The sequence below is a fragment of the Eucalyptus grandis genome, chromosome 10 (assembly GCF_016545825.1).
Source record: "Eucalyptus grandis isolate ANBG69807.140 chromosome 10, ASM1654582v1, whole genome shotgun sequence".
Classification (NCBI taxonomy): Eukaryota; Viridiplantae; Streptophyta; class Magnoliopsida; order Myrtales; family Myrtaceae; genus Eucalyptus; species Eucalyptus grandis.
The window spans coordinates 14,948,006-15,020,094 of NC_052621.1; the positions used below are offsets into that span (position 1 = coordinate 14,948,006).

The 72,089-nt window shown below is 38.3% G+C and overlaps 2 protein-coding genes, 1 long non-coding RNA gene and 1 pseudogene across 3 annotated transcripts; all 4 read right to left on the reverse strand.

Moving 5' to 3' along the window:
- Positions 1 to 184: 184 nt before the first annotated feature.
- Positions 185 to 1,540, reverse strand: LOC104421895 (transcription factor PRE5). Its single transcript, XM_010034045.3, has 2 exons — positions 1,185 to 1,540; positions 185 to 589 (listed from the first exon to the last, which is right to left on the reverse strand). Exons 1-2 carry the CDS (start codon positions 1,311 to 1,313, stop codon positions 437 to 439), a joined length of 282 nt encoding a protein of 93 aa, XP_010032347.1. The 5' UTR covers positions 1,314 to 1,540; the 3' UTR covers positions 185 to 436.
- A 42,058-nt stretch (positions 1,541 to 43,598) lies between these two features.
- On the reverse strand, positions 43,599 to 44,633 carry LOC120289035. The gene is made up of 3 exons (XR_005546974.1): positions 44,513 to 44,633; positions 44,307 to 44,398; positions 43,599 to 43,685 (listed from the first exon to the last, which is right to left on the reverse strand). It is a non-coding gene; the product is annotated as an uncharacterized LOC120289035 (long non-coding RNA).
- A 699-nt stretch (positions 44,634 to 45,332) lies between these two features.
- LOC104421894 (ABC transporter B family member 19) lies at positions 45,333 to 53,624 on the reverse strand. Its single transcript, XM_010034044.3, has 10 exons — positions 52,974 to 53,624; positions 52,788 to 52,842; positions 52,424 to 52,599; positions 51,879 to 52,079; positions 51,385 to 51,644; positions 50,969 to 51,285; positions 50,658 to 50,881; positions 49,746 to 50,565; positions 49,405 to 49,646; positions 45,333 to 46,746 (listed from the first exon to the last, which is right to left on the reverse strand). Exons 1-10 carry the CDS (start codon positions 53,217 to 53,219, stop codon positions 45,538 to 45,540), a joined length of 3,750 nt encoding a protein of 1,249 aa, XP_010032346.1. The 5' UTR covers positions 53,220 to 53,624; the 3' UTR covers positions 45,333 to 45,537.
- A 3,955-nt stretch (positions 53,625 to 57,579) lies between these two features.
- Positions 57,580 to 58,810, reverse strand: LOC104423582 (annotated as a pseudogene).
- Between the last annotated feature and the right edge of the window lie 13,279 nt (positions 58,811 to 72,089).

Below are 72,089 nucleotides of genomic sequence, written 5' to 3' on the forward strand. Positions count from 1 at the left end.
TCTGATTTAAACACTCACTTAAAGCTTGACACATCGATCATTTTATAAAGATTTCAATCAATTGTCTTAGCGTTAGTCATTCGTACGAGGAGATGCTAGCAATGCTCTATCTAAATCACCGCAAATATATGTCAGTGTCACGTGTTAGGATTGAACGCTTAACGACAACTAATTAGTACTAATCTCACAAAACAGACAAAGCTTAAAAAAGAAGAAAAAACAAAGTACTCTCACGGCATCATTGTTACATTGATTATGCATAACTACCCACGAAATTACATTGAATACAGATTCCTGACTAAGATAATCAAAATCAAACTAAATTTTCCTGACTGGGTTTCATCTAGATAGAAAGATAGACCAAGGCCCTAGTGAGAGAGATAGATTAATATAGAAGCAAATTAGCAATTAATCCCAACCCTAAGAGAGCTACTGATCACATGATTAAGCTCCTAATAATGGCAGCTTCTGCACTATCGGCATCAACGGTGGACAATAGCTGCGACAGTCGCTCGCTGAGGTCGGCCACCTCTCTGTGCAAGCTTCTGATGTAGCTACACGTCTCTTGCAACACCTTCGAAGCTGAAACCTACAAGACAGTGAGAACGCATCATCATCATCTTCAGTAAGCAAATTATTGTACGGCTTAATTTGGCACCTTTTGCGAACATTTCTGACAGAAGGTAAGCAACCAACTGAGCCATTTTCGATGGCTTGGACGAGTCTTGGGTCTTTCATTTCTTTAGTGCTCTCGGAATTTGTTTACTCATGTTCAAACACGCAAATCGGTGTGGGTATCATAGTACAACCACAAGTCGACTGTGTAAGTCAAACGTGGGTTGGTTAGACTCCATGGGAAATCACATTCCTTGGTATGTGGACTGACTAATATTTTAGGCAGCCCTAGAAAGGTGTTCTGTGAGTTAAAAAAAAAAAGGTTCAGCGAATTAAAAAAAAAAATCATTTGCATACATTTATGCTTAGCGTTTCTCAAATTCCAATATATTTCTTTTTCTTGACAAAAGACCCTGAGTTTTATTAATTTTCTCAACAACCACCCCCCCCCCAAAAAAAAAAAAAAACCATCGCTGTCGAAAACTTTCTTTCCGGTTGCAACATAATAATTTGGTATCAGCTCGCCATATTACAGTTGGGTCTGAGATAGAGATAGGACATGAAAGTACCTTGTCAGAGCGGCTACTGCGAATCTCGGGAAGGAGCTGGCGGAGCTTGGAAACGAGCTCAATCATCTGATCATCAGTGATTCTCGAGGGAGTACCTGACTGCGTGCTCGACGACCTTCGGTTAGACATTCTTGGTAGAAAATGTATGAGAAACTAGCCCTGATGGACAATGTTGAAAAGAGAAGATGCAAGAGTTTTGGGTTCAAGGAGAGGAAGGAGAGAGGAAGGAGGCGAAGAAGACGGTAAGTTCAATAGTTATTGTATAGCCTATGATGAATGCACATGAGTAGAAAGTGAAGAAAGGAAGAGGGAGGACCGCAAAGGAGAGTAAAAAAGAAACCCCCGAGAGAGAGAGAGAGAGAGAGAGAGAGAGAGGAGAGAGAGACATTAACAAAGACAGCCATGTTGGATTTTACGAAGACAAACGCACACGAAGCAGGGGTCAATGCATGGTCCTTAATTGTGTGTGTACGCTAGCGAGAGAGAGTCGAAGAGTTATTCAATGGTGTTAGAAAGTACTCTCAAATGAAGTTTTAACAAAGTCATTTACAAAATGGACATTGAGCTTATTAAGAAATCTTACTAAAATTCTATCCCCTTGTAATGTGGACATATTCAATTGGATGTTAAAATAAATGAGACTCGAGCCTTAAATGATTTGCTAGCTTAACATCCAAAAAGAATAGCACCACTTTACTTAGCATGAGAGTTTAGTAAGATTTTTATTATGCTTATTATAACTCTTAATTTAGACCCGCTAGCCATTTCGTTCATAGGTCTTGTCTAAAATTTATTGCACATTTTTTATAGCATACTCTTTTAAAAACCTTGAGAGATTTGCTTCAGTGAGGGTTTTTTTTTTTTTTTTTTGGTCATTTTTGAAATCACTTAGATATTATTTCATGACATTTTATTGGACCGGGGATGTGTACCACATTTGATCACTTTAACCCCTTCAAATGCATATTTAGGGAGCGTTTATTTTGTGAAAATGAATGATTTTGAAATATTTTTCTAAAAATGATTGTTTGTATCGCTTGAAAAAATAAATGAACAAAAAGCTATTTTCATCATCCACAAAAATATTTAAATATGAATTGCCACTGATATTAAAATATTTTTATTAACTAATTATTTTAAAAGATATTAGTGATCATTTTTAGGAAAATATTTTTCAAATAATTCATTTTCGAGAACGAAATGGATCCTTATAGCGTGTTTGTTTTGCGAAAAATGAACGACTTGAAAATATATATATATATATATATATATTTAAATGATAACTTTTATTACTTATAAAATGGATGAACCAAAACAATTTCAATTATCTATGGAAATGTTCGGACATAAATTGTTGTTGATAATAAAAATATTGTTTAGTGATTAATTATTTCAAGTGATACGAACGATCATTGTTAAGAATATTTTTTAAATAATTTATTTTTCTAAAAAATAAATAGAATCTCAATTTTTATAGAACAGCTCTTATGAAAACCATAAGCAATGGAAGCCATTTAAATTTTAGAGACAGGGATCCGTGAATTCCCAAGTCGGGTCGGAGTCAAGTGGGGTTTGGGAGATGTGTGTTTTCAAGCTAACAAGGTGGGGCCCTCATGTGCACCCCTCAATAAACACGTCCACGTGATCGAACGTGGATGAATTCCCCTCGAGTCTTGCTCCTCTGCATCAAGTCTCACCGGCCAAAAAATGGCAGATTCGCCACTCTCGACTAAGCTCTGAAAGTGCTGAATGAAGAGCACCCGCGCAGGAGCCTCGGTCCCTGACGTGTCGTGCTCCGATTGGCCGCAGCGTGAAGATCGTCCGAGACATCGTTTGGGTGAATTTTGAATGAAGTGATACCTTGTACCACCGCTGTTGTGCCCAAAGATATCTTGGACCGACGATAATTATTGCAGCAATAAAATGATTTAATAAAAAGCATTAATTGATCCTTGGGCCAAGAAATATGATGGATTGAAATACTCCAATATTAGGGCGATAAATTTACATTTCAATTTTATTCCTCTTCGACGAGTCACATATTAACATCTTAAATGGAGGGTTCAGATGCATCGACATCAGTTAAAAGACTATCACTTTGCAGATATGGCCCCTTCGTTGAAACACCACAACGACCAAACAATCAAAGCCACAGGTTTTCTCCTCTCTCCCTCTCTTTTCAGCTCGGAGCAGGCTTGATGTCCCCTCCTTCGCTCGCTTTTCATTCGAAGACCCCCAGCATGCCACACTCTCAATTGATAAGACAGCACGAAAGTGCCATTAAAATAATAGAATTAAGAAATATAATAGAGATGTGCGAGATACTAATTATGATGGAATTATTTACTTGACATAGTCCTAAGTTAAGGGTGGATTAGAATAAAACATTATGTCTGAAATTCTCTTTCTTGCTTTTGTGCTCTATTTCCTTGTGATTTTGTGTTGAATTCTAATAAGATTGCAATCGGCCAGCTACTTGTCCCCTCTTTCTCTTCGTGGCTCAGCCCCATCCTCCTCCATCGCACCGCTCACCACCACCATGTCGCTATCTACTCCAGTGGTCGCTCACATGAAGATTGCCTGCCTCACATTCCATAGAGAGAGAGAGACAGACAGACAGACAGAGACGTGACCGAGGAGGTATCACACTAGAGGTTGACGGCTAGAGGCGCGGCTGCGACGTGGGGCGAGGAAGGGGGGGCGAGGAGGTTGGCGACGAAGCAAAGGATTCTGAGTAATCGTTGGGCTTGGTGGGAAGGAGGAAGAAGACAAAGAAGGGAGAGAGTAACGGGGAAAAAAAAACCGATATAAAAGAAAATTTAGAGATAAGGGACGTCTTGGCCATTAAAATACTAAATGTGATGAGGTGACATTCATTGGAGCGAGTAAATTCACGTCTTAAATTAATCCTCTTTAACTTTAGTGTCTACGGCCCTACGGGTATGTAGCTGATTTAACAATAGTTATAATATGATATGACAAATAAGTCTTTATTCAATCAACCAGCAAGTGTCTACCACATATTATTCTAGTGGTTAATATTACAAAAAACCTTAAACTAACATACCAGTAAAAGATCTATCTTAAATTAATTTTTTTATCATAAAAAATCTCAAACTAATACATTGATGATAAATTTACCTCATACTATTTTTTTGTCAACTAAAAATATGAAATTAGTATATTTGTGATAAATTTACTCTCTTTAAATTTGTATTTGATTGGATTGATACTACAAAAAACAGAGGGCAACAAATTAGTTTGATAATAAGGTAAAATCCCAAACTAGTACATCTCTCAACTATCACATGTCATCAAACTTAATAATTTGATCATAAAATTTAACATAAATTGACAGAAGATAAATTTATCACAAGTATATCAGTTTAAGAATTTTGATAATCAAAATTATTATTTGGAGAAAATTTGTCACAGGAGTACTGATTTAGAGATTTCGTGGTATTAACCCTATTTAAAATCAATATTGTAAACCATTAGAATTGTATTTATAACCTCGTCCTTCCTCACGAGCAATTGGGGGATTTGTCACATGACTCTTCTCAAACACACACCGCACAACCCGTCGCATGTCTGCTGTGACGTATATTCATAATCAAAGTGCATGTGCACTTGACAAATGGAAGTGACCATGCTGGTGTACGTCACGTTAACACCATTCTATGAAATTCTGTATTCACACAAGGGATCTAATATGATATGACGCAATGTTTGCCCTAAAAGAAGACAAACATAGTGCCGCTGTCAAGCATTCTCACTTGTGCCCAGAAAGTCAGGAATGATCCATTCGTCAAGGCAAGGAGCTATAAATGATTGGTGATAACAATTTCACCCACGAAATGTGTGAAAGCTAGTACGAGCACCTAAAGGGGGTGAATAGGTGCAAAAACAAATTTCACCGAGAGAAGTGTGCAACTCTAATCAACAATAGATTATGAAAAGGAAATTAGACTCTTGTAAACAAATTGAGTTACGATCAAAGTAAAATAGCGTAGGGAAGAGAATAAGAATATATGGTTTATAGTGGTTCGGCTTAATCCAAGCCTACGTCCACTCTTCCGCACTAACAGCCCACTGGTTGGATTTCACTATGAATCAAAAGAGTTGTTACAGTAAAGCTTTTCCTTGATTTCATAGTGTAGAGACTCTGCCACACTTCCTCAAGGTTTCACAAAGATATAAACTCTCTTTTGAGTACAAGATTTCGCTCAACAATTGAATTGACTAAGAACAATGAGCTTCAGAATTTGTAATTCTTCTATCGCGCATACACTCGAACAACTAGAACGTCTTCCTTATATACTCCTTCATGCCATCACACCTATTGGCACTTACCAAATGAATTCTTCCAATCTACCCATTGGACAGAATTAATTAGGGAGATTTCGAGTTATTTATAGGAATATGACGATAGCCCACCAATCTTGCTCGTCCATACAATCAGGATCTAGGTTTCTATAAATAGAACCTTCCAAGTATACTTTGCCAATCAACGGATCCAAAATCCCTAAATCAATCTCAATTTGAATAATGGATTCTGACATGCTGTATCCAGCCAAGAGATCTTCTTCAGTTGATAGAATCAAATCCTCAATGAAATACTCAGTTCTAGATAAGCCTTCTTTGACGGTCTAGAAACTGTCAATGAAGATAGACTTTGGGTCTTGAGTCTGGCAGTCCGGAGATCTTCAGACTTTGAATGAATAGTCTGCAAGTCTTCAGACTAGACTAATGAAAACGTTTTGTCAACTTCAAAATACTCAAGGAAGTTTTCTCCAACAATCTCCCCCTTTTTTATGGTGACAAAACTTTTCTGCAGATTTGGATAACTTTGACCTGCAAAACAATACTCAAGCAAACATGGATATCTCAGAAAGGATAATTGGCTTAGTAAAGATAACATTAAAATCTACATCCACAGAAGGTAGGTTAGTCCTGTAAATGAGCAACTATCTTTGCCATGAAATACCAATAATGCTTAAGATAAACAAACGTTTAAACAGTCCAATTCCAAATCCAGTCCAAATCCAAACAGCCAAACACAAAAGTAAAGTCAATCAAACACAAAAGTCACAAAAGTCAAGAGTTCAATAGTTTAAATCTCAAATTTGCTCCACATCTCTCCCCCTTTTTGTCAGCATTAAAAAGGTAGAGATGAAAAGAGAATGGAATTATGATTGCTTTGGAACACGAACAAGCTAGAAATCTTCCATTGACTAGACAATCGCTTCCAGCTTTTTCAAATCCTCCTTCAGTTGAGCCACATCTTCACCCTTGACATTTGCTTGAACTTGAAGAGCAAGGGCATGGAGTTGATCATGCAAAGAAACTGAAGAGGCTTGACCTGCATTTTGCAAGTTCTGTACTTCGCATCCCATAGCATAAATTTGGCCTCACATCTCTAAGAGAGCATCAAGCACTCTGCGAAAGTTTGCTGAATTATCAGTCTAAGTACTAACTTCTGCATGATTAGATGGTGTATTAGCAGATGATGGCAAGTCAGCACGATCACGCAGATTAGGCAATGAAACCTCATGGCCTTCCTCAGGAAATTGAGAGGCATAAATGTCTTCTGGATCTGCTGGAGAACGACTTACTCCTTCACTAGTGGCAACAATTGAGGACATACCTCTTTTCTCAGGATCTCCCCCTGTTTCAATGCCTTCAGGCAGTGAGAAGTACTCTTCATGCTTTGCTTCTTCTTGTTCTCCTCTGCTTCTTTCTCCAATGATTCTCTCTCTCCAGTCCTCTATTCGATCTCGTCCTTGTCTTGTTCCTGTCTCTCCTTTGGAAGAGAACGACCTAAGTTCTTCAATGTAAGAGCAAAAATTGTGATATCATCCTCATCATCTTCATCCTCCAAGATGAGCGCTCTTCTTTTCTTGGATGGAGCAACCATGGGCTCCTTCCCTTTTTGCTTTGCAGTCGAAGAGACTAGGCTAGTCTTGACAAGGGTTTTAACCTTGAATTGCACCAAAACCTTGTTAAGTTCCTTCAGACGCATTTTAGAGACCATTTTCAGTCCCACCACCATTTGATCGCATGTTCGAACACAAAGAATTCGGGGAGGCTAAATGTTCAAATATCTGAATAACTTGGTGACAAGTGCTAAGTAAGGAAGTTGGCCCTTGTCCTTCAACATCGTTCTGTACATGTGGAACATAATAGTGTGTGGAAGAGAGAACTTTTTGCCAGCGTTAATGGCATATATCAGCTTTGCCTCCGAGTTTGAAACGTCGGTCTTCGAAGTTGATTTGGGTCTGAGGCAGTTGATCACTATCTTGTGAAGCAAAATGTTGGAGGCATTCATCCTCAAATATGAAATCTTTCCTTCCGTCGTTCTATCCTGAACAAGCTCTATCGTAGCACGACCAATAGACACACTAATTGGTTGGTATCTCACTCTTTCAACTCCAATCACATCAGCCAATGTATTCATATCAACCACATAGTTCTGATCTCGAACACTGAAAGAGAATCTATTCGCATCCAAGAAACTTAGATTCGAATAAAAGTAAGCAGTGAGTTCAGCATGAGCCTCTATCGATTCAGAACAAAACCGTTCTAGTTGAAGAAGATTAAATTTCTCTCTCAGCTTGACATTAAGAGAATCAAGAAAATCAAAGTCCACAATTCTAGGGTTAATCACACCACGCTTTAGCAACTTAGAGTACAGTTGCTTGTGTTCCTCCAAATGAAAAAAATCTATCCTTTTGCTTGACTCAGCCCTCCAACACGTGGATCACTTGGGATATTTGCAAATGCTTCTTATGCTAACCCCACATGGGCAATTCCCAATCATTCCATTGTGCGTAAAAAGTAGGTTTCATTTCAATACCCTTTGTCTTTAAAAAATTCATCAATATAGTTCAAAGAAGTACCACCCATCTTCAAAGCACGGTAAAGCTTAAAAGTAAAAGCGGGCTTTTGAGTTCTTACAGGTTCTGCATCTTCGATGATTTCTTTCTCTTCTTGATGTTCAATAGTCTGAGGTCTAGATGGAGGAGATGAACGCTGCTAAGAATGTTATGGGCTCTACTGTTGTCTAGGAGATTCTTCTTCCTCGGTGGGATCAAAATGCGTAGGTCCCTCACGCATTTGCTGTGGTCCCCTGTTCACGATCCTTGAAGACTTTCTTTGAGACGACATTTTTCACAGTATTTGAGAGATTCCAAGCTTGTTTCGGAAGAAAGATGAAAACTTTTCGAGGATTAAACAAGAGAAGAAGACAGAAGTGGAAGATCTATGCTCTCTTAGGGTTTTTGTGAGTAAAACGAAGAAGAACTAACAGTATATAAGACAGTCGAAGCGAGGCATACGGAACGTCGTAAAAAGAAATATAAAAATGCCTTTTTAAAAAAAATAACTGCATTTTCAAAAATTATATAACTGTCATTTCAAAAATAACTTCTTTTTTGAAAAGGAAAGATTGCAATAATCACGAAAACTGGGAAATAACATCAATCAATTACAGATAGATGATCGTACCTGTTCGAGATTTGATCCGAGAGATAAGTTTCTAAAATAGAAGTAACTACAGTCGTAAATCTTGATCGTCTGAGTCTGAGTGTCTTTAGACTTTCAATCCTGAGTCTGAACTTCCTCAGACTTTAAGATATTGAGTTTGGAACGAATAACTTCAAATTGATTTTTCTCCTAAGGCTTTGTAAATATATCCACCAGTTGATTCTTTGAATCAATAAACTGAGTCGAAACTTCTCTATTTTGAACATGATCTCTAATGAAATGATGTTGAATCTCTATATGTTTCTCTTTTGAGTGAAGAATCATATTCTTGGTGAGATTGATTGCGCTGGTATTGTCACATTGATCTCAGTGCATGAATCTTCAATTCCAAAGTCTCTTAGTTGTTGTTTTATCCACAGAATTTGTGAACAATAACTTCCAAGAGCTACATATTCTACTTCTGCCGTAGAAAGAGCTACGGTACTTTGCTTCCTTGAAAACCAAGACACTATCCTGTTTCCAAGTAGTTGACAGGTGCTCGAGGTGCTCTTTCTATCAACTTTGCATCCTGTTAGATCTGCGTCTGAGTATCCAAGAAGAGTGAAGTCTCCTTCTTTAGGATACTAGAGACCTAAATTTGAAGTTGAGGCAATGTATTTGATAATACGCTTTGCAGCACTTAAATGAGATTCTTTAAGGTCTGATTGAAATCTGGCACAAATACAAACACTAAACAAAATGTCACGTCTAGAAGCAGTAAGATAAAGAAGTGAACCAATAGTACTCATGTATAGCTTCTGATCAACTTTCTTTCCTTCTTAATCTTTGTCCAGCTTCAAAGAACTTGACATTGGTATATCAATCTTTTTGCAATTCTCCAGTCCAAACTTTTTGACAAGTTCTTTAGCATATTTTTCTTGATGAGTAAAGGTTCCCTCCTTCAGTTGTTTCACTTGAAGCTCGGGAAAGAAGGTTAGTTTACCCATCATGCTCATTTCAAATTCATCCTGCATAGACTTAGAGAATTTCTTGCATAGATTTTCATTAGAAAATCCAAAAATAATATCATCAACATAAATTTGAACAAGTAAAAAACTTTTGCTTTCTCTTTTGATAAACAATGTAGTACTTACTTTACCTTTGACAAAGCCATTTTGAATTAAAAACTTACTTAGTCTGTCGTACCAAGCTCGAGGTGCTTGTTTTAAACCATATAGAACCTTTTTCAGTCTGAATACAGAGTATGGTTTCCTTGGGTCTTCAAAACCGGGTGGTTGTTCCACATAGACTTCCTCTTGGATAAATCCATTTAGGAAAGCATTTTTGACGTCCATTTGGAATAACCTGAAATTCTCATGACAAGCAAAAGCAAGTAATAATCTAATTGCTTCGAACCTTGCTGCTGGCGCGTAAGTCTCATCATAGTTTATCCCTTCTCATTGCATATATCCCTTGGCCACGAGTCTTGCTTTGTTTCTTACGACTTTTCCTTTCTCATTCATCTTGTTCTTGAAAACCCATTTAGCTCCAATGATGGATTTACCTTTCGGTTTAGAAGTCAATTCCCATACATCATTGATACTGAATTGCCTGAGTTCTTCCTGCATAGCTTCAATCCAGCTTTCATCAGTTAGAGCTTCATCTATGCTTTTGGGTTCTATTTCATAAATAAGAGCCACAACACTAGACTCTTCAAGCCTTTTGGATCTTGTGCGAATTCCTTCATTAATATCACCAATAATGAGATATTTTGGATGACTGGACTTATGCTTCCAGTTGCTGGATGATTTGTCAGATTGTTGGTCATTTTTCTCATTTGAATCTTTGATGATCATTTGTTGTTGGTCTTCTGAAGTCTGAGCTGCTTCTGGCGATTTAGACTTGGTAGAGTCTGGAGCAGGTTCAGATTCTTCAAGTTGAGTCTGAATTGATTGATTTTGCATAAAGTCTTGAAATTTGACATTCATCGATTCCTCCATAGATTGAGTCTTTTTATTGTATACTCTATAAGCTTTGCTTGTAATAAAATATCCAAGGAAGATACCTTCATCTAATTTTTCTTCAAACTTACCAACTCGATCATTTGCATTTTTCAATATAAAACATTTACATCCAAACATATGAAAATACGAAACAATTGGCTTTTTTCCTTTGAATAACTCATAGGGAGTTTTCTCCAGAATAGGCCTTAAAAAGACTCTATTAATAATATAGCACGCTGTAGAAACTGCTTCAGCCCAAAAACGAGAAGAGATGTTACTTTCAATTAAAAGAGTTCTAGCTATTTTCTGCAGCGATCTATTCTTTCTTTCCACGACTCCATTTTGCTCTGGAGTATATGGTGAAGAGAATACATGCTGAAAACCAGATTCATCACAAAATTTTGCAAAGTCTTGATTTTCAAATTCACCTCCATGATCTGTTCATATACTTGAAATAACATATCATTTCTCATTTTGGACCTTTTTAGCAAACTTTATAAAATAAGAAAATGTTTCAGACTTACTTGCTAGGAAATATACCCAAGTGAATCGTGAATAGTCATCCACAATTACTAGGTAGTATTTCTTACCTCCAATGCTCTGAGTTTTGTTTTCCCAACACACATGGTGTGCACAGATCAGACTTTTGGTATGTCAGTTTAGGTAGTCCACGAACAAGCTTCTTCGCTGATATTTTGGCTATTTGCTTCATGTTGATGTGCCCAAGTTTTCTGTGCCATAAGTTTGCTTCCTCTTGAATTGAGATTAGATATTGGGTTTCAACTAGTTTGATATCCAAGAGGTAGATATTCCCATGTCTTCGCCTCGTAAAATAGTAAGAGGAGTCTTTACTGGTTTCTGAACATATTCCTTCTTGAAAGTTGATTTTAAAACCAGTATCACACAGCTAACTGATACTCAACAAGTTGGAGTTAAGTCATTCTACTAAGGAAACATTACTGATCATGAGGCTTCCAATCTTTATAGTTCCGTATCCCACAATTCTTCCTTTGCTATTTCCTCCAAAAGAAACTTTTCCACTATTAACTTGTACAAATTTTATGAAGCAATTTGAATTTTCTGTCATATGTCTTGAGCATCCACTATCCAAGTACCATTTAACTTTTTTTCTTGATAGTGACTTGCATTTAAAAAAGATACTCAAGCTTTCTTTGGTACCCATATTTTCTTGAGTCCATTGGTGTTAGTGTAATATACGGTCTTTGCCCATACCTTCTTAACAGGTTTCCAAACCATAAGACATTCTTTCTCAAAATAATCTGTGCTGTTGCACTTAGAACATTTAAGAGCACTGCGGCCTACAGGTTTTACAAAAACTTTTTGGAAATGATTTTTGTAAGAATCTCTTGTAGGTCTTTACTCAATTCTTTCATTTACTTTAGGAAAATCAATTAGAGGAATAATTTCAGTAGTCATTCCTAAACCTAATTTGTTGAAGTAAGGTCTTTGTGCTGAAAGAATTTTTTCAAGTTTCTCAGATCCTATAGAAAATCTTTTAGAAATACTTGAGATATCATTTTTCAAGAATGAATTTTCTTTTGAAAGATTGTTTGCATTTTCTTTTAAAAGTAACACTTTTGTCTAAACTTTTGACCTTTTATTTCCAAACATTTTCCTATTGTTTCAGTGCAGAATTTTCCCTTTTAAGTTCAGAAATCCTTTTGAGAGAGGTTTTGAGACTAAGACACAATTCTTCAATGTATCTAAAAACTTTAGTAGGGATTTTTAAATTACTTACCTCGATTTCACTGTCTGAGTCTGAGTCTAAATCTAAGTCAGATTGTGCCATGAGACAAATATTGGCATAATCATCATCAATTTCCTCACATTCAGTATCACTCCAAGTTTCTGCTTTAAGTGCCTTTCGATATTTCTCAGCTTTTCCTTTCTTTTTCTTCAGAAGGGAACAGTTGGGTCTGATGTGTCCCTTTTTCTTGCATTCAAAGCAGCCTACATCTTTATTAGATTCATCATCCTCAACTCACTTAATTTGTTACTTTTGAAAACTTTGTTTCTTTGAATTGAATCTTCTCCCATTTCTATTTAGTTTTCTAAATCTTATTATCATGAGAGTAAGCTCTTCATCATCCATATCGTCTTCAAAATCTGTGACATCAGAATCATCATTAGATTTTAATGCAATGGATTTCTTACCTTTAGGATCTTCATCTTCGTTAATTTGCTCCACTTCATAAGATTGAAGAGTCCCAAACAATTCGTCAACGTAGAGTGGCATGATTCTTTGTGTCTCCCTTATTGAGGTCTTTATGTGATTCAAATCCTTGGACAGTCCACATAGTAGCTTGTTTACCTTCATGGGTCCAGAAATTGGTTGACCTTGATATTCAAGACCATTCATGATTTATGTAAAACGACTAAACATGTCAGCGATAGATTCTCCTTATTTCATCTTGAATGCTTCATATTGACCGAGCAAAATGATGATTCTAGTTTCTTTCACTCGATCAGTTTCTTCATATGTGATGTATAATCTATCCCAGACTTCTTTAGCTATTTCACAAGAAGATATTTTGTTATATTCAGTAGGAGATAATGCACAATATAAAGAATAAATTGCTTTTGCATCAAGAGCTTGTCTCTTGGTTATCTCTTCTTGAGTCATTTCACTAGACTCAACAGCTTCTTTTCCTCTTTATGAGATTGGTGCAGCTTTAGGAATGATTCTTTTGTCTACCACATCCCATTCCAGAGAATCCTTTGATATTAGGAATGCCTTCATCTTAGTTTTCCATATGTTGTATTCCTTTCCATCAAAATAAGGCGGTCTGGTATTGCTTTGCCTTTCAACTAGACCTAGAGCCAACATACTAGTCATGGATCTTTAACTCTGAAGTAAAACACTTAAACTTAAATGAGTACACAGGCTTTGATACCAATTGTGAAAGCTAGTATGAGCACCTAGAGGGGGGTGAATAGGTGCAAAAACAAATTTCCCTGAGAGAAGTGTGCAACTCTAATCAACAATAAATTATGAAAAGGAAATTAGACTATTGTAAACAAATTGAGTTACGATTAAAGTAAAAGAGCGTAGGGAAGAGAATAAGAACACAGGGTTTATAGTGGTTCGGCTTAATCCAAGCCTATGTCCACTCTTTCGCACTGACAGCCCATTGGTTAGATTTCACTATGAATCAAAAGAGTTGTTACAGTAAAGCTCTTCCTTGATTGCACAGTGTAGAGACTTTGCTACACTTCCTCAAGGTCTCACAAAGATATAAACTCTCTTTTAAGTACAAGATTTCACTCAACAATTGAATTGACTAAGAACAATGAGCTTCAGACTTTGGAATTCTTCTATCGCGCACACACTCGAACAACTGGAACATCTTCCTTATATACTCCTTCATGCTATCACACCCGTTGACACTTACCAAAGGAATTCTTCCAATCTACCCGTTGGACAAAATTAATTAGGGAGATTTTGAGTTATTTAAGGAATATGACGATAGCCCACCAATCCTGCTCGCTCATACAATCAGGATCTAGGTTTCCATAAATAAAACCTTCCAAGTATACTTTGTCAATCAACGGATCCAATATCCCTGAATCAATCTCAATTTGAATAATGGATTCCGACATGCTGTATCCAGCCAAGAGATCTTCTTCAGTCGATAGAATCAAATCCTCAACAAAATACTCAATTCTGGATAAGCCTTCTTCAATGGTCTAGAAACTGCCAATGAGGATAGACTTTGGGTCTTGAGTCTGGCAGTTCGGAGGTCTTCAAAATTTGATGGAAGAGTTTGCAAGTCTTCAGACTAGACTGATGGAAACATTTTGTCAACTTCAAAACACTCAAGGAAGTTTCCTCCAACAAAATGGAGCTATAGGAAGTCTTGGCACACTACAATAGATTAAGGATATGGTGACATTTTCCTACGACGAAAATAATTTTGTCACCATCAATATCCTTTTGCAGTCAAAACTAAGTTCATCGCCATAGGCTAAACAATGGCGATGAAGCGCAGATTCCATTGCTATTGAGAGACCAAATGCGACGAACATATGTTTCATCACCATTGATCATCTTATAGTGACGAGATATCAGTGTGATCATGTCCAAGCGAGACTTGAACAGACTAAGGCGATGACAATGATGATGATTGACATTGACAAAAACAAACGTTCATCACCATTGCAACAAGCAACAGTAACAAAGTTTTATTTTCATTGTATTTACATCGATCAATGGCATCTAAATCAAGGTGAAGAGCTTTATAAAAAAATTAAAATTAATGTTCCATTTTGTTGCCACCTTCCCAAAAGTGAATCACCAAAAGGAAAACTAATGGATTACAAAGCCCAAAAATTTAGCATGGACTATCCCAAACTCATACTAACAACAAATTTTGGGTTTTAATTTAATCAATTTAAACATGCAAATCAATTTATTGAGAAGCTATCACTTATAAGTAATTGGAAGGTCAATTAGACTTTTGAGTAAAGTGTGGGAGAGCACTTTATTGTCATGAACCAGAGATATCATATATATGAGGATGATGACTTGATTTTTTTTTTTTTTGGGGTCCTATTTTACTCCTACTAGGCAGGGCGTGGGAGTCGAAACCTATACTTGAAACTAAATTGTCCACACCCCAATCTTCCTAAGAAGATGGGGATTCGAACCCCCCACCTCTCCCTTCCATGTTGGAATGGTGGCCACTAGGGCAAACCCCAGTAATTGATGATGACTTGATTATGCTAGATAAATTTGACGCTCTTTCAATACCTTTTCTTTTTATATTCAAAATCTTTTGCAAGTAGTCATAGTCAATTTTAAGTCTAAACCACTAACATGCAATTGGTGATTATGCGGGTGCACAATCAATAATTTAACATTCAATTAATCAAAGAAATAAACAAATAAATTGCTAGAAATAGAGCTAAACTCAATGCATAGCAAAGGACAACCTTACTACTATTAATTTCCTAATATATGCAAGATGTTAATAAAATTATGCATACACTAAACATAATTTCTAAATATCGTGCAATTGTAACTGATTCTTTTTTCGTTTTTTCTTTTTCTTGTTTAACAAAAAATTAAACTATATGAAGTGCATTAGATGCAATTTTATCTAAATTATGTCTATGAATTCTAATTATACTAAGGACATGGTACTTTCATATGCTGAGGAAAGTAGGCCTAGGAGATAGCGAAGAAGTTTGGATTGGAGAATAGTAGAAAGACGGAGACTCCAATGTCCTATTCATCCAAACTTGATAAATATGAGTAGGGTAAAAAAATTGATCAAGAGGTGTATGTGTGGCACCCCTGAACCACCTAAGGTCACCACAGTTACCTATCGCTACACCTAATGAACACTAGTTACATCTCTTAGTAGAGCATCGTAGTTCATAGGCATTTTTTTTTTTTTTTTGAAAACGGTCCCAGCGCAACGTATTAGCGGAAGCATATTTTAATATTACCATCTCTCCCTCCAACAATCATGATACAATGCACACCACTAAATACCATAGGAAAAGATAAAGCTGAGCCACTTTTATTTACATATTTTCATGATGGATTTTCTCGGGTCGATACAACAAAAGAAAGCCAAGATTTTTAGCTACACTTGGCCACATCCCAAAAGGATAATTCGACCCCTAAAGTGATCACATGTCATCCTCCATCTATCAATGGCGGCTATTCCCAAAAAGAAATGTCAGCTCTCTAACCCTCACGCAGCTGTCACACCCATCCTGGCGCGTCGAGCGATGGTGGTGGCAACATCCCCCTAAACACTCCATCTCGGCGGACATGAACTGATAGAAACTCCTGGATGACAAGGCCCTCGGCTAGGCCCACATCGTACATGACCAGCACTCGCACTCGCACAAATGTCAGTCCAGGGACGGTGACGCAGTCGATCTCCATACACTCTACCTCTCATCCGATGGGAGGCCATAGAAGGTGCCTCGCGTGACGGTAGGGAGTGGCATCTTTCAAATCTGAAATGTTGGTCCCCGAAGGGGTAAGTACAACCACTCAGCAAGTAAAAGATCCAATAACCACTCACTGCATCACACAATTAATCATAACAATCATAGCATAGTACATGCCATTCATGCATCCAAGCATAACTTACCTTGCAGCCATGCATATGCAAACACACTATATGTACATGCATCCTCATATACTTATCCCAATCATGTCACATACACATCGTCATGCCATAAGTGATCATCATCATGTCACACACGTATCATCATGCCATAAGTAATCATCATCATGTCTCACACATGTATCATCATGCCATAGGTGATCATCATCATATCTTACACATATCATCATGCCATAGGTGATCATCATCATGTCACACATATCATCATGCCATAGGTGATCATCATCATGTCTCACACATATCATCATACCATAGGTGATCATCATCATATCTTACACATATCATCATGCCATAGGTGATCATCATCATGTCACACATATCATCATCATATCATATATGCATGATTCAATTTCCACTTTTATCTTTCAATTCGATCACCACATCTCTCTTTCCCGGGATTAGTAATTGCATCCCATACTTAATCACTCGCACCTCAACCTGGCATCGCGAGAAAACCTCCGGCACACACCATCGGGCATTTGGCACCCCCACATTCCGAGCATCTCGCATCCCAACTGGCATCACGAGGCATCCCCTCGGGCACAAACCTCCGAGGCTTCCGGCACCCAACCATTCCGAGCATCTCGAAACTCCCGAGGACATTCGGACATGTATCTCAATACAACTAGGCATCCAGCACCCCCCATCCCGGGCATCCTGACACTCCCAGGGCATTATCAACCGTCTCCAACAGTTTCCTCATTTATCATAATTCATGTTCACCCATTTATGTCTCAAAAATCAGCATGGCACATGATGTAATGGCAAACAAGATCACTTTCATCATTTTAATTCTTATATGAATTTCCAATCATCATCATACATGCAGCAAGGTACAACCATTAATGATAATACAATCCATGGGGTCCATACAACTTAGAGTAGTCCATATATCATGCCTTTTTATAATTTACTAAATTCCACCTTGCACAATTTTGGAAAACATTTAAATTAAATATCCATATGATCCTCAAAAATCACAAAATCAGAGCATGTGCTAGATAAGACATAAAGGTAACAATTTCATGAAGAAAACATGCCCAAAAGAGCTTCACACAAAGAGATATAGCTCACACATTACAACATGCAAAATTCGGACAAAGTCAGATTGTGCAGTTTTTGAAATATTTCGATTAAAATACCCGAATGACCTCCAAAAATTCTGAAATTTTACCAGGTTATAGCCAAGACCCTAAGGTAGATTTTTCATGAATACATATATGCCATATTAGTTCTAGATAATTTTCTATAGACGGTCGAAGCTCCTGTTTCTAGCACCGAACAGTCCAGTTTAGCTATCTCTGAAATATTGAGGTTTCGCCTACTTATCTTTCTTCGTTTCCTCTGAAATTTGGATATTTTTTTCTCCAAGAGGTCCCCTACAACTTTCATTAAAGGATCTAAGTGAGATTCTCAAAGAATAGTCACCATATAGGTCTAAGAAGTCTCGGGTATCCAGTACCGTATTTCCAGATTTACCACTTCAAAAGAAAATCGTTTCACTAGGCTACACTTGCTCATTTTACCTCAAATTTGAGTATGTTAGTCTTTAGGATGTTCTCTACAACTTTCATGAAAAAGTCGAAGTGAGATTCTCGGTAAAAAGCAACATGCAACACACAAAACCCCAAGAGTCTTCGTAGGAGGAGGGTTTCACCCCTTAAAACTCAACCTTTTTGTCTCAAATTTTAGTATGTTATACTTTGAGATGTTGTCTACAACTTTTATGAAAGAATCGAAGTCAAAATCCAACTCAAAACAGGCATGCAAGCCTCTACAATATTCTGGGTCGGACGGTATACACGAAAACAGCAAGCTATTTCAAAAACAAAGCACACTAGATTCGGTTTCTCACTCCTAATCACCCAAAATTCAACACCATTCCAAACACACATACAAGACACACATGCAAGAGTAGAAAATGGATCCTAACTTGCCTCCAAAACCGAGCAAACGAGGCACACGGTTGGCGACGGACGGACGAACGGCGTGTGGGCGAGCAGCTCCTTCTTCTCCTCTCGGTTCCTCTCTTTCTCTCGCAACTCTCTCTCTCTCTCTCTCTCTCTCGGCTTGGGCGACAACCCCTCAACCGGCCACTCTCCCTCTCTTTTTGTTTCCCCTAAATCCCATCATTAGTCATGATTAGTAGCCTTCCTCAATGGCCAATGCATGGGGTCTTCTTTTTGCCATTTGGCAAGGCATGCAAGATGGGCTTGGGAGTGGGCTTGAAAGGATTTGGGCTGGCCTCTCCCTTGTGGCCGATGACAGCCCATCCGTGGGCTTCAATGGGCCGGCCATTTTGGCCCATTAAAGGTCCACGCCATTGGGCCTAAGACCCAAGCCTAATTAAACCCCTATTTTACTTTTAACAATTCACTTTTAATTCTTTCTTTCATAGATTCCAAAGTTTCAATCTCATATGGCCATAATCTTGTAACATTTAATCTATAGGGATTAAATCTTTGAGGTGCATAGCCAAGAATAAATTATTCTTATTAATATATCCTATAATACTAATTTAAAAACTCATGAACACAAGCATATAACACTTAGTCTTAAGAGAAAACTAATGGCTAAAGCATAAACCATAAGTAATTTCATTACCTAATCTTGGGCTTTAATACGTCTTAGAGGTCATCTTGAATTTTCGGGATGCCACAGTATGGAAGTATGATTGGCTCTTTACTTTATCTTACTACTTTTAGACTTGACATTCTTCTTATTGTATGTATGTGTGCTCAATTCCAAACTAATCTAAGGGAATCACATCCTTTTGCTGTCAAAAGAAGTATCAAATATGTTGGAACTTATTCTATGCTAGGATTATGATATCCAAAAGGTTCAGATTTAACACTTGTTGGATATTTAGAAGCTAACCTTGTTGGATGTAAAGTTAATAGGAACAACACATCAGGAACATGTTAATTAATGGATACATGTTAGTATCTTGGTATTCAAAGAAACAAAGTACAATCGCTCTATTAACTGTGAAGCTAAATATGTGGCGCCTGGTGTAAGCAGATAACATAATTATATAATGCAAAAAATACAAAAACACATGATCTTTCATCTTTATGATTTTCATGATAAGAAGGATGATAACATACCTTTATCCCTAGTGATTCTCTTGAAGTAGTTGTTATGGAAAACCGAAGAAGTGCATAAATCTGATTTTCCCCCTTAACCCACTTTTCCTTAATGTATTCTGTCTGATGGAGGACAAAATACAATGTTTTTTTCATGTTTCACGTGGAGAGGACTAGATTCTATTTACATAGGCTATCAATAGATGCCTTCTATCAAAGCACATTCTACTTTCATGTCTTTTCATAAGAGCTATAACTTCCTCATAAGGATTGCATCATTTGGTGAAGGCTTGAGGGACTGATTCTTGTAGCATGGATCCAAGGACGTCCCAATAGTAGGCTAAAATTGCTTACGGTATCTAGTACTTAGAAAATCTAAGTAATGGTGACAAGGCCCACCATCAATGGCAAGTCGATCTCCCTTAATGCTTCCTTCCTCATCTCATCAAAAGCTTTAATGGGAGTCTTCACAGGGTGGATGCTATCCATACTTATTACCAATTGATGGAGGGTGGATAGAGGGCATATATTCAAGGTGGAGCCATTGTTGACCAATAACCTTAAGATCCTGTTATCAAAGTGTTGATCAAATATGTAGCACACCTTGGTGTGCTCTTGCCCTTCAGGAGGAAGATCTTTCTCGGAGAAGGATATTCGATCTCTAAGGAGGATGGCACAATTTTGTTGATTTGATGTGCCTTGTTAGAAATGTTCTATTGTGATTCTTTGTTGCGATTGTCTATCTAGATTTTTTAGGCTAGTTAGTGTAGGGAATTAAGACATGTCATCTTCATGAAGTTTGTTTTAAATCCTTTGATCTTCATTGTTAAAAGGTTTTTGATAAATAAATTGACCTTTTGATCACATTTTTCTAAATATCGATTGGAAATACACATCTTGTATAACGAAATGTCTTTGGTACATGTGATGTTTCCAAAAGAAAATATTTAAAATCTTTTCAAAATTTGATTTGACTTTAGAAATGTCAAGGTTTGGACCATATCTAAAATATCTACAATATTTAGAAGTGCATTTATGTGAGCTCCAAATTAGTCTTGGCAATTAAATACATTTCATAGCCTAGATATATATTCCTTTGTCTAAATATTTTCAAATCTCTTTCAAATTTTGATTTGGTATTCTAGTTTTCATGGTTTGGACCGTATTTAAAATATCTGCAATGTCCGTGAGTGCATTTATGCGAACCCTAAACTAAGCTTGACAATTAAATGCATTCCATAGATGAGACGACCCTTTGTCTCAAAACCTCACTTTTCACTATCATTGATTTCAAATACATCTTTAAAGCATCACATGTACCACCTATGCATGCAATGATGTCATTCATTAGAGATGCTTGTATTTGTGATTAGCGCATGCCTTTGGAATAAGTGATCTGCTGACAATTCACCCACTTGATTGATTAGTTGAGAAATATGGATCAAAAACCTATCGGTATGTTTAATTCATGCCAATGCATGTGATTTTAGATGAATGTTAGATGCGATGCCTAATACAGAGAGAAAAACCTGGGGATTCACTTAGAACATCTTTCTAGGGACTTATAAGTATTATTGGCCATGCGAGAACACAAATGGTCAATAATGGCTGTAAGTCCTAAAATGAATTGGGTAGGCGTCTAGAGAAACCTACACATAAATTATAAATGCCAACCCTGATGCACAAATTTGGTTGATTTTGAACTTTGCTTCATTTGATTGATTACTTTTGATCCCATGTCGTACTTTTGATTGTTTTGACGTGTATGAGCATTTCTTTCCATTGTATGTACCTAGCTCGAGTTCTTAGATTAAGATTAAACTAGGACCTTGAAGACAGAGTTCACACAAAGATGGTGGGAGGTTGATGTCCATTCCGACCATATTTTTGTACCATTCATCCCCGACATATGTCTCGAGTCTCCCTCATTTGTATAAACACCCGACGAGTTGTGAGTTCTTTCCTTTTCTTTCATTTTATTTCTTTTAAATTTTTAGGATTACATGATAGATTTACTACTTTACTTGGTTGTTTATTTAGAACTTTGTACTTTAAATTCAATTGCACATTTTCTTTTGTCTTTCTTAGAAATAGAATGGCATGAATATGACTATCCACATATGATCACTTAGTTTAGAATAAACAATCCTAAAAAGGTAAAAAAAAATAAAATTTATGGACACCTTAAGTAACATAGCATACAGTTAGGTATCAAACGAACGCTAATAGAAAATTTATTGTAACCCAAGTCCCCAAACCTAAATATCTAGTTGCACAGAAATCAAATAACTACTCTCGACCCTCATTGAATTTTCTAGCCAACCCCCAAAAACGAGGCTAGTGGCGACTCCCATCTAATTTTCTAGATTATCTTTAGAAACTAGATCGCTTAATAAATCTGTTGTGACGGTTATGAACCTTAGAAAAAGGTTCATGATTATGATTTTTAGCATACTCAAGATGGTGAAGCCAAAAAAGATGAAGTGATGCCATCTTTAGTAGATGGACATCTTGAGAGGGCTATCATGGTCATCAAAATATCCTTAAACTCACATTTACATTTGGTTTCCTTTCAACCTTAAAATCGTCAATCAAGACATACAGTGACGTCAAGGTAGGGTCATGACACCTTCCGTTGTCACGCACGATATGAGCTTGGAAGAGCTCATGACCATGTGTGAGGAGACACACAAGAGGTTCATCTGAAAAGGTGAGAAGATGATGGATGTGAACCATAAGGAAACTCCCATGGTCAAGTATCCTTAAGCCCGACCTGTCCCCCTTCCTTTCCTCGAGGGCAGGTGGTGGAGAGATCGGGTCACGACAAAGGGCTACCAAAAAGTTTCAAGCAAGTTTGCTACAAAATGTTAGCAAAAATGAGACTAGAGCCTAGAGCAAAAAGTGCATAGATTTGTGCAGTTAGGAACATCAGAGTCAAAACCATAGTAAATCACTTCAAAAAATTGTGAAATTTTAATACGTTATAAAAAAGACAATGAAAAATATTTTCCGTGAAGGACACTAGACCTATTTCTCTTTGTATAGAGAGCACCAAGTCAATAACTTAACCTTTAAACTTGTAAATTTTTCCGTAACTGTCACACACTAAGAAAAGGCATTTCAATACTCAAAACTTAACCAAGTGTTACCAAATTTTAGTGTTATATGGGAGGACAAGCCCTACAACTTTCATGAAAGAGTATGATCTGAATCTATCCCGAAATTGACAGAAAAGAAATCGAGGAACACACTAACATCCTCCTATTTGCACATATCCGCAAAACACCACCACGAAAAGAGATCACATTTTCACTACTTGTACTGCTTCTAGAAATCTAAGGAAAATGTATGACAAAGTATCCATAATTTGCTACAACTACTACAAAGAAAACAAGACTAAATTCACAACAGAATGTTCAGCAGGAAATATACAATATCTCGAGGCCTCAGACGTGCGATTCTGAACAGACCACTAGTAATTTTAGGATTTCTATGAACTCAACATCTATAACTCTACTAATCCTTATGCAAACCTCATTCAAGCCTTAACCACACACGTGTACAACACCTAAGCAACACATCGATCACCACAAGTTTGTCCCAAACTCAAACAAAACCTTAAAATCCACAAGTAAGCTACCAGCCTACATAGATCGACATGCAAGACCACTTCATAACACACGCCATCCGGCAAACGGCAAACCACAGCTTTCCTCCTACGATTATACTCCTTATAACAGCCGTGAAACCCACATGCAAACCACAAAATGCCTATCTAGCCCCACAATTAGCAAGATAAATCTAGAACAAAATCATCAAGAGACAATTTCCCCCCAAACCAACGCCATCCGCACCTCGCTCCGCAACCCATAGATTATCCTAGCCTAGTACCCCCACCGTTTCCTTACCCGATTGATTCTTGTTTTCCTTCGCTTCCTGGCTCTTTAGAAACTCGGGCATCTAGAATTCAAAATTGGAGGGAAAAACATAGAGAAAAAGAAGAGTTCCTGCCGAACTGAAGGAAGAAGAAAAGAGAAGAAATGAGAGAGAGAGAGAGAGAGAGAGAGAGAGAGAGAGAGAGAGAGAGAGAGAGAGAGAGAGAGAGAGAGAGAGATGATGTGAAAGCAAAACAAGAAAATTTTCCAAATTTTAGTTTGGTTTTGTAAAAAATATTAAACCTAGTTACCGATCATCAAATCATGCAAACAACGTGTCAAACAAAAGTTTATGATGTGTCCTTGCATCCGAATCAACAAGACATAGCTTATTCGCAAGTGACTAACCTATCTAGATGACAGGCAAATTTCGCAAAATTTTTTCATGGTTAGAAATAAATGTCAGGACCAAACTTCATGAGACACTCAGTCCAAAATCTAAATGCAATAAATCATACAAAATCAGCAAGAGCAATGCAACAGAACATGCATATTCCAAAATCGATCACCCTACTTGCAAACAGTTTTTGGCATAGCAAACGAGGTCCGATTTACATTCATAATACGTCTATGAAAAGCTCTTGAAACCAGCTTCAAATCCCGTGAGACCTCGAAACCTAACAACAACATTGTCTAGCTCAAACGAAGACGGTAATACAACTAGTCTAGTTAGACCATCCGAATTACAGAATAGACAATCAGACAAGCAAATCAACAATAAAGTTCATTCTAGGCCATCATCCATCATCTATAGCCATCCTAAGCTACAAGGATCATCCATGCAAGCATACATCATCCCAAGGTCGAGCTCTAGCCCTAACTGTATAAGGTAATCTCGCATCATTGAGCTCAAGATCAAGAAGTTTGCCTCAGTCAATCTTCATGCGAAGCTCAATCAAGCCACGGTCATTACAAGCCGAGGGCTAGAACACACCTAAAGGAGGTCGGATTGAGTTGAGGACTGCCAGACTACACCATATGAACGTTGAGGCTCAAACCAACTTCATATTGTGCCGAGGAAGACTAGAGGAAGAGGTCGTTAGTTTAAGGATCGCTGACGGCCGTTCAGTCAAGTTCCGACCACTACTAGGTTGGGGACTAGTTGAGGAATGTTGTTAGAAACTTCGGGAGGTTGTTGGGGTCACCAGATCGCTGATTAAGTAGCTTGACATGCCGACGGAACTTACCAGTGTAGAAATCGGTACTTGTGCCGGGCCGTTTTTACGGCTGGACGAGAAGACATAGTAATCCTCTAGTCAATGAATGGCTATGGATAGCCTCGGGAAGATGTGAGGATCGTTGGATGGGATGGCGTGCCGCCAGCGGGGCTGTGATGAGTGGCGAACGATGTAATAAAAAGAGTGAGTCCGGTGGCGGTTTGAGTGCGTGTGTGCGTGCGTGTGTGTGAGAGAGAGAGAGAGAGAGAGATTAGATCTCGATAATGAAGCCCCCTTTGCATTTTGGAGAGGAAAATAGTTTATATACTCCCTTGCAAGATCAAATTCTAGCCCTTAGATTAATCCAAGGGCTAGGAATTGATCTCTTTAGCTAACTAACTCGCTTAGAGGCTAAGCTTACTAAAGATTGGTTGATTAATGTACACATATCAATTTAAATTGCTGTGATAAACTTCCGATGAACGACTTATGATTAATTTTGAGATTAAGGGCTAATCACAGGCTTTTTCGTAATTTCACATACCTGGGGGCAATTTTGTAATTTTATGTTGCAGAGGGAGAGGGGACACTTGTTAAAGCCTGGCCTGATCGGAATTGGGCTTCGGCCACTAGAGAAAGGCTGAAAAACGGCCTTGGATCACTGACAATAAATGCTGGTCAAATTTGAGTTGACCCAGTCAAGCCTAGTTGACCCACACTTGATCGGGTTGAACCGGTTTGGTCTTCCCTCCAATATTGTCCCGATTTTCTTGATTTTGTCCAATTAAAGTGGAATTAAAATTGTTTTATGCAAATTGGATCAAATTGAACAAAATTGGGTTCCTCAAGGTAACTAATTGCGCAAGAAATGTCTTAAATTGAATCAATTTCTGTTGAATCGTCACCATGAGCTAGACTAACATTTGTAATTGGAATTTCTTTAACCAAATTGAAGCTTGATAACTTCAATCGGATGTCTGTCTAGAGTGGGCTGTGTTAAATTGGCTTGATCAGAACACAAATTTCTAGGATTCAAGAAAGTTAAATTGATAAAACTAGAATGCTCCCAAGTGAATTTCTAAAAAAAATGACCCTGGATTTAGATTTAGTTTAAGAAAATGAATTGATGGGAAGTTAAGCAGGCAATTTTGATTTTGGCCCTTGATTATAGCTAAAAAATGGCAACTTTTATCTCGACATGTCAAATCACCGAAATGGTCACACAACTGATCTCGCAATAACCTCTAGATCAAATGTTGTAAAAGGAATTAAGTCAAAATATGAACAGAGTGAAAGTAATTTTATTTTTTATGGATTTCGAGCCTAAATTCGAAAAAATTAGAAAATGAAGATCTTAATCAATTTCCATAAAAAAAAATTATGGTAAAGTCAAATTAGAGCTAAAATGAGATGATTTGGGGGGGTTTGTATGTTTCAATTTTTATGGTCAAAGGATTGACTAAAAAGTCAATTCGAAGTCAACCTTTTGGTTTTTGGTTTTTTGCAAAAAATGAGTAGGTTACATACAAATGATGAGGAAAGGAAAAAGAAAAAAAAAAAAATTATACTTTTGGATTTGAGTTCTATCATGATTAGAAACCCTAATATTGAGTTTTTACCTTTAATGACACGTCGACTAAAAATTAAGTATTAATAGCTACCCCTCTTTGAGAGATAGTCCGGAGAAGTTCTACTCAAAAACCAAATGATACCTATAATTTTTAGTCAACTCTAGTGGGGAATAAAAAATGAAAAGAAAGACAACATATTATTTGAGGCTTACTTGAATGCTTATCATCAGTCCCTTGTGTTGTTTGTTTCTCCATATGATACCTTCTCTCTTCTCTCATCGGATGGAATGAAGCAAATTAACTCAAGGGAACTAAGGAACTAAAGAGATAGTCTCACCATGTAAAAATGGGTTTTTAATAACTTTTTCACATTATATATCAATAGAGCACTCTAGACAGTGTGAAGCACTCTACATATTAGAATCACGCAATGCTATTAATGATATCGACACCGGAACACCTGGAGTCTCAAAAGTTAGCATGAAGGGACACTCAAGTACCAAAAATTATGAAAGTGACACTTTAGTGCAAAAATCGGAGCAAAATGAATCACTTAAGTGCCACCAGCGAGAAAATCCGGCCAAAATGTTGACGTGACAATTTTCCGGCGAGCTGCGTGCAAAACGACGTCATTTTGCATGTTAATATAGCTAAATAGTATCAAAATGACGTCATTTTGGTGCTGACATGATAAATAAACAATTAAATTAAATTAAATTAATAATTAATTAATTTTTTATTATTAAAAAAAAAAAAAAAGAGGGAGAGGAGGAGGAGGGAGGTAGTCGACGGTTGAGGGCTCAACCCTTGCCACCGTTGCCTCCCCCGTCGCCGAAAGGTGTTAAAGGGTCGGTTCGGGCTGCCAAGCTTGGGCCGGCGACAAGGGCCTACATGCCCTCACCCAAATCTGGGGCGAGAGTCATGGCCCTCCCCCTCCCTCCTCCTCCTCCCCCTCCTTTAAATTTTTTTTAATTAATTACTTTTTAAAATTAAATTAAATTAATTATTATATTAAAATTCGAATTATACCAAAAAGATGTCGTTTTGTGTGTGGTTTGCTCGGTCAACCTTCCGACGAGCCATGTAAGCGAGAAAATTAATAAAAAATTATCACGTAGGATTTTCGGTGAAATTTGCCGAATGTGGCACTCAAGTGTCCAATTTTTCATTAAAAAAAAGTGACACTTAAGGGTGCATTTGGTAATGTTTCTCTTCGAGGGATCAATTTTTGAACAGAAATAGTTTTTTTTTTGTTCCGAATACAATTTTTAGTATAAGAATGCGTTTGATAATTGCAAAAAAATTATACTCTAGGAATAGAAACGCATTTGGTAAACTTATATAATTTTTTTTGTTTCTTTTAATTTTTAATATTTTTATTATATTTTCTTTTTCCTTTTTCTTTTTCTCTTTGGCCGATCACCGGCCACCGCCGTGACCAGCGACCGACTGGGCGACATCTGGCGAGCTTGCCAGTGGCCTAGCGAGATCGCCGCTGGCCAGGCAAGCCTCCTCGTGGCAACGTAAGGCTCGACCTCACCTAGGCTGGGCAAGACTGACCTCACCTAGCCACTAGCGAGGCTTGGCCTCGCCGGGCCACCGCTAGGTGACGCCAACCTGGAGGTGGTGTGACATCCTGGATTTTTTGCTTTTGCTTTCAATTAAATTAATCGGACCTTTCATCGACATGTCTATAGTGCTATTCTCAAAGCTGATTACTCATGAGATAAACTAGACTATCTGGGGAAGTAAATAAGGGATTTTAATGCAATAGATTTGAGAATTCGAGTAGAAATCGACTACTCAACCATGCTCATCTATAGAGATCATTTCAAGATAGGAAGATCGATTAAAAATCATAGATAAGTCGGTTCAACTAAGATGTGTGGTCAAATGTGGATGATTCCACTAAATTGCAAAATTATCGTCGATCGACACTAGACTTATTTTTCTGTCGTTTTGGTACCCTGTGTCTTTTTTTGAAATCTCAAGATTTTCACAACCACCGAGAGTCGTCAATGTGTCGAAGGGGTTCATTATGGCTCGAAGAAAATCGACCACAAGTCATTTCCATTAAAAATTCTTGAAGGCTACCAAATCATCTAGGTCACGCTAAAATCGCGCCAAATCAAAATTAACCACGAATTTGAATCCGATTTCAAAAATTAAAAGTTTTGTCACGTTACAAGTCATTTTCAGACCATCACTCGCCTTCCGTAGATTTTTCTGCAAACCGGAATTTTTTGGGAGAGAGTCGTGGTAGGGTCATTTTTGTCCAGAAAAGTTTGAGGACCGTTTTTTATCGCGAATTTGGGATGCAAGTAGGTTTAATTGATGAGGAAAAATGTCAATTGGATTGAAGACTTGACGGTTGGATTTATAGGAGCTGAATTGGGTTGATTCAAGAAGGAATTGAATCCAATTTGTGCCAAATGGCTGCAAAATTCGTATGCCCCATGACCCATGACCTTTGGACCAACTCAAGTCTTCTAGAAGGGGTCTTTTGGTTTAGAAACTTACCTCACCTAGCCACTGGCGAGGCCATTTGTGGAGGTGGGACCAGCTCAAGGGGACCAAATGGGATAGGAAGAGACCAAGGTGGTCCCCCTATCCAATCGATCTCCCCCTCCTTTCCCTTCCAAGCCATCGACCACCTCCCCGCTTTTCCCTGCAGCTTTGACCTCTCGCAACCCAAGAAAGCCAACCAAAGACCTCCTCTTCCCTCGTTGACACCACACGCCACTCGCCAGAGCCACTGAACGCCACCATCATGCGTCTACACTCACCCGTAGGTCTTGCGCAAGCTGCATCGGTTTTGCCTGTCCGTGCATCCTTACGCTGTCATCCCCGCCCCTGTGCGTTGCCTCAGGCCGTGCTGGAGCCCGTTCAACTGCCTCCAACCGCCGTCAAAGCTCGGAGCCGTCCATTCGACCCATTAAAGCTCTGCCTATCCGCCGCCGGTCTTTGCTTGCTCAACCAACCTTGGATCAGCCTTCTCTCAGCCTTAACTAGTACCGAACAGAAACCGAGCCGTGTGGGTCTCCAGCCCACTGTTTGGGCCGTTTTCGGGCCGTTTCCGACCTTGAAAGGCATTCTTGCTTTGGAGTTTCTTGTCCCTCGCCGCGTCCCCATCATTTTGATTCGAGCGGATCATTAATCAAGTGAGTTTAACTCACTAATCCTTACTTAGTAAGTTAATAACACTTAAGGGTTGATTAATTTAAGTTAAGCTTGGATTAGGTAATTAGTTAGAACGGATTAGTGAATTAGTTAATTGATATTGCATGTTAGGTGGATAGAGTAGTGCAATTAGCAAGTAGATAGGTAGTAGTATTTAATTAACAAGTCTCGAAAATTTTCCGAGCTCGTTTCGATGTTTAATTAGGCTTTTTGGGCCTAAGTGAGCATTTTTAGTATTTATTAATTATTTTCCATAATTAATTAATTATTTATTTATTTTCCGGAAATTAGATCGGAAAAGCCGGTGACCGGAATTTTGTTCTGATTGCACTGGTATAATCTGTTTATTTAATTGACTGTTATTTTATGCAAATCGAGTGTGATTTGTGATTTTGGGGTATTTATCCTCAAATTAATTAATTAGAAAATCATCGGGCGTCGGTTTACAGCGTCAAAAATGTGTTTTCAAACTGTGGAAATTTGTGAGATTTTCAAAGGGAAAATATTGTATTTTGGCTAATGCTAACCGTGTACCCACATACGACTGTTTTTATCATGAAGGATAAAAATGGTGGCATTCTTAAAAAGTGAAAATAGTATACTATATTAACCTATGGGTTCTGATATGTCAGCTTAGTGAGAGCAGTATACTTTATTAGCTTAGAGTAAGCATCATGGGTATACTATATCAGCCTGACGTCTTGATATGTCAGCTTAGCGAGAGCAGTATATCTAGCCTAAACAACTTCTAGAGAACATTATTAATGTACTATATCAACCCAAGGGCTCTGATATATTAGCTTAGCGAGAGCAATACACTATTTTATCAACTTAGTGCGAGCTATACTATCTATTTTCAGCTTAGAGTGAGCAGTCTTGAATATGACCGAACTTTATATATAGTATTGACTGGCTTGACTAAGAGTTGGCCTTGATGACATGTAATTGACTAAATCGATTGATCAATGGTTCAATATGATGGATTGAAATGATTGATTGGAGTGACTAGATGGTTAGTTGAATTATATTGACTTGCAGGAATGGACTGAGGCCAAGGTAAGTTCTCTGACTCGTGTTTGCACTTAGGTAGCCTTTGGGGCGTATTTTCTTCCTAGTTTGAGCTTAGCGAGTTGAATTTGCTGAGACATCGTCTCACCCCGTTATAGGATAACATTTTCAAGTCCCTAAATGGTCGCTCCTCCTGAGCATTTTGGACAGCCTAAGAAAGTCACAAAATAGACATCTTACATTCCATTACATGGGAGCCCTAGGAACTGGACCTATGAGCTGGTAAGGTCCATAGTATGGGTCGATGCGAGTCTACCCAAAAAGGTACCCCACCGATACCAATCATGGTATCGCCGAGTTCAGGATGGCTAGAGAGAGGGCCCTATACCGGAATTTGAGATACCTCTATATGTGCTAGAGGTTACTTTTAGAAATGATAATGGGTCGACGATGTGTCCTAGGAAGTCTCTTTTAATCGACCATGAAGAGATGGGCATGTGCTCAGAGGATCGAGACGTGACAAGTGGCCCGACTAAGCTGAGCCTTGCTGGTGGCTAGGCAAGCTCGACCTCACCTAGTCTAGGCGAGGCCAAGCCTCACGGGCCACGGCGAGGCTTAGGCCGACGAGTCTCGCCGTGACTCAGCCTCTCCGGGGGCCGGCGATGCTCCAACGAGGTCGCTGGCCCTCGTCTGGCCGGTCGCCGGTGCTGGCCATGGTCAAGGCCGGTGACCAGCAAAAAGAGGAATAAGAAGAAGAAAAGAAAGAGAAAAAGAAGAAGAACAAAAATGTGATATCCTAAATTTCAGATTCTGTCTTCGATTCAATAAGTTGGGCTTTTCATTAACGCGCCTATAGTTCCTTTCCTTGAACTGATTACTCACGGGATAACTAATCTATCAAGTGAAGCCGTTAAGGGATTTCAACGCAATAGACTTAAGAATTCGACCAGAAATTGACTATTCGACCGTACTAATCTGCAAGGGTCATTACGGCACTGTTAAAATCAATTAGCGACCAGAGATAGGTCAATTCAATAGAGGTATGTGATTAGTGTGTGGGTAATTCAACGTAATTGCAAAATTTCTATTAATCGACACTAGACCGATTTTTCTGTCTTTTTGGTACCCTATGTCCATATTTGAAATCTCGACGTTTTCACGATAAATAAGAGTCGTCAATGTATCAAAGAAGTACGTTGTGGCTTCAAAATAATCAATCACAGGTCAAATGCGCTAAAAATTCCTAAAAGCTACCCAATAGATTAGGTTGCGCTAAAATCGTGTCAAATTGAAATTAATCGCGAAATTGAACCCGATTTCAGAAATTGAAAGTCATGTAATCTCGTAAGTCATTTTAGAAACGTCAACTTATCCTTCGAAGATTTTTCGGTAAACCGGGATTTTTGGCGAAAAATTCAAAGTAATGATATTTTGGACCGGAAAAATTAGAGTCATTTTTTATTGCGTTTTTAGGATTCAAGTTGGTTCAATTGACAAGAAAAAATGTAAATTTAAGTGTGGGCACCTTTGTTGATTTTATGGACGTCAAATTAGATCCAATTGGAGGGGAATTGATTCAATTTGGGGGAATTGTGTCAAAATTCGTAGGCCAAAGGTCCATCAACATTTTGGACCACTTGGAGATGCTTCTAGGGAGAATTTTGTGCAGCAAATTAGCTTGGATGACAGCCAAGACAAGTGGGACCTTGTAATGGGTGAGAATAGAAGAGAAGACGTTGTGGCCAAGATGGGCCCTCTCCAATCTTTAGCAATCTTCTTCTTACCCAGCCCCACTTTATCCATTTTAGAGTGTTTTAAGAGCTTGAAGTTGCAGAAAACAGCCAGCTCCCTCCCCTGAACCGTTGATCGCCTCCCCTGTCGCCGTTGGACTTGTCGCTCGACCGTCGCGCCATCCGCGAGCCTACAACGCACGTTTGCCCATTACTGCTCATCCCGTGGTCCAGCACCTCTATCACGCCAGCCGTGTCCCCCAAGCCTCCTTGGTTGTCATCGAAGCCTTGCCGTCGCCGTCAGCAGCCATCGTCGCCTACCTAGGTCGCTGCAATCTCCAACAATCCTCCCTCATTGTTTCAGTCATTGGTTTCCTCTCTTTTAGCCCAAGGACAAAGCCGAAGGCTAGCAATGACTTTTGGACTTCGTGGCCAGTTTTCAAGCCCGTTCGGTCTCCGTTTGGTGACGTCGCAATTTGTCGCCCGTCTTCGCATCGTCGTCACCGTGGACTCACTGGATCACTAAACCAATGAGTTTACTTGTAAACTCTGCTTAGGGAGTTAATGATACTTAAGGGGTGCTTAGTTTAGACTAAGTATGGTTTATAAGGTTAATTAGAATAGATTAGTGATTTAATTATTCGTTTGTGCATGTTAGATGGTTAGAACGGTTTAATTAGAGATTAATTAGATTGTACTATTTATCTAGATAGATTCGAAAATTTTCCTGGCCCATTCAGCCAATTAATTAAGCATTTCCGGTATAAGTTGGTATTTTTGGTACTTAATTGTATTTAATTAATTATTTTTGGTAATTATTTAATTATTTATTTATTTTTCGAAAATTATACCGAGATAGCCAGTGGCCGAAATTTCGTGCTGATTGTAATGGTGTATTTAGTTTCTACAATTGAATGCTATATTGAGCAAAATTTTAATTGTTAGCTTGTGCGAGTATTATTGTACGTCAGCTTATGAGAGCAATAATCGTCAGCTTGTGTGAGCATTGATACGTCAACTTATGAGAGCAATATATTATATTAGCTTAAGTGAGCTATAATATATATCAGCTTGTGCGAGCTACCATCTATGTATCAACTTATGCGAGCTATCATTTATATATCAACTTGTGAAAGCAATAACCATCTATATCAGCTTGTGAGAGCTATAATCTATTTTAGCTTGTGTGAGCAGTAATCATATCGATTGATTGATAGATGGTATCGATTGATTGATAAATGGTATTGATTGATAGATGGTATTGATTGTATCGAATCGATTGAATTGAATTGAGTGGATTAGATTATGAATTGTACTGACATGCAGGAAAGAACTAAGACAAGGTAAGTTTTCTGACTGGTGTGCATAAACTGCCTCTAGGCGTATTTCCTTCCTAGTTGGAGTTTAGGGGGTGAACTTGCTGAGACATTGTCTCAACTCGTGGTGAGCTCAACTTTTTTCAGGTCTTTAGAAGGCGGATCCTCCGGAACATTTTGGGCAGCCTAGGAGGATTTCCGAGTTAGTTACTCATTTCCCTGTTCCTAGGGGCAATGGGGTCTAGGTCTATGAACTCGTAATGACCACTGTCTGGGTTGATGAGAGTTTATCTCAAAGGGTGCCTCGTCAATTTAGGGCGTGGTATCGTCGCAGGCTCAATAGACATAGAGAGGGTCCTCTACAGGATTATGATGTCCCAGTTGCGGTAGTAGACGTTGCTCTTGGCGAGGGTACAACTGATCCTCCTGCTGGTCAGGTGGTGGACCCAAGTTCCCAAGAGACCTCGGAGTTTTCAGTTGGGGATTTGAGTGCCTAGAGGACTTGTAGGCTTTTCTGTTTGAGCAAACTCTTGTCTTTAGACTAGTCTTGTATATAAATCGAGGTGTTTACAAAAGCATGTTTTGGTTGTGATTTGTTTCCTACTTTTCTATCCTAAATTGTTTGTTATTAGGGGTAATTTGTTCCCTTCCACAAGCGTATTAAAATGAATGGGTCGGTGATGCGTCCTGGGACGTCGCAATTTTATCAACCACTGAGAGATGGGCATGTACTCGAGAATCGGAGCGTGACAAAAAAAAAATATTTCTCGGAAGTATTCCCGAGAACAAGAAACAATTTTTTTTCTGCTTCTTGTTTCTATTCCAAATCTGTTCCCAGGAACAAAAAAAAAATTGTTCCTGGGAACAAAAGTACAAATAAATGCAGTTCTATTCTTTTTTTGTTCCTCGAAACAAAAGAATTCCTCGGAACAAGAGAATAAATCATTTATTGTTCTTTGAGTAATCTTCTCATGGTAGTTGGTGCAACTTCCCCCAATGGATATTCACTAAAGTGCCCTGGAAGATCGACTTCCCCCATTAGTTATATCATGCAGTCCCCATTTCATTTTCAAACATTGTTTACATGTCTTCCAATAAATATTCTTGGATTCTCTTGTTCATTTTTTAGATGTTTGGCTTACATTCCGTTGTCATAATCCTACTACTTGTTTTACTTGATGACCTACTTTCCTTTTATTTAAATTCAAAGAACTGGCTTTTTTCTTATTAAACCTTTCCTTTTATTTACATAGTGAATTAGTGCTTTTTTAGGATCATGATACCATAATGGCAATTGGATCCAAGTCATATAATGTTGATTCTGTTGGACTCGCGTTTTCATGTCTTCAAGTTGATGTTTGATCTTCAAGTTCATAAATTTTGTGCTCTTTGCACATTGTTGTTTTAGGTTTTTGTTTTTCTCTCAAATTGATTCTATTGCTTCGTCTTCGAAGATTTTCTTAGCTAATATTACCAAGGGCAAAAGGAGAAAAACTGTGTTGAATCAGAGGTACAAACTAACCATGTTTTTCAATCTTGTAAAGAAATAATAATGCTTGTAATCTACAACTGAGTATGAACTCATGACTATTTTTTTTACACCTTCCGAATGCTAGCTTACTATAAATTATTGAAATAATAATTTGCAGGCTCTAAGTGTTATAAATAGAAGGATTGCTAGATGTCTTCAACGGGTGGTTCTAATGTCACAAATAGAAGGAGGAGATCTACAATGTGGGAACATTTTAAAAAGATTCCTAGTCAAGAAAAGGCTGAGTGTTTATATTGTAGCACTCTTATTGGTTGTGCTAGCGGACAAGGGACTAGTTTAATGCATCAGGAATATCCATATGCAAACGTCAGAAAAAGGCAAAAAGTGCCTTGAGTCAAGTTGTTGGGGGTGGTAGTTCATCAAGTCCTTAGAAATTTGATCGGGATGCTTGCAAAAAAGAATTAGTGATCATGTTTATTCTTAGTGAGTTGCCTTTTAAGTTGGTAGAGCATGAAGGATTTCGTCAATTTGTAAATAGAATTCGGCCAAAATTCTTAATCCCATCATGCAACACATTAATGCATCATTGTTATGATTTATACATGGAGGAAAGAAGTAAATTGAAGAAATATTTCTCCGAGACATCTCTTAGAGTATGTCTAACAACTAACACATTGACATCTTGTCAAAACTTAAGTTATATGTGTCTAATTGATCATTTTGTTGATGCCGATTTGAAAATGCAGAAGAAGATATTAATTTTTTGTCAGATCTCATGTCATTTTGCTGAGATAATAGGAAAAGCAATTGAGAAATGTTTGACTGATTGAGGGATCCAAAGTGTTTTTTTCTATCACTGTAGATAATGCTAGCTCGAATGACTTGGGAGTTCAATACCTGAAAAAGTTACTTAACTCTTGGAACTCTCTATTATTGAGAGATGAGTTACTCCATTTGAGGTGTTATGCCTGTATATTAAGTTTGATTGTTAGAGAGGGGTTAAAAAACATAAATGATTCAATTACTAGAATACGTTCAGCCGTACGTTATGTGAGATGTTCCCCTGGTAGGCTAAGAAAGTTCAAGGATTTTGTTGAGTTAGAGAATATTGAGTCAAAGAGTCCTATATGTTTGGATGTGGAAACTCGTTGGAACTCAACATATATGATGTTGGAATCAGCTTTGAAGTTTGAAAGAGCTTTTAGCAATATGGAACTTCGGAATAACAAATATTCCTAAGAGCTTTCTAAGGGGAAAGGGTTACCCACTAGTAAGGATTGGAATTATGCATGTCACTTTCTTCCTTTTTCTGAAGTTGTTATTTGATACAACTATAAAAGTTTCAGGTTCTTCTTATGTCACTAGCAATAATATGGCGAAGGACGTGTATGGGATTTATATGATGATTGAGAGATATTGTGGAAATGAGGACCAAAGCTTAGAAATGTCTAAAAAAAAAAAAAAAAATTCCTAAGTATTTTGGCAATGTGAACAACATAAATCTCACTTTTTTCATTACTTGCGTACTTGACGCGCGACATAAGTGGGACTATGTGAAATGGATGATTAGTCATGTTTATGAAAGCAAGAAGGCAGAAACTTTACAAGAAAAAGTGATAACATCTCTGACATTATTGTTTGAGCAATATCGCACAAGTGTGTATGCCCTCAAAGCAACTTGAGGCTAAAGAGCACAAGGATGGTAAGCATTTTTAGGTCCCTGGTGGTTGGTGCTAATATTATGACTGAAATGTATTTTAGCCAATCCGAACAACAATATTTGGATGAAAATTTGAATTGGACAAGTACTTGGAGGAAGCATGTGAACGTTATAACTCTGAATTTGATATCTTAAGTTGGTGGAAAGGAAATTCATCGAGATATCCTATACTTTCTACCGTTGCTCGAGATATCTTGGCCGTGCCCATCTCGACTGTAGCATCGGAGGCGGCCTTCCGCATCAGAGGTTGTGTGCTTGATGTGTTTCCTAGTTCCTTGACCCCAACCATGGCGGAAGCTCTTATATGTGCCCAAGATTGGTTACAATCCACGCCACTTTACATTCGATTGAGGAGGATTTAGAAGACCTTGAAATCTTTGAGTCGGGTGAGAAAATATGATTGTAAAATATTTATACCTTTCTTTATTTTAATGCGTACATTAGTTCTCATTTTCGTCATGAATTTATTGTAGAGTTGCCAAATACGACCACAGAGTCAAACTCAATATTGACTTCTCTTGATGATTGATGTATTAGAGGTTAGTATTTTGTAATATGTGTAAGTTCTATTTCTCTTTTTGCACTCCTAATATCTTCTGCTTCTTAGATTTTTCAATTTTGTGCTAAATTCATATACAAGCATTGTTGGCTTCCCTGCTCACCAAGCATATAGATTCTTTGATTTCTAAAGGCCCCCTGGTGGTGCCTCTTGACTGCAAATGGATGTGGCACTGTCATAGGCTTAACCTCGTTTTCTGTAGAAAACAGAACACTAACAAACTTTGTAGTCTAAGGACATGAGTACTAATTCTTCTTACCAAATTTGTCGCATTGGAAAATATATTTGCTTGTTTGAGAGCATGTCCAATGTTCACATGCTTCATTCTTGTCTAGAATTTTACCTCTTTCTTTGATAGAAACCATTGTCCCGAACATGTCTAAATCATGGTTGTAGTGTGTGAATTTAACAAAGTTCTTATCTTATTGCTTGCAATTGGGGTTCTGTCTCCTCGAATTCAAGCTGCAATTTGCTAGGAGTTTCCACCTCTTTGGTATGTATCCATTAGTTTCCTAGGAGTTAGAAAGCCAATTTGCTTTCTTCCCAAATAGTGTCTCAACATTTGGGAATGCTACTCTCCATGTTAGACCATTTTTTCTACAATTTGTTAATTTTGGGATGATGCCTTAGCTGTTATTCCTATTGCATCTTTATATGTTCCAATATATATGTCTATGACTTATGGTGAATTGCTCGCCTATGGGTAATTCTGCTTGGGCAGCTTGCAGTCCCAAGGAGTCCACCTCCAATAGAGACTAGATGGGTCAGGTACCCATTTTGATGAGCTTCAATTGCGTGGCAACTCTCATTGGTGTAGAAGGGACCGGATGGGTCAGGTACCAATTCTCCAACGAAGATATCACAAGTTTCTACAAAAGATTGGGCAAAAGAGCAATTAACGATACAACACAGCACACCATCAAATTCGATCAAAAAATCAAAATTGGAAGAGAAGATTAATACATGCAAAAGAAAAATCAAGTCTAATTGGTGTCTGCATGGTGCATTATACATATCGGCACAACAAATTAAAAGTGCTTATATTTTCGAGAAATTTTGAGATTTAGGTTGATTGCATTCAATAACTGAGTAAGCTTCATATTAGATTGTAGAGAATCGACCTTCATCTATCAAAGATGAATTCTCACTTTCTGTCGCATATATATATCCTCTGTTTTGTTAACTCCTTCAATAAGGAAATAAGATGTCAGAAATTTGTTCTACAAAAATTAAATGGCCTTTTACTTCAAAAAAAAAAAATTATACCAGAGAAAAGAGAGGTGGAAAAAAAGAAAAAAAAAAAGAGAGGAAAACCCAAAAACCCACCCGACCCGAATTTTCGATGTGGATCTAATGTGTTTCGGGTCGGTTCGGGTTGGGTCATAATATGTGACCCTTATGATTTGTGTCAAGTCCGGTAACATCAAAACCCGACCCGACCCGACCCATTGACACCCCTATTGTGGCCAAAGGCCGCCACCATGAAGGACTCATAGAGAAGGTTGTCTCAATCGTCTTCTGGCCAATCTCTCTCTCTTTCTCTCTACGTGAGTCACTACACTTGGATGGCCTCGACCCGAGGTCACGCTTGGCTTAAAATCTTGAATGGAGGTATGAATGCCTTGGACAACCTCGCCATCGTCGTGTTGGCCAAGAAAAGGACTTCGGATTGAGATTGCCTATGGCTAGCAACCCCGGTCTGAGTTCATGACAGCAACAACAATCATCGTAGAGGTCGGGAGAAGAGAGACACAAGGGTGGGGCGACGGTGGCGGCATTGAAGGGTGGTGTCAGCCTTGGGTTGAGGGTTTGTATGAGTGAATGAGGATGATTTCAGGCTAGGTTAGTTTGGGGCTTTTTTCTTTCTTTCTTTTTCTATAGAAGGATGGTTTTGTCATTTTAATTTTGCACAATACAATTGGATATGTCGACTTGCATTTTCAAAAATAGGGATAGAAAGTGGTGATATAGTGAAGGCATACGTACGATATTGTTACTTTCACCCTTTCCTCTATGAATCTTCCCTTCTTTTTTGGCGTTGTAAAATTGCAAGTGGATATTTATAGCTCACAGATAGAAGGGGCATTCTCATAGGAAGGACTCACTGCTTAATAGGAAATAGACCTTGTTCTTTTTCTTCTATCTTGTGACTACACTTGGTAATTATCCGACGCTCATTCATCTGCCAACCCGCAAAGTCCGCTCGTCAATGCGATGATATAGATAGATTCCTGCATCTTGAATTGTCACATTTTGCTTCTTGCTTAAGAACTAATATTGGGACATACACGAGACAATGCTATGAAAAGTATAGTATTCTCAGTGCCTGATGATGTGAAACTCCGAGCTAGTTCGACCTCACTTGATTCGAATCTGCGCATCACAAAGAGAGCACTTTCTTGCTTGTACGTTCAAAGACCCTCTGATGCTTAAATAAGTAGTTGAAAACATGGGTTGAGATGTATGTAGCTGTAAAAGGGGCTGAGGCTTACACCATTTACCCCGATTTGCTGGGTCCGTGTTCTCCAAGGATTTGAACAAAAGCTGAATTTCAGCATTGGGCCGCCCGAGGAATGTCCCACTGAAAGTAGATTTCTCGGGATCATGTTGTTGGAATAACGAAGATTATTCAGTTCTATTATATATGACGGAAACATAGCTAAAATACTAATTGCACCAGAGTCAACATGAAGGATAAATCATGCCAAAGTCACATGATAACAGGCGTGAATTACATCAAATATCACTTTATCTATCATGTGGGCCATGAAAAAAACCAAAAACAAGAATATTCCAATTGCTGTCTCCCACATTTTGCAACAATACAATTTTTTCTTTTTTCTTTTGTAACCGAGGATCCGCCTGAGTCCCTTTTTGCTTATGCTATTCGAGAGTCACAAGGTCCTCCACTGCACTCGATGGTAGCTTCGAACTTTAGCAGCGACTATACCTCGGGAGAGACTAGCATAAGACCCCAACACCATAGCCCCCCACTTACAACGCATTAATAAATGCGGATTTCGAACTCTCAACCTCAGTAATGAATGAAAGACTCTCAACAATACAATTTTGTCTCATCTATTTTAAAAAATTTAACTTTTGCATCGTAGAATAACATTAAGGAACAAAGCCCCATCATTGGTCATTTAGAATTCATTAAGTTGTTGTATGATTGGGATTTCCATGATGTTGGATAGGTAATCAAGATGATTCGCTCTCTATATTGATAATGACAAAGCATAGTATCGTTGGAGCAGGACATCCTATTAGTAACCCAATGGTTATTTGATAACTTAAGTGAGATGGGTCTGGGATTCCATTTACAAAACTCTATAGAGTTCGGAACGGGTTCCGAAAATACTCAAAAGTTAATGGGACGGATTTGGGACGAGATTAAACGTCCCATATCCCTATTACTTTTAATTTGTCCCAATGCTTTAGTAGCTCCATTTCAGCCTTCAGGTTCAACAGAGGTTGGGCCCAATACCGACTGTCAGAAAGAATACCTTGAGCCTACCTGGGTTTTCCTAGCCCAACTCCTCAAAAGCTGATGTGGTTTCGTTAGTTGGTTTTTGGTTTAGCAAACTAAAAGCCCTAGATTTTCATAGGTCCGTATTCCTGAATGTTTGCTCTATAGAATTAATGTCAAGTGGGAAGCAGCTTTGGATAAAAAAATTTATATTGTGGAAATAATTATTTTTAATGGAATTATATTGCAAATTCCGCTCGCGGAGAAATCTTGCTTTTCTTTTTCTTTTTCTTTTTCTTTTTCTTTTTATCAACAGCGTTTCTCTCAATAATTATTTTCAAATTGTTGTTCTACGTAGATTATCTAAATCAAATCAAATAAATAAGTAAGATAAGATATTCTGATATCATGAGTCTACAAGGTATTAGATATAGAGTTGTCCTTATCATCTTTAAACCTTATATATACATATGGACACACATACATACATACATACATACATACATACATATATGTGTGTGTGTGTGAGTGTATGTGCGCGCGCGCCATGAGATTTTTAATTAGATCTTCAATATATGTTAGATATCACTAGTGAAGAACTGCTAATAAGAGTATCTTTGCTGTGCGTGGATTTGCAATATCCAATATTAGAAGGAAAAAAAGTGTTGCTACAATAAAATTTAAATGTATTCGGTAACTTCTTTTCCGTTTTAATATGAGGACACACACTAATTCTCCTTTAAGGCACCGTACGTCATTGGATCTTTCTTCATTCTCTCCTTGAACATATTCATTTTTAGCCTTAATTAGTAGGTTTTTGGATTAGAAGTTTTTTTTTTTTTTTTTTCGGTTAAATTATGGAGCCATTTAACTTTGTATTGATTCAACTTCCCCAGTACATTTCAGTTAATATTGAAAGTCTATTAATTCAATGGGCGAAAGCATGAGGTTAGCTTTTAAATTTTGTTTGATAAATGAAGTGCATACATACTGCTTCCTTATAGATATTACATACAAAAAGAAATATAACTCTAAGGTCCAACTCATCGCCAACTGTGAGTAACTTCATATGTATGATGCCCATTGGTGTTTTGCTTGTGTTTTATCCAGTTTATGTGATTAGTGTGATATTCATGAGTTTGTCATATATTTATTTGCAAAGTGTTCCTCGCTATAGAAAATGATGTGTATAACTTTGAAATGTGTTGTGCTTTATATTTGATTAGTAAGATCATTATCTCTAAACACATGTTGGGTTCACTCTAGGTATTGAAACTCACCGTATATAGTTTGTTTAGAAATCTTTTTGATTACGCATTTCTTTCTTGTACTAAATGCCAAGTATTTTTTAAGTAATTCTCCCTGTCGAATTCTTTTGGGTTTACCTTTTTATTCTCATTATTGGCTTATAGATTCTCAAAGGTTTTCTTTTATTCCTAATATTTATAAATTATTACTATATAATGAAGTGTGGCTACCTATGAGATCGGCCCAATATGCTAGTTATCATCCATTTTAAAAGGCTAATGTCTGGCTTGAATAATAACAAAGAAAAAGAGAGAGAGAGAGAGAGAGAGAGAGAGAGAGAGAGAGGCTTTCGCTTTACTATATCCCTATTGCTATTATCCTCAATCTGACTTCGTTTCACTATGACACAATCAATTACTAAATTAAATTATCTCGTCACTTATGAATACGATTGACACCCATCTTGCTATGCTTATGATCATGCTCAATGTGATGATCACAACATACTCCATTACAGTCACCAAATCATCAGAGCATCATTTCCATTGCTACCAATGATTCCCAAAACCATTCACCATAAGGGTAATCCCCCCGACCCACCTCAATTGATTGGGAGCATTCATTCGATGTGCCGTTGCATCCAAAGTCGGTCATGCTTGCTTGAATTCTTGCTCCAGTAACCAGTTGAGGTGTACATAATTGTTGCCTAGATTAGTTTCATTTGCGATCTTTGCTTTCAGATGTCGTCATCCGATGATCTCCCCCTCTCCTATACCTATTGACACATTGGAAATAGGTTTAACATGAATCAACAATTCGAAGTATAAGATTGACTGTCGCAACATGTCTGGAGCATGCATAGCATAGAACAAGCTCTCAGTGAGATTCTTCAAGAGGCAACAATAAACTACAATTGCTGATCTAGGTGTATGTCCCAATTTAAGTTATATAAAGAAGGAAACTCTCAATTTTCAGAATCATAGATAAGTCCATCAGTAACGATGCAGTTGGGAAAAGAAGCAAAATGATACGGCCTTGAAGGGTGTCTTGAAGCCTTCAGGTACTGCACGGACTCCCTTCGAAGGTCTCCCGTGACTTGAATGAGTCAACAATTGCGGACTCTTTCTGTCCTTCTCACTCTAACATGACAGAAACTGGTGAGAGGAACCCTCCAAGATCTAACAGCAAGAATGGCTTGCCCTAATTGCCAACTGTGCTGCTCTGCATCTGCATCTGACAATTTAATTTTCTCCTCTCTCTCTCTCTCTCTCTCTTACATTTCTTACATTAATTTCGTTTCACCCATGTGATTCATGTCCTTTTCTGAATCCCATCCTCCGTGGTGTATTATCCCACGTCCATGCATGGCGTTTCGACTTTACCCTCCAGAGTTTTTCTGCAGCACACCACCAAACATGTCATGAATTATTGCGGGTGAGAGTGTCTGCAGTTGTCCCTACATGACAAATGAAAATGTATGAAATGAATGGAGGTGACGGCCCTTTCTGGGAAGCACCGCCATTTGTAGAGCAACAGTGGCAAACTGACATGCATTGATCCTGCCCAAAAGATTTCAATGCTTCGAACTTGACGAACTGAAAATATCTAACCTCTTTTACAGTGTAAAGAATTTTAACTGGTACTGCTGGTGCTCAAATCATTTGCCGTTTCAAATCCTAAAGATGGTAGAGAATTCCTTCCCTTCTACCCCATGAGTTAGGTCAAGTAATGATGATCAAAACAACGTCCATCTTTGACAATGCGGTTTTAGCTTCAACATTATTGTGACTCGATATGGTGAGTGAAAGCTGATTGATGATATCACCCGACATTTGTAACTAAAAGAGGAAGTTCCCTTCCTTCATTTTTTTGGTGTGCAACCGATCTAACCTTCCGGTCTCCATCTTAAACTCTCAAATGTTGAAAAGTAAGGCTTTCGTTATGTCATTCGGGAAGCTTTTACTAAGACCTTGCAAGATAATAGGGCGATGTCCAAGACATGAATTGCTAAGACCACCTTGTTCTGTTTACCGCTTGAATTAGCTAAACAAAAGCCAGTATATCATCAATCCTTCCTTGACCTTTCCAGCTAGAAATCAGGTGCAGTATCTGCATAGTAAAAAGCAGGTTAGTGCCTGGCAGATGTAGCATTTCTCTAGACAAAGAAACCCAAACAGCCCTAGAGCTTATCCCCTGTAAATTGAGCTAATTGTAGGACGAGACCTTGTTTGAGTTTGAATCCTGCCTAACTTTTTAAACATGAAAGAACTGATTTGATGCCTCCCTGACAAAAGTTCTTCATGCTTGCCCCTTCTGAGGAGGAACGCCATAGCTCTCTCCTTTTTCCCTGTTGTACTGGTTCTTTTTATTAGACCCTAACTTTCTGTTTTCTGTTTTCTGTCCCGGCCCAAAAAGAAAATAAAAAATCAATCTCACTCACTCACCCCGCCAGCCTGCCTTTCTTGACAGGTGCACTGAGCAACAGTGGTTTGTAGTGGAAAAAGGAAAGAGAAACAAAAAAGAAAAGGGTCACTTTAGATTATCAAGTACAATTTGTGAGAGGTGAGGTCACTTTGGAAGCCCACTGACTTATATTCAATGGCGATATTAAAGAAGGGTTGGGACACTTAGATGAATTATGAAGCTTTGCCCAACATGGATCATGGCTCCCACTCCTCCAACACACTCTTTAAGCTTTTCCTACACCCAACAACCAGAGGTTCCCTCATCTTTTTTAGCTTTACAACTACAATAATGCAGACCCCTCTGAGCCAAGCGAGAGTGCATCCTCATTTCAATAATATAAGCGTCAAACCCGGCCCCTGCCGACCTTTTCACCTGCCCTTCGAAAGGGTCATCTTTATGTACCTCTGCAAAAAGATCACACATGCTCAAGGAGAAAAAGAGGAACAGCGGGAGAAAAGAAAAAGATCCTGCATGAGCCTTCCATGTGTGGAGCAGCTTGGCTTGCAAAAGCTAAAGGTGTTTCTGCAATTATCGTACAACAAGATAGATTACCAAGCTTTCCATGAAGACAATATCATTTCGAGTCGATAAAATATATCTCATTAATCATAGATAGGAAATAATAGTAGATCTGTAGTTTCAGAAAATATCAACCTTCACATGCCCATATCTACAACTTTTATCAGGAATTGAGTACAAGATCGATTGGACCCCAGCATAGTCACCATCCCACAAGTGCAATAAAGTTCCCTACAATTCTAGGAAAAAAGGGAACCGCTTTTTCATATGTGATGAAGCTGTAGCTGCAAGAGTCTCGAGTAGGCCCCTTCTGGTCGGCTCACAAGCTCGGCGTGGCTTCCTTGCTCCACGATCCGCCCATCCTGGACCACGCCAATGCTGTCCACCCCTCTTATGGTCGAGAGCCGGTGAGCCACCAGCACGGTCGTGCGGCCCCGCATCAGCCGCTCAAGGGCTTCTTGCAGCACGCACTCTGATTCAGGATCAAGTGCACTCGTCGCCTCGTCCAACAGGAGGATCGCAGGATCCTTGAGGACAGCCCTGGCTATTGCAATCCTTTGCTTTTGCCCTCCAGAGAGTTGGACCCCTCTCTCCCCGACGGGGGTTTTGTAACCGTCGGGCAATGCGCTCACAAATCCATGCACATTGGCTGTGCGAGCAGCTTCAATCACTTCAGCTTCAGTCGCACCCTCTTTACCATATGCAATGTTGTCCAAAATGTTTGCAGCAAAGAGGGCCGGCTCTTGTTGGACCAGTCCAATCTTGAGCCTAAGAGACTTCAAGTTGAGCCTCCTTATATCCTTGCCATCAATCATGACTTTCCCAGCGATCGGGTCATAGAAGCGCTCAATAAGTGCAATGACCGAGCTCTTGCCCGACCCGCTGGCTCCAACAAGAGCTTGGCTATGGCCAGCACGGATCCTAAGGTTGAGGTCTTTGAATACAACAACATCAGGTCGTGATGGATAAGCAAAGTCAACATGCCTGAGTTCGATCTCCCCACGTAACGAGCCAACCTGCTCAGCCTCAGGATCGTCAGGGTCAATCCTCGTCTGACGGTCCAAAATGGAAAAGACAGATCCCACCGCCTCACCACCCCTGATGATCTCTGGGGCAAGGCTCACGGTCTCTGCGACGGAATTGGCAGTGATCACAAGGACAACAAAAACTTTGATCACCTTGGAGAAGGTGGACATGCCCCTGCTCACAAGGTGGGCACCGTACCATAGAATCAGGGCCTCAGAAGCATAGAGAGCAAGTTGAGAGACACCAAAGAGGAGGCCAGCGGTTTGGCTTCGGCCAAGGCTCCTCATCTGTGGGAGACGGAGCTCGTGGCAGAACAAGGAGAGGATCCTGTTTTGGGCATTGAATGCCGCGACAGTTCTGATGTTGCTCACTCCCTCTCCCGCAATCATGCTAGTCTTGGCATGTGCCTTGGCTGTGTCTCCAGCAAAGCCTTTGAGAGAGAGTTGCTGCCGAATCAAAATTAATAACATGATTATAACATTATTATCAGGAAACTGCATATATGCTTCTAACATTATCTCCATGACTTCATATCATTCTACGATTCCTGAGATTGTAATTCTTGCTCATCTCCCTCCATTTTCATGCTAATCTCATTGTTCGTATCTCATTATTAGAGAAGCCAAATTTTTTATATCATCTTGAAACATAAAAGAATCGTGTTTCAGAACTAAATGGAAGAGAGTAAATTATAGTAGAGTGAAAAACTCGCTCGCCCAATAATTTCTCCTACCCAAAAAGTCAAAGCAACATAGATAACAGTTGGCCTTACATTAGCACGAGTGTCCTATCTTCCTATAGCTTCACACTCATGCAAATCTTTTTCCTATGTTCGTAGAATTTAGGCTCCGGAGTGTTGGATTACATGACTGATTCGACCTGAATTTTCACTACTGTAGAGAGGCCCCACCAAGAAAGTGCCGAAAACAAGCCTATTACCATACCCAAGGACCAACCAAGAAAGATGACAAAGGACTTCAGTGCAACTATCTTCACAAAAGTACTTAAAATAATAGAAGAGAGCCACGGCCTTTCTTCAGTACCCATCTTGTGTCATACCCCGTTATAATCAAAGTTCATTTCATCGTAATTCTTGCACAAAATTTCGTACCACAACACTAGTGCTTGGAAAACTTCAATAAACATTCGCTTGTGCGGTGCGACGTTCATGTAGAAATCATGATAAAATGAACCTATGACGCAATAGGACAGGAGAAGGGTCCCTAAAGTGACCATAGAAAAGCCCGACACGACATGATACTACCTTCATCCATGGACTCCAACAGTAACAGGGCATCACAATTCATGAAATCAAAGCAGCAGCAGCAGCAGCCCATCCTAGGCGTTTGCTGTGTGATTTCTTGAGAAACCATGGACCGGATGCGTGCAATTACAAGCCACGACACGACAATGTCTCGGAAAGAGGGCTTTAAGACATGCATGTCCAAAAGGTTACAAGGAGCTTCAGGAGCTCCACATGCTCTTCATCAGTACATCCTAGGGTTTATAGTGGGAAGAGGTCAAGTAATTAAAAAAAAAAAAAGTTATAAAAGAAATATCGAAGTTCGTCGTGAACGGATCGCAGAAGAGCCAAAGGAAAAACGAAGACCCAGATTCTGCATGCATTAATGGGATCGGGTCGGGTGGGACCCGGATCCACTGAGCATTGGGTTTTCGATCCGATCAACGGCAGATCCGACCGTTGCCACAAACTGATAATTATTAAGTGAGCGGTGGCGATGCGAAAATCATTTATTTCAAATAATAAATTTTTGCTTGACAAAAAAAAATAATAAATTTTTGAAATTTCTTGCAAAATTTAATAAAATCTCACGATCTCTGGACACTTTCCAAAAAGTCTCGTTTGCGAACTCGAGAAGCTGCGAAACCCAAAAATAAATAATTTGAGAAAAAACAGAAAGCTCAAATTTAAAAACCTTTAAAGAAAAAATAAAAAGAAAGATAATTAGATCGTGGCCTCGAGAATCAGAACGGGCGACTTCTCAGCAGCGGAGAGCGAGGAGCTCTCTTTTCCCGATCGGCTCTGGTGATTGGAATCTTCGTACGCTTTTTCATAAATTCTCTTTTTCTAACTCTCCTTTTTTTTATCTTGAGATTTAGCAATGACATTGTTACGGATTTCGTTGCTTCAGCTCGACAAAAATCATTTTGCAAGACTCATTTACATATTCGAACAAATCAACCAAGATCCGTAATTCGAATTTGACACGTGAACACGAAATATTATTGTAATATTTTTTTCTGTAATGCATGAGGTCAAGAAAAAGTATAGTGAAAATGAATATTTGATGGGTCAATGGTTGGGCTTTGGGAATTGGGGAGGATGGACGGAGCAGCACGTGCACGGCGGACGCATTTTCTTGATTTCTTGTTTCTTTCTCCTTTTTTTTTTTGGTTTTTGGTTCACTGCTTGTCGTGTAATGGGACAGGCTCAGTGTGAAGTTAGATTCCCGGAGGCATCACAGGAATCTATCAGGCCAGGCACTGTTTGTAGTTTTCTCTTTTTCTCTCCGTTAGATTAAAAGATGTTATTCACCATTCTACCATCATCCTACCATTTTATGTTTTTATTGATTGAAGCTTGTCTTTTTTCTTCCATCTTAACATAAATGATCTTTTTCTATACCATTTATGTCTAAAAATTAAAGATTAGCATATGATACGGGGTAACTTAATCTACTTTAAATTAGCCCCGGTTAGAAATAATTTCCATTAAACATCTAAAACCTGTCCTTAGGAAAGTTCATCTTCCCGCCCAAATAAGTCGCAAGCCAAAGCATGGAAAGATTATCGAAAAATGGAAGACGTTCACACACAAGTTTGGTCCCATAAAATCAGCCGATGGGGTTAAGGTATGTAAAGCTTAGTCATGATTTATGAATAATTTAGGCTTCTTCTTTTTTTTTTGGAGGATTATAGTTATTAGTCGACTTGGAGTTTTTCTTTATGTTTTCTTCTTTTTTTTCTTTTTCCTTAGAATAAGAGAAGTGCATCATTTTTTATTTTTTTTTAACTTATGAATGAGCTCTGATATAGGCTAGACAAATCAATACAAAAATTCGTAGGTGAAGTGGAGATTTTACCTGAGCGAAGTTGGCAAGGACCAGAAGAGGGAAGGTGGCCAGGATCAGGAGAGACACCCTCCACTCAATAATGAAAGCCACGATGAAGGAAGTGAGCAGCGAGGTCATGTTCTGCAATATCACCGAGATCCTCTCAGCGATCGCTGACTTCACATCTGCAGCGTCGGTCGCCAACCGAGCCGCCACCAGGCTCGAGTTGTGCTCCTCCTCATCGAACCATCCGACTTCATTCCTCAGAATTGCTGGAAGATGAACCGTGAATTAAATCTCAACCAGCACGAATAAATTACTTGTGACAGAAGTAAATGTATGAGCAAAGAAGCATGATATAAGATCAATACCTGCAAGCATCATCCTCCTCACTCTGGTGGTGAGGTTCTCTCCCATGATGCTGAAGAAGTAATGTTGGATCAGGTACGCAACAACGGCATAGAGGCCGGCCCCTATGTAGATAAACACATACTCCTTCGTCTTCCTCTCCATGGAGGCCGGGTTCCTGTAGTAGAACACCTCAATCATGTTGCTCATGACGATCGCAAAGGTTGGCCCGATGAACCCTGAGAGCACAGACCCTGCGGCGCCCATTATGGAGTAGGGCCACTCGGGAGCATTCAGCTTGAGGAGCCTGCAGAAGTAGCCATCAGGCGCGGGGTTCCTCCTCTCGGTCTCGGCATTTGAGACCATCTCGATGCGGCCGTCGGCACCAGTGCTGTATGAGTAGCTGAGATTCCTCAGACTGCCAGACCGGAGACTCAGGGACTTGGTCGAAAGTGAGTGGCTTAGCCGCGACGAGCGACACCTGCGGGTTGACGGGTTTGAGAAGTCTCTGTTCCCAACCATCTCCTGGAACCTGATCAGAGAGGCGTAGGCCCCAGCCTTGGCAATCAGCTCCTCGTGGGTCCCGGTCTCAACGACCAGCCCCTGCTGTATCACCGCAATGCTGTCGACGTTCCTGATGGTGGAGAGACGGTGCGCGACGACCACAGTCGTCCGGCCTACCATGAGGCGGTCAAGTGCCTCCTGGACTATGCTCTCCGAGCCGGCATCAAGCGCACTGGTGGCCTCATCGAGTAGGAGGACTTTAGGGTTCTTCAACATGGCCCGCGCAATCGCAATCCTTTGTTTCTGACCTCCCGATAACTGGACTCCTCGCTCTCCTACCTGCTTTCCAATTCAGGAAGCAGATAGCTCAGAGTGATTCAACTCTAATTCTGTTAGATTGCCGTGTATACTAATTAGAAAGAAAGACTGACCTGAGTACTGTAACCCTTAGGAAGCAAGGTGATGAAGCTATGAGCATTCGCCGCAGTAGCAGCTGCTTCCACTTCGGCCATTGTGGCATCTGGCTTACCGTAAATTATGTTCTCGAGTATGGTGGTGGCAAAGAGAGCAGGCTCTTGATTGACAAGGCCAATCTGATCCCTTAGCCATTTCAGCTGCAGTGCCTTCAGGTCGACATTGTCCAGCAAAACTTGCCCTGTTCAATCATTTTAACATAAGTTACGGTCCAACCAAGCCATTTCACAAATCAATCTATCATTCTTAACAAGGGAGATTCTGTCACCTTGATTAGGATCGTAGAATCTCTCGATCAAGGACACAACAGTGCTCTTCCCAGAGCCACTCCCGCCAACAACAGCAACTGTTTTTCCCGCCGGGAAGAAAATGGAGAAATTGCGGAAGATGATGACGTCCGGCCTTGACGGGTAGCTGAACGTCACATCCTTGAACTCAATGTTCCCATTGATCTCAGGCAAGGTTTTCCCATTGGAAGGATCGTGACCTATGGAAGGCTTTTGCCTGATCACTTCCATCAGCTTGTATCCCGCTGCTTTGCCTTTGCTGAATGCTCCGAGGTTCGAAAATGATTGGCCCAAGCTCCTAAAACAGAAAAAAAAAATCATGAGATCATCATCAATTGCTAAAATCATGGTTTGTTGTCATTGTGAATAGATGAAGTCAATCAGGTTTAGGGCCTACATGCCACCAACAATGGCAGAGAAAATAGCTGTGAACGCCTTCCCTCCATCTGTCTGTCCATTCCTGATGAAAACACCGGCATACCAGAAGACGAGCGCCCATGACATGCATGCGATCCCGTATGTGCATCCCAACCCCAAGCCCTTGGCCATACCGGCCTTGTACCCAAGCTTCAGCGTGTTCTGTATCGCGTCTGAGTAGGAATTCAGGGCCTTGCACTCGCCAACGTAAGAGTAGACGGTCCGGACTTGCGCAATCGCCTAGTGCAGAAATCGAGATCAGAACTTAGCAAGTTCACGCAGTCTGGTAAACTCATGGATATCGTAATATACGTAGATGCGTATATGTCCTTGGTCTCCTTTGGAACCAAAAGATAAAAGAGCTTACAACAAGCACAGCATGTAGACTCAGATTAATCCAATATGCTTCAATAAAACACACTTCAAAGTCACTGTTCTTTCAATTTCTGCAAAGAGAGGAAAAAACCCACACACCTGCTCGGCGATTATGCCAGCATTCGCATAAGATTCGCGACTCTTAGACGTGAGACCGGTGAGCGTATAAGCATACAAGCCTCCGGCAAAAGCGATTCCAGGAATCACAGCCACACTCAGCAGCGCAAGCCTCCATGCGGCCACGAAACCGACCACCAGCCCAGCCAGAAACGTCGACAGGTAGTGTATGAAGTTGCCAACCTGTCAGAGAGACATTGAAAAATCAGAAAACTAATACAGAAACCACTGATGACCAAAGAACTGAAGTACTGTCATGTCAAAACAGCAAGAAAGAAGAGAGAGAGCCATCAGCCAAGGAGAAGGATGAAGCTCGGCGCACGTTAACTCAGGCTGGCTAACTTACGCCGCCAAAGTCCAGGGTTCAGCAGATCATGGGACCCGCCATAGCCATAAAAGTGTGCCAACCACCCCAGACGAGCATTTCACGATTAACGCCATCCCAACGCTAGATTTTGCACTCCCGACAGGGCAAAACCAGAGGACAAAACATAAGAAGTGGGAGAGAACGAGAGCTGAAGACTGACCTTCTCGCTAATGGCATCTTGGACAAGCAAAGTATCCGTGGAGACGCTGAAGACGATATCTCCAGTTCGAGCATCGGTGTCGAAGAACCCCACGTCTTGCCTCAACACGGCCTCCAAGTACTTCTTCCGCAAGGTGCTCGCTTGCCTTTCTCCGGTGTACATCCAACAAGCAATCTCTGTTTTTCGAATCGTTCAAATAGTGAGTCCATAGACTCGATCAATTCACGGTTGAATAAAGTCGAATGCAGTGAGGGCGATGACACGTGAACAGAGAAATGACACGGGGCTTATCGGTCCCAGAAAGTCCTATTTGCACATGAATGCGAGTAGTTCTAATTAATGTGCAAAAGAGAACAAAGCTCACCTGCGTAGGAAGACAAGCAAACGACCAGCCCAAGATACACGAAGTAAAGTGCGTACTGCATCAAGAATTTATAAAGAAACCCAGAAATCAGAAACTTAAACCAGATTCAAGATCTAAATCTGCAGCGGAAAAATAATGAAAAATGGAGGGTCCATTAGTGCAGAAAATTGACAAGAAAATTTGAACCTTGGACACTTCTTGGGTCATCTTCTTCAAATCGGACTGGTTCTTGCCGAACCCGTTAACCATTTCGCCAAACAGGAGGAAGAAGACGGGCATTGAAGATCCGTGGATTATAGCTCCCAAGCTGCCAGAGATCATGAGAAGCCAATCGTACTTGTCGGCGAACGAGAAGAGCTGGTAAAAGGGCAAGCTCTGGTCCTTCTTCTTCTCTGCATCGGGCAATGCTTTTCCATCTCCACTCTCTGCCATCTTTTTTGCGTCTTTCTCTGCCTCTCTGTCTCTCTCGCTCGCTCGCTTGTCTCGAGATTAGCAGGAGAGATTGACAAGGGATCAGCTGGTCGGTCAAATCGGGATGAAGAAACACTTCAGGAGAGCTCAAGAACGAGGATGGTGTCGCTGGATTTTCGCCATTGAAGGAAAGATCTGATGACCACCCTTTCCTCTCTTGTCCGTGCTCTCTCTCTCTCTCTCTCCCCGCTCCTCCTCTCTCTCTCTACAGGGGCACTGACAGTGCAGCAGTTTCGTTCATCAGCTCGCCTTCGCTGGAGAGAAAAAAGGCCGAGACCATGAGTAGAGAGAGAATGAGAGCGACAGTGAGAGTTTGCCGAGAGTCTTGACGCCAAGCGGTCAAAGATAGTGGAGAAAATGAGTTCGATGATCGAATGGCGTGAGTCACTTTATAGAAGGGGAGCTCATAACTGCGGATGCAAAAGCGAAGTAGAAACACAAAACTCTTTTCTTTTTCTTTTTTTACAAATAATTATTCATTATCTTTCCTTTTCTTATATCCAGATTTAAAAACAGTGAAAAACTTTTTTTGAGGCGGAGATCATCAGGCCGATGATAAAGTGAAAATTCATTTCATGATCTGTTGAACTGTAGCTACTAGTAAAGAACAAAATATTGTTTATTACTATTAATTGCTCTGTGATAAATTAAGAAATTTATTTTGAGAATAAAAAAATTATCCAGGTTAAGGGGAATCTGGTAACTGGGTTTTAGTGCCCGACTTGCTTTCGAGTTCTGCCTCGAGTTCTGAGCGGCCAGACCCCTTTTCTTTATGTGTAAACTGCATGTTGGAATTTCGAAGCATATTATATAATATATATATGAATATATGTAACAATAAATAAAAGAAAAGGAAAAAGAGAGAAGGGGAGATAATAACTTGACACAGGCTGGTTCTTGTTTGCAAGCGAAGGACTAATCAGATTCGATGGTGAAAAGAGAGAAACAGTGGAGCAAGGATGGCTTGCATGATTGCTTCGGAAAGTCATTCTCATGCCTAGCCTAGTGTCAAACCATTCATGAACCCCATAGAAATCACAAAAAAATAAATTAAATTAAATTAAATTTAAAAAGAATTGAAAAACCCGAATTCTTGAATATACCTTGAGTTGAAAGAAACAGTTTTGCTGTGAAGGCGCTCCCTTTCTGTGATTTGCTCTTCAAGGGATTTGTTCCTATTTGCTTTTATTGCCCTTCACCCTTTCGTAACTTCATTTCAGCCCCGAAACTATTTTGGGGAATCGACCCATTTGACTAACCTATTCCGTGCAACTTGGGCACGTTTGCAATTTTGACCGGCTCAGCTCCTGCAGAATTTTCGATAGAGACCCAGATTTTCTTTTTCTTTTTCTTTTTATTTTGTCATTGGTTTATTCCCTCCCAAGTTTGATTTTTCTTTTTTCTTTTTCCCTTTTGAAAGTTCAGTTTGAACCAGAGGGAGAGAGATTCGACCAAAAAAAAACAGAGGGAGAGAGAGTTCATTGAGTTTTCCGTAAAGTAGCCTAAAGCATGCGTTCATGCATGCATGATTACATTGTACAAGAACTTTGCTAGGGTTGCATCCGATTCATGATGAAGGAAAAGGCAGTACAGAAAATTCAGACCCTGGATGGAGGAGCTTTGATCAATTTCATGCATCGTTTCACCTTTTATTTATGTACTATACTAAACTTTGATCTAAATTTCCTTTTGGGTTCTGTGAGAATGGTGCTAATTATCAAGGGGACTCTATTCGGTGCAACGTTTCATACATCATTGGCAAGGCAAGTTCCATTTGTGTGTGCTTAGGAGAATGGCAGTCAAGACTCGAGATGACCTACAGAGAGAGAAGCATGCTCCATTTTCAAGGTAAAGTGAAAGAGATAATTTATAATGATTTTGCGGATTTCGCTTATCATGACTATTCATGGAATATAATCAATTTTCGCCTGCTTAAATTGTTTTCCTTATACCTTTGGGACTTTACCATTTTAGTTTGTATTACCTTGGCCAAAAAAGGATGCACTCGCGCATATTGTAAAGTGAACATAAAATAAAACGAGTAGTCCCCTACTTTATGTACTTCTTTTACCGTTCGTGCATTTACTAAATAAAATCTTATTCTCTTCGCCAAAAATCATGTTCTTAGGCATGGTAAAATAAATAAAAAGAAAACATGAACATGTAGATAAAAAAAAAAAAAATTACTTCGGCATATTGTTAATCTAGAGGCAAAAAAGATGTAAAATGAATTATCCACTTTTTAATTTCTTTAACTCCATTCTCTTTGCCAAATAGATTTAAGAACAAAGGCACCGATAGTCCATAAACTTTTACACGGCCGCTTAGGTTCATGAACTATATTTTTTCTTTTAGGCTTCGTTTATTTTGCATAAAATATTTTCAAGAAAAACATTTTCCTTACTTTTTGGGGTATAAATCACTTAGGAAAATGAGTCAACATAAAATCTATACATAAATTTAGAAAAATTACTTCCTTTTTAAAAAGAAGTGGACTCATTTTCCATATATGATTAGATATCGATACTTGAATCAGAAATTCTATGTTTGGAAATATAAATCCCAATGCTTATTCTGAGGCCCTTAGTAGTGGACCCAAGTCTAGAAGTCAAGGTTTGTCAAGGCTATGCTTGAGGTCCAGAGAGGTCGGGTTTGGAACCCTGGTGCCTGGGCCCAAATCCATAGAAGTTAAGCTTAGGATATCAATGCTAGTGGTTAGGCTTAAGACTTTGGTATCATTGCCTAGCTCCCTAACACCCTCGGCCCTAGTCCACAAGGGCCAAGCCTGAGACCTCGAGCACGAGTCCATTAAGGTTGGGCTTAGGTCCACAATACCTGAGTCCAAGACTCTATGCTTGAGACTAGGCCCATCAAGGACAAGCTTATGAGCTTGACATTAGGCCTATGTCTATTGAGGTCGAGCTCGAGTTCCTAACATTCATGGGTGTCTCCACGATGGGGAACAAGTGCATCGACACTCAATCAAGGCTAAGCCTGGGTCCCTAATCCCAAGCTCGAGTCCATCGAGGTCAAGTTCGAGATTCCGACACTTGTGCCCGAGTCCCCAAAACCTACACCTAGGTCCATCGAGGCTAGCCCAAGAACTCAGAGCCCATACCCTTATCCTTGACACTCAGGGCCATCCAAACTTGACCCTAATCGCTGTCCATATGTGTGCTTGGATCATGGTACATAGAAGTCAAATTCGGACTCTAGTGCTCGCACTCAATTTCCCCACTACTCTTTCGTAAGTCACTAGCGACTAAATAAGGTACATCTATTTTGGAAATTAAATTAGATTTTACTAGCTAAATAGCGAAAAATATTTTTCGATTTATTTTTTATTTTAGCTAAACACCGTAAAGTATTGTCATTTTCCCAAAAAAATACTTCTTAGAAGACATTTTCCAGAAAATGTCATATTTTTTACAAAATTTTCACGAAAAATGAATGATTTGGAAAATATTTTCCTATATATGATTGGTTATATTGCTGGAATTAGCTATGCATAACATTTTCATAGACAATGAAAATATTTTCATTTGAATATTTTTATAAGCAATACAAATTATCATTTGTGGAAAACATTTTTCAAAACATGATTTTTTCGTGAAATAAATGGACCATCGTTCTAATTAATCCCTCCTTTAAATAGACAAAAAGGATGCTGATACGGTAGTTGAATCACCCTTTAATGTCATGTTGGCATCGCATGTTTTTAATAATCAAGAAATTCCTTGCCTAACGTTAACTTTAACGGTGGAGTGGCTGTTTTCATAGCAATGCAGAGTGGCAACCATTGAGGAGGTAATGGTTGAAGAGATAGGTGACAATTTTCGGGACAATGATGGTGGCTTACGACTAAGAGGCATGTTTTGTGGCCAATATCTTTGTTGATCACTAATTATTGAATTATTTTTCATATCAATATCCGAAATTTAATTTGTTTCATGTATCATTAAATGTATTATGATAATGTCACTGTTTCGTTCCCTTTTCATTTGCCTTAACACTTTGTCAAAGACAATCTCCAGATAATATTAACACATAGAAGAATAGCATAGCGCCATAAAAATTAGATAACACATAGCACCTTACAATTCTTATATCTATTGGCAAATACATGGCATGCCCATCCCATGCTAAAGAAATTGACAGATACAACCACAAACACAAACATATATAACTATGACCACTACTAATACATGGGAACTTGAGCAGGAGGGTATCCAATCTCATGATATCCACTGGAAAGACTTCCCATAGGTGCTGCGCCAATGGAACCGGATACTACACTGGAACTTAGAACCTCTCTCATGGCCTACTTCAGATTGTTACGTTGCACCTCACAGAGATCCGACAGATAAACACCTGTTAAAAATAGATTGCAGAGTCAGTGATGAGAAGATATTCAGAGGACAAGGTTCATTTCATACTGATACGGGTAAATCCGTTTCAAAACATATGGCGAGAATTTTGATTCACAGTCGGGAATTATTACCTTCTCCAAGGGCCAAGTTGAAGTAAAGATCGACAATGTTGGGGCAGTTGTAGTAAAATGTCGGTGAGCAGAGCTTGGCAGTGAAGCGAGGCAGAAGGAGAGCATCTGAAGATATGCCAACAGACACCCTACCTATCCACTCCACAGGCACTGATGCAATCATCGGTCTCGATCCACTCGTGCATGATATCCACAGCCACTTGAGAGGTCTTGCATTCGTAGTCCATCTTCCGATCCGCTGGACTTTTGTAGTTCTCCAGGACGCACCGCCTTCCATTGGACGCGATGGAGAACGAGCAGAGTTCTGCAGGCAAGTGCTCGCACATAATATTGCCTGACGACGAAAAGGATAAGGGACAAAAGATTGGTCAGCCTAGAGATATTCGAGACATTAAATAGCTTGTAACAAATGTAAGAGTTTTCCTAATGTAGACTATATTAATTGATATTATAATTTACTATTTTTACGGTTACCGTTAAATAAGGTTGGTCTAAGGTGAGATAGAAGGTTTCTTAATTAGTCTAATATGGGACTGGCTAGTGTAGGCTGAGTTGAGTTTGGCCCGTAATAAGGGGCCTGGCTGGAAACTCTATAAATAGTGCAAAAATATTTTCTCTAACTTTAATTCTCACATGTATCCTTACATAAGGAGCGTTAAAATAACGATAAAAGTGAGGGGACCGCCTCATTGAGCCGGTGATACGGAGAGCAATAGAGGAGAAAGACTTGATGCGTGGATAATCTATTTTCTGCTTCCATTTTAAAAAACTGATGATACAAAGGGCAATAGAGGAGAATTACTTGATGCATGGGTAATCATTTTGATGCATGGATAATCCATTTTTTGCTTCCGCTTTAAAGAATGATGGATTCTAAAACAGGTGCATTAATCTTTCTACTCAATTATGCATGTTCTTATTCTAGTTATGGAAATCTTGGGGTTGCGCAATTTGTATCCATCAACAAATGCATTGTGGCGAAGAAGAACACGGTGATACCCAAAGCTCCTTGGACCAAGAGCAACAAGGCGACGAAGAGAATCAAGGTCATGGGAGAAGAAGAGAAAAGTCTGTTTATCAGACGTGAAAGATCTGGGTGTCTTGCTTGTTGTACTTGGATTTGTATCAACTTTCTTTCGCTGGTGATGAATCTCTCTTCAGAGGATGCCATTGAATATATAGCACAAGGTGTTGAGGACCTTCTAAGAACGAGAACCTTCAGTTTGAGTATAGAAGTGTAGGCTTGCGAAGGTATGCTTCCTTTTTGTACCGTAGTTTCCATGGAAGTCAATGAACTCCATGAGACACCATAGAGGAAGTTTACTTTGGTGGCGACGAAATTAACAAATTTTGGATCATTTCGATCTTTCCAATGTGCCCTTTGGATCCCACTATATTATTATACGTACATAGATTAAAAAATAAGTAAACAAAAAAAAATTATATATTACCTATGCGCATTCATTGATATTAGTTTTCTCTTCTTGCACAAGTTTGTATTTAGGCATATTTCAAAAAAAGAAGAGAAAGGTATTAAAAAAATCCCAAACCTATTGCATATATACCAATTTAGTCTAACATGACCAATTTAATCACATATTATATTGGTATCAATTCAATTCATCTAATAATTAAGATTAGAAATTATTAATATGGACGCCAAGTGTCCTATGTGACACAATTAATTCTGACATAGACATTTTTAATAATATTTTTAAAAATTTGTTGAATTTTCTCCTTTTTTTTTCCTTTACCTTTTCTTTCCCTTTCATTTTGCTGGTGGCTAGTCACCAGCCATAGGATGCCTATGTGAAAGCGAGCACCAATGAGACCTCCATCATTAGATCATACCCCATAGGATGACTGGCGTATGACGACCAACATCCGTGTCAATAATTTTCTGCTTAAGTTGGTTGAATGGACTAAATTGGTACAAATGTAAAAATGTTTAAGGTTAAATTGGTCAAATTAAAAGATTCGAGATAAAATTGGTTCAAATGTAATGGATTTAGGACTTTTTGATACTTTTCCCTTAAAAAGAAATATAGGAGATAGAACAAGTTACGTTGTTTGTTTTTCTTTTCTTTCACCTGTGTGCATCAATTAGTTTAAATTTATCCCCTCTAAAAAAACAAATGCATATAGACATAGAATAAGGAAAAATGAAAGAAAACTCTCACATACTAATCTAAATTTTATCCTCTTGTCAAAAGAAAAAATTTAAAGAGATTAAGTGGTCCTATTTTTAAAAAATGTGCATTAGGGAAACAGCAACATACCAGTTATCCTACCTAATATTTGTGTTGTGATAATTGTTTTTTAATGGGTATTATTTTCTTTGTGCAAAAGCAGAAGTCAATTGTAAAGGTATTTGATTCAGGTTATATTATGAAGTCAATATACTCATTTGCTTTTTCCCTTAGAATTTTTGCTCGTGTGTATAATAATTTCTTCTAGATTGTGTGAGACAACTATAAGTACAACCCATAAATTACGTGAATTCTTTACATTTGATTGTAGATTAGATCAAGTCATGCCAAAGTTATTCCGAAAGGCTCACAATGTGGAGATCCAAATTCATGATATAAAGATCTCTGAATATCAGCAGTATCAAGAGGTTGCAGATTGTGCAGATCAAGAGATGGACATTGTTCATAACTATATCTAGGGGACCGTGCAGATCTATATCTAGAGTTGCAGATCTATTGTAAATCACTAGCAAGTTTGTGTACAAGACAATGTCTGTTCTAACCCTCAAAGACCCTAGACGTCTTATTTATGCTAGAACTAAACGAGACTAGTAGGACACGCCCCAAAGGACTTATTTTTTCAACCGTTGCGACTTTCGAGCATCCGCTCTTTGAATTCTGGTCACCCAATCGGTCTTCAAAAGAAGTGGCCGAAAGAAATGCCTGACCGGGAGCCTGGACATGGAGGTTCAATCACCCGCGTACTTACATTGAATGTGAGTTTTGCTAATGGCCACGTTCGAGTCGACTGTTTCCTCTGTTCCTTCTTTCTAATATAATTTTAACTTGAACGCATTCACAAAAGTCATTAGTGAATAATGGTTTTTCTAATCATCAAAGTCAATAATCTCTCTCTTTTTTATGATGATAGAATCGCACAATAATACCGTCAATAAAATTTAACAATATCACAAAAACTTCAAAATTTCAAGAACCCAAAAGTCCCTGCATATCAAGCACATGAGAATAGCTAACATTCTCCTCCTTTTTATCACAAATCAAAATACAAAGTTATTTCACAAACTCTCCCTTTCCAAAAATAATCACATAATCAAACAACCCTTCAAAAAAACATTTTTTGCTGAATATGCTATTTTGTCAAATCTTCTTAGAATAACTAGTTCTTGTGGTATGGACAGTGTGATGGGCTAGTAGATGGATCTCTATTTGTGCCATCTTCTGGAGTTGATGCAAGGCGGAGCATGCTTAGTGATCTGATGTGCATTGGACTTCGAAGGAGAGTAGGTCGGACCAGGGGACGAGGGACCCAGGGCCTATCAAGTTATTTATGTTTTTCTTTGTACGAGTATCATCTATGTGATACTAAATTTTTGTGTTTCCGGTAATAATGTGGATCGTATATTCGGATATTTAATGTGATGGTTTTACACGCGTCTTTGTATATTATCATTTAATTCATGAGCAATTAAATAAACAAAATAAATTGCTGGAATAAAAAAATTACAATCAAGAAATAGTCAAAGGTGAGGAAAAAAAAGGATCAAATGTGACAAATAATTTTGTCACTATACGCTATGGCGACTAAGATAGATCCGTCGCCATAAATCATTAACAATGGTGACACACCTTATTTTGTCGAAAATAAATGGTTTATTTATTGCACGAAAAATGAAAAATTTGTAAAGTATTTTCCAAAAAATAATTAGTTATTGTATTGAAGTAATTTATTTTTTAAATTTTTTCATAGATAATTAAAATAATTTTATTTAATACATTATATTAAGCATACAAGTGATTGATGGGAGAACAGTAACAATTCAAACAATATCAACTTAATGCAACGGAATAAAATAATTTTCTCTCTTGTGTAAATCTAATAGGAATCGATATAGTAGAGTAAAATAAATACAAGCACGCAAACACAAGAAGAATTTTTTACATGGAAAACCTCATCGTGTGAGGAGATCAAAAACCACGGGACCGGAGTCCACCCGAAAATCTTCACTATCAACAAAATTGGGTGAACGATGTTCTTCTCTAGCAAATAGTCGAAGTACATAACAGCAAAGACCTCAAGAACATAATTATTGGCAATACACATGAATTTCACAAGAGATCAATGATAAATTTAACTAAAAACGCATGTTTTGATCAATTCACGAAAAAACCTGATGTAGGAAGCTTCAAATGGAAATCAAACCGTTCAAATTTGAGAAGATTATACCATTAACATGCTGACAAAATTTCAGCTCATTCGGACCACAAATCGACCTCTAATGCCAACTTGATGTAAATTAGACTTTGCCCCAACCCTAAATTTTATGCTTTCTCTCTTTCTCTTGTTACTACGTCCTTTTGTGGCTACCATTTTTTAGATAATGAGAAACCCTATTTCTCCATATAACTTATCATATGAGCTCAAGTCCTTTTTAAGCTTGCAACTCATTGGGCTTTTTCCACATAGGAGTGAACCCAGCTAACAAATCTCTCCCTCACGACAATGTGGAGGGATTCACCATCCCTGCTATCAATTGACAATGTTCAAGCTTCTCTCTTGATAGAGTCTTTGTCATCATATCAAAGCCATTATTGATCCACATGAATTTTCTCAAGTTCCAACAACTTTTCATCTAGACATCCCTTATCCAATGATATATAACATCAATATATTTCGATCTAGTATGAAAAGATGAATTCTTACCAAAATGAATTGCGCTTTGATTATCACAAAATAGCACATACCTCTTTTGCTTGAACCCAAGTTCTTCTAAGAACTTCTTCATCCATAACATCTCTTTACTAGCTTCAGTCACTGCAATAAATTCAGCTTCGATTGTAGAAAGTGCAATACACTTCTTCAATCTTAACTTCCATGACACAGCTCCACCGACAAAAGAAATCAAATAATTAGAAGTAGATTTACGAGTATCAATATCTCTTACCAAGTCGGAATCTATGTATCCAACTAACTCAAGTTTCCCGATCCTAAAACTGAGTTTCAAATTTGAAGTTTCCCGAAGATACCTCATAATCCACTTCACTGCATTCAAGTGCTCTCTACCTAGATTTGACAAATAGCGATTAACAACGCTAACTGCGTGCGCCAAGGCTGGGCGTGTACATACCATCGCATACATTAAGCTTCCTACAACTAAGACATATGGAACACTTTCCATATCTTTCTTCTCTTTATCAGTTGTAGGACTTTGCTCCATATTTAACTTAAAGTGGGTAGTAAGAGGAGTACTAACCACTTTAGCCTTGTCCATGTAAAATTTCTAAAGGATCTTCTCAATATATTTCTCTTGCGATAAAAACAACTTCTTAGCATCTCTGTCTCGGGTAATTCTAATGCCAAGAATATGCTTTGTCGAGCCCAAGTCTTTCATGGCAAAAGACCTGCTCAACCGTTTTTTCAATAACTCAATTCTTGAAGCATTCCTGCCAATAATCAACATATCATCAACATAAAGTAAGAGAATAATAAAGTCATCATAAAAAAAAAAAAAAAGGACAAACACATAGTTATTTGAGGAAGTCTTCTTATAGCCTTGTTCTATTATAACTTATGCAAATTTTTCGTACCACTGCCTCGGTGCCTGTTTTAGGCCATAGAGATTTTTCTTCAATTTGCACACATAATTCTCTTTCCCTTTCACTTTAAAACCCTCGGATTGTTCCATGTATATCTCTTCCTCCAAGTCACCATGTAGGAAGGTTGTTTTGGCATCCATTTGCTCAATTTCCAAATCTAGGGTAGCTGTCAAGTCTAGTACCAAACGGATAGAAGATATTTTCACTATTGAAAAGAATATATCATCAAAATCAATACCCTTTCTCTGACTGAATCCCTTAACAACCAATCTAGCTTTGTACCGTGGTTGTGAAGTATGTTCATCTTGCTTCAACTTATATATCCACTTGTCATTCAAAACTCTTTTACCTTTATGTAACTTCACTAACTCAAAAGTATGATTGTTATAAAGTGACTGTATCTCATCTCGCATAGCATCAAACCAATTGCTTTTGTACTCATCTTCTATTGCTTCTACATAGCACTATGGTTCACCTGCATCAGTCAATAATATATACTTTTCTTCATATTACCTGGTGGAAGGTCGTCGGTCTCTAACGAATCTCCGGACTAGAACATCTAATTGAGACTCTGGTTTAGGAATAGTATTATATGTTTCAACATGTTTAGGAACATGTGCGTTATTTGAAACATTGACTTCCTACTACTCTTCATCAACCTATGTAGGAATATTTGTAAGAGGAACTAGATCCAAATCAACCAAATTATCATTAACCTGTGGTGCTGAAATCATCTCTGCTTTCTCAATATCCTCTATTGTTTGATCTTCCATAAACACAACGTCTCTGCTTCTTACAATTTTCTTTTAAATTGAATCATAAAATTTATAGCCATCAAGTTTAGACCTCTCATCTTTGGGAATATGCACATATGCTTTGCACCCAAAGACACGCAAATAATCATAAGAAACATCTTTGCCTGTCCAAACTCTATTAGGAACATCAAACTCTAAAGGAACTAATGGAGTAAGATTTAATACATGCACGATTATACTTAAAGCCTCACCCCAAAAGGATCCAAATAGTTTTGACTGTGAAAGTAAGCATATTACCCTTTCAACCAGTGTTATGTTTATTATCTCAGCTAAGCCATTTAACTAAGGCGTCTTGGGAGGTGTCTTTTGATGTCGAATATCTTGTTGTCTGCAATATTCATCAAAAGGTCCAATATACTCTCCCCTATTATCAATTCTAATGCATTTCAATTTCTTTCCAGTTTGTCTCCCAACCGAAGCCTGAAATTACTTAAAAGCATCTAATACTTAATTTTTAGTTTTCAATGTATGAATCCAAATTTTTCTTGAAAAATCATCTATCAAGGTAACAAAATAAAGAGAGCCACCGAGTGATTTTGTTTTCATAGGATTGCAAACATCATAATGCACTAAATCTAGTATACCTGACTTTATTAAAGGATTTGAGCTTTTAAATGCAACTCTATTATGTTTTCTTGTTAAAGAGTGAGCACACTTCTTTAGCACCAATCTTTTCAATCCTAAAAGGTGCTTCTTCTTGGCCAATATTGACAAACCCTTCTCACTGATGTGATTGAGCCTCTTATGCCATAACTCAGCTGCATCTTCGCTGTCTACTACATTAATTTTGTCTGTGGACAATTTTGCCTACATAATGTACAACAAATAATATTTTTCACCTTTAGCCACAACAAGAGAACCTTTGGTGAGCTTCCATTAACCATTACTAAAGGTGCTGCAATACCCTTCATCATCTAACTTGCCTATAGAAATCAAATTCAAGTGGATATTGGGTATATGTTTAACATTATTCAATACTAACCTTATGTCATTGCTGGTTTCTAGGCACATATCACCGATGCCTACAGCTTGAGCTAGCCCATTGTTTCTCATCTTCATAGATCCAAAGTCACATGACCTGTATGATGTAAAGAAATCCCTATGAGACGTAGCATGAATAGATGCACCACTATCAATTACTCAACTAGATCTCATGAGATACAAAATTCCCCACATCACCATAAGAAATGATGAGAAAGTTTTCTTTAAGTATAGCAACACGATTGTCATCACTATCATTATTACTTTTCTTCTCTTTACCATTCTCCTTTTGTTTCTCCCTTTTTAACTAGCAAAAAACCTCTGAATATGTCCCTTCTGATGACAATAATGGCACTCAACATTAGCAAATTTATTATACTTACCTCTGCTTTTATCTCGACTTTTATCTTTATTTCTCGGACCTTGAGACTCATTTCTTCCTCTTTTCTCAACAACCAAGGCATCAAAATGTGAAGAGGGCGATCCTTGTGTCTTCCTTCTCATTTCTTCATTCAAAATACTACTCTTGACCAAATCCATAGTAATTATACCATCCGGGGCAGAATTAGATAAAGATGTTCGAAATGTCTCCCATGTGTCCGGCAAAGTGCCAAGCAACCATAGTGCTTGTATCTCATTATCAAACCTAATTCCCATCTCACCCAACTAATTTATAATTCATTGAAAATAATTTAAATGATCAATCAAACGAGTACCATCTTGATATCTCAGAGCCATCATTTGTTTTATAAAAAATAACTTATTATTCCCAGTCTTTCGAGCATATAATTGTTCAAGCTTATCCCATAAACTGCGTGCATGTGTTTCCTCAATAATATGGTTCAAAACATTATCATCCACCCACTGCCTAATAACTACACACTTGACGATGAAATATAGACTATTTATCATCAATTTTAGGGAAAATCTCAAACAAAGACTAAAAGTGAGCCTACTTTCTCAAATAAGGACCCGAAGTGACCGTTGTTCCAAATAATAACCTAAAGTAGCTAACAAGTCTCAAATAAAGACCTAAACCCGCTGGCCGGTCAAAACGTTCACCGGCTAGCGAGCGTGTGACATTTCCGGTTGTCGGAGTATGGGCAATTTTGTCCCAAAAAATTATAGATAGAAATTAACAAACCCTAAAAAGAAAACTCCCCAAACTCCCCAAACTTCATGTTCTTCTTCTTCCACTCTTCATCTTTTACATTCTTTGTCTCCTCTCGTTTGGAGAACCCAAATTCTCTGTTGATGGAGCAATATCCCTGTCTCCCTAAGTTCCAAAGGTACATGCCCTCCCTCCCTCAATTTGAACAAAACTTACCTCAGTTGAATGGGAGTGTGAATCAAAGTTTATGGCGAACCTAGGAAAAGATAATGAAAAATCGAGGCCCTCGTGTTACACACGACTATCTCAATAATGAAAATGTGGCTTTACTCAAGATTTTCCTTCTTCATTGGAAAGAAATGAAGACAAAAAAAAAAAAAAGAAGATGTGAAGAAACGAAGGTAGGGGTTTCTTGTTGTGTTTCAGTTCGTGTTCCATTAACAGAAAATTTCCGTGCTCCAAGTGAGAGAGGACAAAGAACGGAGAAGATGAAGAGTGGAAGAAGAAAAATGTGAGAACATGAAGAGCTTTTTTTTTAGGTCAAAATAACGTGAAGAGTTTAGGGGGTGGTTTTTAGGGTTTGTTAATTTTTATCTATATTTTTTTTTGGACAAAATTGCTTATATTCCGGCGACTAGAAATGTCACACTCTCGCCGGCCGGTGAACATTTTGGCCGGCCGGCAAGTTCATGTCATTATTTGAGATTTGTTAGCTATTTCGGGTCCTTATTTGAGACAACGGCCACTTCGGATCCTTATTTGAGAAAATAAACTCACTTTGAGTTCTTATTTGAGATTTTCCCTCAGTTTCATTCTCCGATTTCTTCTCGACAAATACGGGCAAATAAAAATCTTTCACATATAAAAAGTCTTCCATCTTCTCTTTCCGAATATGATAACTTGAACCATTCAGTGTAACCATTCTACTTGTATTCGTTTCAATTGTTTAACACAAGGCATATAAATTAAGCAATAACCAGAAGCTCTGATACCACTCTGATGGGAGAATAGTAACAATTCGAACAATATCGAATTAATGCAACGGAATAAATAATCTCTTATCTTATGTAAACCTAATAGGAATTGATATAGTAGAGTAACATAAATACCAAGCACGTGAACACAAGACGATTTTTTTACGTAGAAAACCTCCTTGATGTGAGGAGATTAAAAACCATGAGACTGTAGTCCACTCGAAAATCTTCACTATCAACAAAATTATTCTCTAGCAAATGCTAGAGGTACATAATAGCAAAGATCTCAAGAATATAATTCTTAGCAATACACATGAATTTCACAAGAGATCAAGGACAAATCTGACCAAAAACGCAGGTTTTGATCAATCCATGAAAAACTTGATGTAGGGAGCTTCAAACGAAAATCAAACTGTTCAAATTTGAGGAGATTGTGCCACGAACATGCTGACAAAATTTCAGCTCAATCGGACCACGAATTGACTTCCAATGCCAACTTGATGTAAATCAGATTTTGCCATAACTTTAGATTTTCTGCTTTCTCTTTTTCTCTTGTTACTACGTCCTTTTGTGGCTACCACTTTTTAGATAGTGAGAAATCTTATTTCTTCGTATAACCTATTATATGAGCTCAAGTCCCTTTTGAGCTTACAACTCATTGGGTTTTCTCCATATAGAAGTGAATCCAGCTAACATCGATCATATTTGGAAAAATATTTATTAAAATATGAGTTTTCTATGAAACAAATAGATCCAAAGTCACGGTCTACTTGCAGTTTTGAACTGAATGAATTAATTTGAATTTGAGTGTTGATTATCTTTTCAAATTGATAAAGTTGAATTCGGATGGAAATATATTATTCATCGAAGTCAAGCGGAGAGTAGAACAAGATGAAAAAGGCCTGACAATGGCATTTGCCTTCGGACGACTTCTTTGGACACTTCTGGCTAATGCCTGCAAGTAGTTACAGCTTGCCCCTTCTACTTTTAAGGCCGGATGAATCTTATATCATCGTTTCCGTTGGGAATTAAAAGCACCGGGGCCATTCAAATTCTGACTGTATTTAGTACTGAAAAATTTAATACCTCTCTCTCTCTCTCTCTCTCTCTCTCTCTGCAGTGAATGCGAAAGGAATATAGCTACAGTAGTGATGGACCCATCAGCACTTCCAGCATAAACGAGAGGCCAAATTGCAATCGTTATTTCGATTTTCCATTTTATCTACATCTTTGTAAAATATCAAGATAAATCATTATGTTTTAAACTCATACCAAATCTATCCCAAAATTAGTTGTTGATTTCAGCATTATATATTTACAAGATTCCCATTAAGGTCACTCTTTCTGTAAAAGAGCCTAATTTATCTTTTACTTACTAATAGAATTCAAAAAAATAAAAATAATACTAAGTAAAAATTGCTGATATGAAGCAATAAAGATATTATCCAACTTAAAAGATAAAAACAAAAGAAAAGGGTGGGAAAAAAATACACCAAATACAAAAGTAAAAGTTGGGGCAAAATTGGAATTTGGGAGTACTGTAACAGAATGTTCCCTCTTAGAAATGGCGATAAAGAGCCTACGACATATTTGAAAGGCTAATTATTTTTTTTCTAATGGGATGAAAAGATAAAAAGTTTAGGATTTATGTTGTAATTTGGTCTAAATATAAGCAATGTTTAAAAAAAAATTATGGTATTTCGTTTTTTGGCCTTTTGATTTAAGTTTGCGTGTGAGGAATAATCATGAGAGCATTGTGGCAGCTATTATTGCTGCTTAATGATTTTTACCCCTCCATTAAGTAATTATCTCCTCTTGGATCTTGCGTGAAAAATGACAACAATAATGGCCTCTCTCAAAACACTTTGACCCAATATTGGGTCGTGTTTGTGGGGCTGAGAGATGCTGGAGCTGGGCAGGCAATCCGTGTGGTGTTCTTTTCCTTCCTTCTTTCTTTATTTATTTCTTTAATTCAATCTGACAACTGTTGGGCTCGATTAATCTAATGTTAATGCACACAAATCATCTCATGGGTGAGAGTTTATTTTATAATTGTGGTCCAACGTTAACATGGGCGAGAGATGCTGTGATCTGAACACGCAATCTCCCATGTTTGAACTGGACGCTTAACCACTTAAGCGAATCAATGTTAAAGATTTTTGAAAAATATTCCTTGAGTCTCCATGTGAAGAGGTTTCTAAAGATTTTATTTTGACAAATATTTTATAGTGATTAGGCTATGTTTGAAAAAGTTCCGGCAATGGTGTTTAGGTATTAGCACAACACATATCTAATTATATGCATACATATATAAGTGGGGGTTCATATCCATTAAAATACTGTGTTAGCTAATGTTTAGCTACTTTAGTAACAAGGCGGAGGGAACAGGGCGGGACAATGTTTGGGTCGGAAGTTTGTATCAACGCGGCCCCGCCCCGCCCAGTAAAACCGCCCTACTTGTACTTCAAAAAAAAAAATGTTAAGTGTTGTATAAATATATTATATACTTGTCACAAGTATATTCATATATAAATTATTATGAAAATTAACTCATTTTGGTAAATAACTAGTTATATAGCCAGCGCTTTGTAGGCATATGTATATTTCTGAAAATATTACTTTGCATGTGTTTGTAAACAAACAAACCTTTCCATTTGAGTTCAGATTGAAAATTAGGGTACTCCCGAGAACAGATCCAGTGGAGACAGGGCGAGGCTCATAGCTCAGAGGATTAGAGCACGTGGCTACGAACCACGGTGTCGGGGGTTGTATATCAAATGGTATTAATTACAAAAAAATGGATTACAATCTCTCATTACTATATCGAACCGCAAATATTTTCTGATTTTTTCTTCTCCCGTACACAATTTGAGGGCCTTGTTGACATGATCTCCAATTGAAGACGACGAATTACGGATCCTCTTCATGATTTGGGATTTTGATGAGCTTTAGATTCTATTACGTGAACCAGATTGAATGATCCAGGATTTTCAATCCATGATGAGGTGTATTTTGGAAGAAAACTATTTTTTTTTTTTGCCAATAAAATTTGTTCAAAATGATTTAAGCTATGTTTAAATATGCGCATTTGAAAAGAAGGAAATAAAACTAAATCAAATATGAGCATGCATGAATATATTGCCAATAAGTTGACATTCTTATTATTTATCGTAAATTTTAAATTTAGTAGATACTAAATGAAATTCACATTGTAAAATAAGTTACTCTTCTGATTATTTCAAGTTCAATGGGTAAACTATATATTGGATGCTTAGCCTTCTTTTTTTATTTTCAAATTTAAAATCAATGAAATAACTCAAAAGAGATAAATGGTTGGAAAGGATAATAAATATTATTTCAAGATTTTTTTTTTAATCTCTATCTTCATCTATCTCATTAGTTGAACAAATTTGAGATTACATATGTTGATAATTTCTTTTTATCGAATAAGTGATAGATGAGGCTGACAAATCACTAAACTAATGCTAATTGGTCGGACATAGGCCATGTGGCCTGTCATGTGTTAGTCGTTGAGATAAAGTGAAGTATCACGTGGCGAGTACAGGAGCCCACATTCTCTCAACTTTGATTTTTAACTAGGGTTAATACCCTAAAAAACCCCAAACTGGTACACTTGTGACAAATTTACCCCAACCTATTTTTTTGATCATGAAAAACCCCAAACTGGTAAACTTGTGACAAATTTACCCCGATTGACTATAAAAAACCCTAAACTCGTACATTTATGACAAATTTACCCCAAACTAATTTATTCGACTGTAAAAAACCCTAAACTGGTAAATTTGTGACAAATATACCTTATGCTAAATTGGATTAATACCACAAAAAAATTACAAAAATTATAAATTGTGACAAACGGAGCGTAAAATCCTAAATTGGTATATCGGTTAACTGTTATGTGTCATTTAACTTAATAATTTAAGAATAAAATTTAACGAAAACTAACATAGGGTAAATTTGTCATAAGTGTACCAGTTTGGGGTAAATTTGTCAAATGTATACCAGTTTGGGGTTTTTGGTGGTCAAAAAAATAGTTTGGGGTAAATTTGTCACAAGTGTACCGGTTTGGGGTTTTTCAAGGTATTAACCCTTTTAACTATATATATAATAGATGCTCCTATTTAAATTCAAGTGAAAACTAATAAAACCATCACGTGAATAATCCAAAAAATTACAAACAAGTTAAAATATACAAGTGAAAAAAAGCTTGAGAGACCGTAGAACTTTTAATGATTGTCAAATATGAACAAATTCAAACTAGCATACTTATCATTATTTAAATTTCTAATAATTTTATGTTTCAATAGTTTTATATGTTTAATGCGGTAATTATTTAAGAAAAAAATAATGACAAATTTTGTGTGCAAGGTGCGATGCTGTGCAGGGAAGGGATTGCCTCGTTCCACACGGGATGGGGAGGACGGCGGGCGAAAGCACCGCCCACCGGAATGGGAAAATCTGAGCCCTAATCCCACCTCGCTCCTTACCCAATCTGTATCCGTCCTCTTTCCTTCAAATAAGTGTTTATCATTTGTGTTTTTTTTATTTTAGAACCAGGAAGCCTACCTTATCAAGGAAGTTCCAATTCTTCTCCTATCAATCTCGTGGACCATATAAAAGGCCA

Bases quoted from the DNA above. Each gene is read 5' to 3' on its own strand.
- LOC104421895 (XM_010034045.3), bottom strand. From the start codon at position 1,313: ATGTCTAACCGAAGGTCGTCGAGCACGCAGTCAGGTACTCCCTCGAGA. The intron at 590-1,184 runs GTACTTTCATGT...ACTGTCTTGTAG, and splicing joins GCAGTAGCCGCTCTGACAAG to GTTTCAGCTTCGAAGGTGTT.
- LOC104421894 (XM_010034044.3), bottom strand. From the start codon at position 53,219: ATGGCAGAGAGTGGAGATGGAAAAGCATTGCCCGATGCAGAGAAGAAG. The intron at 52,600-52,787 runs GTGAGCTTTGTT...TTCGAAAAACAG, and splicing joins TTGCTTGTCTTCCTACGCAG to AGATTGCTTGTTGGATGTAC. The intron at 51,286-51,384 runs GTAGGCCCTAAA...TTTCTGTTTTAG, and splicing joins TCTGCCATTGTTGGTGGCAT to GAGCTTGGGCCAATCATTTT.